The sequence below is a fragment of the Gymnodraco acuticeps genome, unplaced genomic scaffold (genome assembly GCF_902827175.1).
Source record: "Gymnodraco acuticeps unplaced genomic scaffold, fGymAcu1.1, whole genome shotgun sequence".
NCBI classification, from domain to species: Eukaryota; Metazoa; Chordata; class Actinopteri; order Perciformes; family Bathydraconidae; genus Gymnodraco; species Gymnodraco acuticeps.
In genome coordinates this window covers 1,759,753-1,831,841 of record NW_022992344.1, presented here as the reverse complement: position 1 = coordinate 1,831,841, position 72,089 = coordinate 1,759,753, and the positions used below count along the sequence as shown (strand labels likewise).

Here is a 72,089-nt window from a genome sequence, read left to right as displayed (position 1 = left end):
TAAGGATATCGTTCATGCAGCTGAATGCCCGCTCACACTCACTAGTGGAGACAGCGATGGTTCGGACTGCTTTCAGTAGAGGCTCCATGGCAGCAGGTGTACGGGATGCCCTGGTTTCCTTGTATTCGCGAAAGCCCTGAACAGTCTCTCTTCTGTCCACTTTCAGCACTTCGCACAAACGTAGCACCTCTACGTCCCCATACTGTACGTCTAACTCCTCTTCAGGCCAACTTCCAGGATGGATAACTTTCATGTACTGGATTAGCTGATTGTCCCGGGCCTCCCGGCCATGTAATGGGATTTCTATTGTGCTGACATGAGAGGAGGTTGTGGAAGTCATTCTGTGTCTCAGATTCTCTACCATACTGCGGAAAAACTGACCTGCATGAATCTGTACAAGCCTGCCATTCTCACGCAGGGCAACACCCTCCCTTGAAGGACTTCTCAGCTAGAGCTGTATGAACTGTAGTCATGTGTGGGCCAGGCATGGTGACCATGGATTCAAAAACTCGTATTTCTCGAGTTAAGAGCCTATCTGCTGTAGGCAGTGTCATCTCTCTTTTTTGGAGTTGCCGAGAGAGGTCGCTGAGCTCTGTGAGCGCATCGTACATCAGTCCCAGATTGCTGACAAACGTTGCAGATGTGAGCACATCATCCAGGCCCTTGTACTTTGCTCTGTCTCTGGAATCCCTGCTTGTGTCGTTTGCAGCATTTGTGAAGTGATCATGAAGCACTCTGTAGTTTTCCCAGACTGCTCTGACGCTCCTTTCACTTGAAGCCACCCAGCGGATGGACAAAACACGCCCTATCACCAGGAGACGCTGTCCGACTGCTTGCGCACACTGCGCTAACTGCCTCTGATTTTTGGGGGAGGCATGGAACAAGGAATAGAGTTTGTCAAAAAAGATCTGGAAATGATTGAGCCCTGAGACCTCCTTGACCACATCCCCAACTGCCAGCTCTAGACGATGATTGGAGCAGTGCCACACAAACAGGCTTGGGAATTTACTACACAACTGGGTAGCAACGCCTGTTCTCTTCCCTAGCATGACTGAAGCCCCATCACATGCAAAATAAACGAAACACTGACCTAAAAAGTCCTCGTTAAAATCTATTCCAAGACACTCCATTAACGCCTTTGTGATGTCATCAGCCGTTGTTCCATCCAACTCGATCAGCTCCCAAAAAAACGTTTCGGGCTCAGCATCAGCTAATGCTGAGCGTAGACACACAACAAGCACCGTTTTACCACTAATAGTGGTAGATTCATCGACCAAAACACAGAGTTTTCTTTGGTTTTCTGTAATGTCTTTTGCCATTTTTTTCTTCAGCTCATGAGCTATGTGGTCGATGATTTCGCCACAGGTTTTATTGGAGTGCAAAACCCTGCCCACGTTCAGCCCATTCAGTTTCTGTACATTCAAATCAATTGGCATGTCTGTGAATGGCCGGCTATGTTTGCCAATTTTATATGCCGTTCGAAAAACTCTGATAGTGGTGTCTAATTCAGATTTATGCATAGACTGCACTTGATGTTGAATAGTTTCACGTGAAGCAGATGTAAGGATGTCAGCAGCTTTTACATGGGCTTGTGATTCTTTATGTTCTTTGATTTTTTTTCTCAGGCTAGCTTGTTGTTTGCCCTTGTCAACACCGAAATGAGACACTGCACACTCACCCCATTCAGTTGACAGTTTCAGTCCTTGTCCAGTGTGTATTCCCAAAGATTTGACATCTCTGCATATCCGACATCCTAGCTTCTTATATTTAAGAAGGAGCCATGCATTGGTCTTGCAAAAATATTGCACCTGGTCCGTTGTCCAGCAGTCAGGTGCATCGCTTTGCCCGGTGTTGGTGGTGGCAGTTGCGCCAGCAGCAGCTAACGTTAGAGGCTCTGGAGGAGGCGGCGGAGCTAGTGCTAATGCTAATGCACTAGAACTTGGAGCAGGAGGATCAACCAAAGAAAGCTCCCCATCAGACACAATTTCCAACACAGGCACAGCATTCTCTGTATTTGAAGTTTCTTCCGGCGACAACCGCTGTCTTTTTGCACTTTTATTAATCCACGCTAACATTTTAGAAATGCTAATTTGTGACGTGACTTGCTTTCCTTCTCTCGGGGGCGTGCCTGCTCTGTTCTATCACTCTACATAGCCACCCACTGGGTGGGAGTTGCACTGCATAAACACAACACACGTGCATCTAGGTATGTAAATTGTAAAGCATTAAAACATGGTTTTACTAACAGTTTTCAGTATGTTGTTACTTCGGCATTATTATTATTATTATTTTGAAACGTGTATTACTATTAAATCACGGTCAAATAGGTTAATTTTGACATAGTCGTTTCCACCACAGTATTTACATGGAGAAGATAAGCCCCGCCCCCTCTCCAGCACGTTCTGTTTGAATGACAGGAGTAAACAGCTGACAGCCGCTGTGAAACTCCAGCGGTTAGAGCGATGAGAATGTCCGTTCGGCACCTCATGACGCATCTACTGAGTACCGGGCGGCTGTATATATATATATATGGATGTATAATAAGAACGGCGGGAGAGTGTTGAGTACTGGCACGGTGCATGAGTACCGGAGTACCGCCAGCATGCCGGTACTGAGCAAGAAGTGCCGGTACTCCATGGGTCAGAACCAGAAGTGCCGGTACTGCGTACCGGTGAGTACCGGCCCAATTCCAGCACTGGTCCCCACTCGTAAAAAAATAGCACTACCCCTGCCTATATGCCGTGAGCTGATTATCGAGCCTTCATTGTAACAGTCGCTGGTGTACTGTGTGTTTGCGTGTGGGGAGTGCTTTTGTGCGTGCTCTATAGTGCCCGTAATAGTGTTCACTGGAGTCCAGCACCTCAGCACCCCCACTCAAAATACCTTCCCGCGCCTCTGGGTTCAACGTCACTTCTAGTACTCCACTCCCTAACTCACACACAACACAGCAGGGTCAACATCACACGCTCTCCAGCCCTCGCCCTCTGCTCCCCCAACCACTGGCCCACACACCGACCAGCATTACTTTGCCGCTCTGTGATTGGCAGAGAGACCGGGGATGCTTGAGTGACCCACACAGCACCCTATACAGAGTCGCTACAATATAAACGGTGATAATTTGCAGTTGGAAATTATAGGCTAAAATGCGCACATCATCGTTATAAACAACTTTTTTATGTTTAAATGATATTTTTCATTTGTTGAAAGTGAAAAAGAGATTTTTCACAGCATTTTGTTTGTGTCCAGCCTGTGTTCTCATGTCTGTCTGTCAACTCATGTGTCTCTTTTCACCTCGGAAAATTAAGTGTTATAATGTGTAGACACTCTAAACTAGCATTGGGCACTCAGTAAAGTGAGCAGCTGTAAGCCACAGAGGCACACCAAGCTGTAAGCCAGCTGTTGTGTGCCATCCTGCCACATGTCCTTTAGAGTTCTACTGCCAACCAGGCGGCATGAAGACTGAGCCAAGACGGGGACACAGAATGCCAAATGCCACACTACCACCATGTCAGTGCCCTAGCAATGAAAATGAATCTATCTTTAAACCAGAGACTGTGTTACAAGTAATATTGCTCTACATGTCTGACTAGAATGTTTCCCTGAAGATTGTGAGGATTATTAGACGGGGCACACGTGCATCTGGTGAGTGTACGAGACTGGCATGTTCAGAGGAAATAGCAGTAGTCACAGCAGTCTCCACAACAGGACCCCTCTTTTCAATTTCCTGCTCCAGTTTCCATTCCTGCTTTATTTTGCGCAGGGACCTGTGAAGTGGGAATCGCGGAGAAGAATGCAACATTTAACCGATACGGCACCGCAGAGCACAAAACACGGAAATTGATTCTGTCAAAGGCAATATTTGTGATAATGATCGCAATAAAAACATAGGGAGATTTCAAACAGGGTTATCAGGATTCCCTCACGAGATTGTACTCCTATCACAGCAGTGATCTCTAACTGGCTTTAAAAAACAAGTGCTGCACACATCAAACTTAATACCTGCCTGTTGCCTGATGGGTATTTGATTTCCTTATCAAAACTAACCTGGCCTGGATTAGTTTTAATGTGCATACTATTTTTAGGTTCCATACAATGTATGTCTAAGTTGCAGATAGTGGTCGTTTATGTTTTTGGACCTGTCTAATTAATTGTGTAAATACTTTCTGTAATGGTTTCTTCCTTTCAAACTAAAATGTCTATCACTGATATAATAAGTGTTTTTTACGGGAATTCCCATACATTTGCGGTTTCAAAACAGTTAGTATAAGTAATTGTTGCCACTTAATAATAATGAACCTACAGAGAATCATCACCTGAATCAGTTATATGTGTCTTTACGGAGGTTTGAAGTGAGTTTCATGTCATAGTTCAGGCTTTCGGCTGCAACTTGTTTGCTGTTTCACTCTCAAAGCTCTTATAGTGTCGTTTGCGGCCACCATAAGGCAGTTGTAATCTGAGAGAAAGCTCTAAACCCACTGCACATTTTCTGTCAGACTCAGTTAGAGACAAGCTGGTGGGTATATTGGAGCATGTCGCAGCTAAAGAGTCAGATATTTCCCTCAGGATTTGGTAGAGAACAGAACAGTTAAACATGTTTTATATTGGACGTCATTCACCAGGAAATACTTTTCTCATTCACTAAGTATCTACAAATAAGTAATGCTCCGTAATTTGTTATAAGCCATGAGGACTCGCAGGGATGCCTCTAGGGAGACATACACTGAACAAAAATATAAATGCAACACTTTTGTTTTTGCTCCCATTTTTCATGAGATTAACTCAAAGATCTAAAACATGTTCTATATACACAAAATAACCATTTCTCTCAAATATTGTTCACAAATCTGCCGAGATAATCCATCCCACCTCACAGGTGTGGCATATCAAGATGCTGATTAGACAGCATGATTATTGCACAGGTGTGCCTTAGGCTGGCCACAATAAAAGGCCACTCTGAAATGTTCAGTTTTATCACACAGCACAATGCCACAGATGTCGCAAGTTTTGAGGGAGCGTGCAATTGGCATGCTGACAGCAGGAATGTCCACCAGAGCTGTTGCCCGTGAATTGAATGTTCATTTCTCTACCATAAGCCGTCTCCAAAGGCGTTTCAGAGAATTTGGCAGTACATCCAACCGGCCTCACAACCGCAGACCACGTGTAACCACACCAGCCCAGGACCTCCACATCCAGCATGTTCACCTCCAAGATCGTCTGAGACCAGCCACTCGGACAGCTGCTGCAACAATCGGTTTGCATAACCAAAGAATTTTTGCACAAACTGTCAGAAACCGTCTCAGGGAAGCTCATCTGCATGCTCGTCGTCCTCATCGGGGTCTCGACCTGACTCGTAACCGACTTGAGTGGGCAAATGCTCACATTCGATGGCGTCTGGCACGTTGGACAGGTGTTCTCTTCACGGATGAATCCCGGTTTTCACTGTTCAGGGCAGATGGCAGACAGCGTGTGTGGCGTTGTGTGGGTGAGCGGTTTTCTGATGTCAATGTTGACAGACCTGGAACTCCATCGCGTGTCGCAGCCCCTCTCAAGCTCTAGCGCTGGTTTATGTGGGCGGAGCTGTTTCTGTATTTCTATAAACTTTGCATGTCTATGTGACCCAGTCATTACATTATGTAAGGAGTTCAAAATATCAAAAAAGGTTGCGACGCTGGGTGATGCCTTGGATGCTGCGCAAAGCACAAGGTTGAGACGGTGCAAGTTACAGTGCACATAAACAGCATGGGGGAACGTTTTCTTCAGAATTACTTGAACCCCACCTCTTTTGCCAGACATCACTGATGCTCCATCAAAACTAAATCCAACACATAATGCGGGATCAAGCTCTAGTGCCTCCAGTACTTGTAAAATCTTTTCTGATATTACATTTGCAGTCATGTCCCCTGTCTCTACAAAACCCACAGCCCTCTCCTTCAACACTCCTTTGTGTAGGTATCGAACACAGACAGCCACCAGTTCTCTCTTGGAGAGGTCTTTACATTCATCTGCGAGAATAGCATAATATGTATCCGGCTGATCATGTAATTCACCTTTTATTTTCCGGATGAGTAGAGATGCAGCTATTTTCAACAACTCATTTTGTATGTCAGGGCTCATGAGTTTACCATTCTTCGGTAGTTCGTCCAGGCGCATTTTTATGTCGGGGTCATAAGTACAAATTCATTTGAATAACTCCAAAAAATTCCCCCTGTTCAATGCCTCCGCATTTTCGCGGTGCCCCCGCAAAGGTATGTCTTGCTTGGCGCAAAATAAAACGAGGTCTATCACAACTTTTATGTGTTCTCGATTTCGTTCTATAAATGATTGATTAGCAGCATCCCTGTTAAGCTGGTTAATAATATTTCCCTTCCCTGACTGGTGGCATTGCTTATAGCCTTCTACTTTTGCCAATGCTGAAACATGTTGTTTGCTAGCCTCATGTTTTACACAAAACTGAGAAATATGCTTCCAGTCCTTAAATCCATCTTTTACGAATCGATCTTCGCCTGTCACTTCAGGGAAATGGCGACATGCCTTACAAAACACTGCATCTCTGGATGTGCTGCATTCAATCCAATGAAATCGGTCATAGCACCGGGTGGAAAAACTCCTACTTTTTCCTGACAAAAAGGTGGTGGCTGGGAACACCTTGTGTTTGGGCTTTGTCGGGGGCTCATCTATACCTGACAAGTCTGATGGTGCTGCTAACTTTAAGTCTGTTCCACCTGAGGCTGAGGTCAATGCTGTAGGTTCTTCGAGAGCAGCTGCAGTGGAGGAAGGGAGTGGAGGAGGATGAGTTGTGAAAACGTTAGCCATCTCGAATGCTGACTGGCGCTTGCTGGGAAGAATCACTGTGAGCAGCGGCAGCTGCAGTCGGTGTCTGGATGGATTCGGAGGTAGACGCCTGTCGTTCAGCAGAATCCTCTGTGCGAACTCGTTTTAGAAATTTAAACAAACTAGTTTGTTTCGCCATTTTGCAATCAACTTGGTACTGTACAGTTGCGCTAGCTACTGGCTGAGAAAGAGCGCGAGAGCAGTCAGGAACGTCAAAATCGCTGTGACACGCTGATTGGCTGTGGGTGGGCCAGACATACGCGGCAGGGCCCATGGTGGTGGTGGGGTTATGATATGGGCAGGCGTATGTTATGGATGACAAACACAGGTGCATTTTATTGATGGCATTGTGAATTCACAGAGATACCGTGACGAGATCCTGAGGCCCATTGTTGTGCCATTCATCCACGACCATCACCTCATGTTGCAGCATGATAATGTACGGCCCCATGTTGCAAGGATCTGTACACAATTCCTGGAGGCTGAAAACATCCCAGTTCTTGCATGGCCAGCATACTCACCGGACATGCAGGGCCGCCCCTCCCTACAGGCCAATCACGCAGGCTGCATGGGGCCCCACCTTGCGCAGGGGGCCCCGCCCAGAGGGCCTCAGCTGCTGTGCTCAGTTCTCCGCGCACCCCCCGCGAGAGTGAGAGTGAGAGATGACAAGGGGAGCATGTCTGTAACCCGACACCGTTGCAATGTCACCGACATCTGACCAATCACGGCTTTGATACGGCCACTAGTGCAGGTAAAGAGATGTCGGTGAAAAGACAGTTTCAGTCCGGCGCAAAAAACAAAACATGAAGAAACTAGAGCATCACTCAAAGGTGGGTTATTATTGTATGAGTCAAATGTACAACTTGCGAATGTTGTATAAGTCAAATTGCCAATTGCCATATTAAAACATCAGCTGCAATTCACGACATTAAGAAGGCAGTCTCTGCATAGCATATATTATAGGCTAATGGAGATGCAGTTATTTCCAGCATTCTTTATTTACCATTCATTCAAGTATGTGATGCCTTTTATCTGCTAATGTACAGGAGGAAGAGTGATAAACTGTCTGTCTAGTTGGCTTACATAACAGTTAAAGTTTACAGCCTAAAAAACATGGAGCATTTTTTCCCCTTTTATTCATTTTTATGTCAATTTGCACATTTCATGGTGACGCTCAGCCTCTCCCCTTAACTCCTAACAGTCATCATCATGTCAACCACAACACAGAGAAATACTGATAGAAATGTGTGTCTAGTTGTTGATGCATTGCTGACAGAGGGAACTAGAATACAGATTTAAGAAATATCAGTTTTTGAGCATGTCATAAGCATGTTTTGTCTTGACTATTACAACTATATTACAATACAATAATATAGTATTTTTATTATTGAATTTATTATGATTATCATTCTTAGTAGAAGTAGTTTATTTGCATTAATTATATTTTAATGTTTTTGAGGCTAGTATTTGGCAGGAAATGCAGACGTATTCACCTGTAAACGCATACTGAACGACATACATACATTTACCATTTACCTCATTGTATAAAAAAGTAACTGTTGATAATAATAATAATAATAATAAACAGGAATTATATTTGCAAACATTTTTTCACTCCTGTCGGTTGGGGGGAGGGCCTCATCTTACAATGTCGAGGCAAGGGGCGGCCCTGCGGACATGTCACCCATTGAGCATGTTTGGGATGCTCTGGATCGGCGTATAGGACAGCGTGTTCCAGTTCCTGCCAATATCCAGCAACTTGGCACAGCCATTGAAGAGGAGTGGACCAACATTCCACAGGCCACAATCAACAACCTGATCAACTCTATGCGAAGGAGATGTGTTGCACTACGTGAGGCAAATGGTGGTCACACCAGATACTGACGGGTTTTCGGACCCCCCCCAGACCCCCCCAATAAAGCAAAACTGCACGTTTCAGAGTGGCCTTTTATTGTGGCCAGCCTAAGGCACACCTGTGCAATAATCATGCTGTCTAATCAGCATCTTGATAAGCCACACTTGTGAGGTGGGATGGATTATCTCGGCAAAGGAGAAGTGCTCACTATCACAGATTTTTTCAGATTTGTGAACAATATTTGAGAGAAATGGTTATTTTGTGTATATAGAAAATGTTTTAGATCTTTGAGTTCATCTCATGAAAAATGGGAGCAAAAACAAAAGTGTTGCATTTATATTTTTGTTCAGTGTAGTAATAGGGATAGAGTGAGTCAAAAAAACACATGGCTTCCACCCAGGACACAGCCGTTTGTGTACAGTGTGAAACCAAAAAAGTAACTGTTTACTTTTTTAACTTACTCTTTAACTTATGTACTTAACTAACAGCACATATATACATTTATACCAGTTCGTAGCCAGTGCCAGATTGCGAACTAGTTTTTCGTGTTTCCGCCACAGCCGTGCTGGCTCTCGGCCCTGTAAACCAACTCTAAACCAAAAAAGCAATAGCTCCGACATAGAATGGTACTGATTTTTGAGGAAAAAAGGGGTAATAGTAACTTTATAATAGCTTCCCTTTTAGAACCCAAACTATGATATTTCCTTAAACCAAGATGTTTTGTCTCCCAAACGGGTTCTATAATACCAATGCTGTTTGAAATTGAGGCAATTTTTATGTTGTGTTTAGGTTAAAACAAAGAGTATTTCCAAAGAGCACTTTTTGATTTTGATTCAGCGGCCTAGCTTCATAAATCAAAGGCACAACATAAGGGAACAACTCAATTCCCTTTACTAGGTCTTTACGTTTGTGAGTGTGTGTGTCTTTGTGTGAGGGAGAGCATGTGCTTCACTAATTAGACTCATAAAAGTAACACACGGCAACATGTTCACCAACCTGGATTTCCACATCTAAGGTTGCCACGGGAAGCAGACACAACAACACCCAACAGCCTTTTAAAACTAAATCTTTACAGATGTTTTGACTTTTTGGTCAACTAAAATGTCCAATCCAATGATTGTAGGCAAACTAAACCTTGGTTTGAAGCAGTGAAGGATTTGTTTATGTTTTGTTTATTTGATTCACTGAACTGAAGGTAGACATCAACAGCATGTAGTTAAATGTTTCTGATTCTGTATTTGACTAAATTGTACTTTAAAACATTGACACCCGGTTTAACCTCAGGATCTGTGTTGCAGGATGTGCTGGCTCTAACAGCCTTGGCTCAGCTGGAACCATTCTTAAAGTATCACATTGCATTATTGAAATGAAAATAACCCCTCCTCCATTTTGGTTGTGTCCGATTCCAGGCGTCCCATCCCACGCAATTATTTTACAATAATGTTTTCATGCTCTAGTATTTCAAAAAGGAAGATCTCAGACTCTAGCAATATCAGAAAATAAAATAATTTAAAGAAAAAAAAGTGTTGTTTAAACACTTGTATGTCAGAGGGGATAATAAAATGTAAAAAATGCTTGATGCTTGAATGGGCATTCACATACAACTATTTGGGGAAATGTATTGCTTTTTTCTAAATTACACCCATATTACACATGAATACACCCCTATTACATGACTAGACACCATTATTACACCCGTATTGCTCTGTTATTATACCATGTTACACAAATATTGTATAATAACAGCATTATGCCCTTATTATACCCATGTTCCGACCATGTTACACTGTTATTACAACCATATAAGACTGTTATTAGACCAATACTACACCCATGTAACACCAATATCACACACATATTACAGTTTTTAGACCCATATTACACACTTAATTTACCCATGTTACATTGTTATTACACCCATATTAAATAGAAATTACACTGTTATTACACCCATTTTAGTCATGGACACAGCCTTTCCAATGACTGTTTCCCAATGATGTAGAAACCATCTAAGGGTTAAGATATGTTAATGTATGTTTTCCTTCAAACACACAACCAGAATCTACAGCAGCAACAGACCAGCACTTCAGAGCTCATTTCTAACTATTGTCTCTGCTTTGAAAAACTGGAATAAGTGTTCCATCAGGGCCTACTAGGGAGCAGAGACGGCATGCAGCAGTTTGCAATCACCATCACTCTGCCTCCATGACACAAAAGGGAGACTTCCACCCAGCAAGCATTTGATTAAAACCACAGCAGAACATCAAGTCTCATTTTTGTCCCAATGCCACACATGGCATCAAGAGGCTGTGCAGCGCAGCAGATGAGTGCAATGTACTACTATGTGTTGGTCTGTGAACATGAGGTCGTCATGGATACAGATGTAGGACAAGTGTCTTGACATGCCAAAGTGATGATAAAATGAAATTAGCTTTTGGGTTATTAGTGGATGATGGTTTATCTGATATTGAGGGCATACAAAACGTATATATTGTGAGGAAAATGATTACCATAAATACACAACTATAGTTTCCTTCCGCAGATCATTAATACTTTTTCCGTAGTACTGTATTGTGTAAGCCCATTTGTGCCCACAATTGGCAATTTGAATTTCCTTTGATGGATTGATGTTCTCTTGACTTCTCTAAGAATAAATAGAAAGACATTTTCGAAATCTGTTTTTTAAATCATAACATATTTCCTATCTGGGACATGTAACTACTTGTAGTTATTTCTATGAATACTTCATTATTTTTTGGGAAAAAATACATGTGTCCCATGTGCACAAAGACTGAAAAAAAAAGTCTGTATCTCAGAAATGACTTGATTTAAAAATATTTTTGAAAATGCTGTGTTCCTAGATACTTGCACAAAGTATGTCAAGACTTCTTTTCTAATCATCATACATTTTATGGCATTTTTCTTTATTGTACAATATAACATTTTCAGGCACAAATAACTGAAGTATTTTGTTATATTTTAATAGTATGTTAAACAAATAAGCTTATTACTGTTTTGACTCTGAACTGATTACGTTTAAGTTATCACATCAGTGGTTGATTCTGAAATTCAATAATGAAAGCAGTTTATTATTAGTTATACATTGTCATGTATTACACACTCGCACATGCACGTTGTTATGTAATGCTGCACCTGCCACTGGTTTTTAATAATTCAAAATTATACTCAATCATATAGCCAGTCATTTTTTATTTACTGCACATACTTTCATGATTGGAGGCAGAGCAGGTTGGACCCAAATGCACAAGGTTTGAACAACAAAAGAGTGTACCTTTAATCCCAGGTTAGGCAAAGCAGGGCAAGGCAAAACAAAAGTAAGAAAACTCTGTAACACACATTAAACAGTACATTTCCACGATTGACATACAACATACATGCAGGACTAATAACAAGGACAGGACACAGCTGGAAGGGAGGGCTAAACACAAAGGCACCAGGTGAACAGAATCAGGTAATCAACCAGCAGGGACAACACAGAGACAGGAAGTCAAAATAGACATGATACAGGGGGTGAACATTTTTCAAAATCACACAGATCTTGACACATACTGTATGCCATAATTTCACTTTTTTTTTTCATCAAGTTGACCTCAAATAAAATGTATGAAACTATGAGTGAACATGTTGTTTCCTCCAGTCTGACTCATACTCCATCCTGACAGACTCCTGGGGTTTTCAGATATTGAGCAGACCCCTTGTTGATCGGAGCTGTTGAGGCGCGAGCAGGGGAGAGCATGCGGAACAGACCCCCGTCGCGTATTAATGCCTCCATCCTGTTGGGAGGACGGGTCGCCCTGGAGACCAGACGCAGGTATCCTAGCAGGGGTGCAGAGATGATGCCCTGCGAGCCTCTTTTCAGGGAAGAGCTGTTTGTGTGGATCATGTTATTGAGTGAGAGAAACATGCAGGGGCATTTCCTACTGCTCCTCCAGGCTGTCATGGTTTTATAGCCAGAGGTCATTGTGTTCTGAGGGTTGAGGGTTCAAATCCCCAGACTATATAGGGTACTACTGCATAAGGTTTAGGTAAGGAAATACAAAATGTATGAGTCTCTACATGCAAAATTATTGTTTTTGAATCACTGGTCTATATTTTGGGAGTTTGGTATTGCTTCAGTAACACTGTCTTCAAACCAGTAATAAGAAAACATGCATAATGTATATTTAAGATGATTTAAAGCAACCCTATTCTGCTTTTTGGGGTTTCCCTTTCCTGTAGTATGTTATTTAGGTTTTTGTGCACATAAATGGTCTGCAAAGGCTAAAATCTCAAAGTTCCCTCCAGAGGGGGTGGTTATATATATTGCTTATATATATTGTTCATAGCCTCATTTTGTTTATATTTTATTCCTAAAAACAGTGTGAACATTTTATTTTTCTGTTTGCTAATTTGTATAGTGTGATATAAAGACATATCCAGAATTCCTACCTTAGACTTTAACACTTCAGCAAAGTTAAAAAGTAATTTTGAACCTGACTTTATTCAGTGTTCAGATTAGTGTTCAGGAAAAGTATTAAAATGAGCACATATTGTACATAAATATAAGACTAGGTTTATTTTTATATTTAAACAGAGACTCTCCTTTTGACCTGCGTTGTTTCACTTTTATAACACTCTCTTTGAGGTGCCCTCGAGCAAGGCACTTAAATGCAGCTCATTGGAGAAACTGACTGCCCAGCTTTTTAATATATATATATCCGCAAGCTATGAAACAGACAAATAATGTGCTTTAATCTATATGGAAATTCTTTAAGCATTGCATCAGCTCCTTCAATTAAATGCATCCCATATATGGATCTTTGGTCAGCTCTATTTTTTACACAATATAAAATAAACAATGTCGCTCAAAGGGAACGTACACCCTTATTTTCTTGGTATGTATGCTTTTTCTAAGCATACATACCCTTTTTTAGCCTCAGCTTTAAATCCAGTTAAATATTATATTCAACACATTTGAAACTTTTGTAGGAACAGCAGTATAATGTCAAGTATCTGCATTAAAAATGAGTTAATGGCGCCACCAAGAGGTCATTCATTGACAGTGACACAAGCATCTGTAGAACTCACCAATATACTGTATGCTTTATTTGTATTAATGAATACTGGAAACATTAAAGCAGCAATGATCATAACATTAAATAGACAAACCAGATTATACTATCTAATGTTCACTGAATGTTTCAGTATAGCAACAAAAACAGGATGTAGAAATAATTGTTATTATTTATTATATTAGAGTTCATAGCCTTTAAAATGTTTTATTCCAAACCTAAAATCTCAATTAATTCACATCGATATAAAAAAATCTGTGTAATATGTTGCCATGAACAACTTGATAACAAGTTTCAAATTGTAATTTTCTTTCTGCACCTGTGGCAATAGTTACATTTCCTTAATAAGTTGTCGTAAAGCTGTGGTTCAAACAGAGGTAAATTGACCGTGAACAACACAGATGTTCTATATTCCTGTCAAATTAAAATAAAAACCATCACAAAATACGCTGTACTTCACTTACTTCCAAAACTATCCTCACATTCTCTCCATTTTAACAGATTCCACTGGCGATTTCTTTAACTTCCTTTTTGTTTTCCATAGTCGATGTAAAACAAAGAATGCACCAAGCACACTTACAAGAAGAAATGCAAAAATCACATGGAGTGCAACTTCTGCATCATGAGTTGAAAGCTCCAGACCCAAGAAGTCCAACATGGACATGGGCAGAATAGCGGCAGTTGTATGGGGCATGGTCACAGCGGTGGTAGTTGTCACTGTTAAAAGACAGGGACAAGGGTTTGAATGACTCATACACAAGGACCTTACATTTTGACCATAAGTATCCCTCTTCAATCCTACAGTGATGGAATTGTTATTTGAATATGTGGACTGAGCAATACGTTACCTTCAGGGTTCAAACACTCATGAGGCCCGAGGGCTGGATCTGGGAAGCCATTGCAGGTGATGATAGAGGCATAGCGAGAAGCTGAGTTTTTAGGGATGCGAGGAAGGGTGGGGTCGGAGCAGTTCACAAAGAAAAGCCCAAATCGCTCCACATAGCCAGCGGCCGATTCAAAGTTGTCCATTAACGACCAGGCTGTATATCCTCTTAGATCAACTCCGTCAAGAACCTGGGCTGAAAGATCAACAATAAACACTGTTAACATTTATTATATTATATTCTCATAAATCCACTCAATGCTTTTTTTGTTTGTCTCTGTTACCTTTAAGGGCTTGATTGATATATTGTTCATAGAAGTACTTCCTGTGGACGTCATTCAAGTTCACTTCTCGCTCTGAGACCCCATTCTCTGTGACATAGATAGGTGGGTTTCCATACTCATCCTTAATACATTTGAGGAGTTTCCTAAATCCAAATGGAGTGATTTTTAGCCAGAAGGAGCCAGACTCAATCCAGGTGCGGTCATGGGAGGCTCCGGTGCCCCTGGATATTGGAAAGGACATTAGCTTCGCATCAGGGCGGCCATTTTAAGCTGAACAAAGTTTGGCATTTTTCTTGTATCAATATTCCACTTTACTAGGAGGTGCACAACAAACAACTATATCTAGGTGTCAAATGTTTATATTCCAACATACCTGTCACCTTCATAATCCTGCTGTTTTCCTAAATGAACTGGGTATGAAAGAACGGAGCAGTAGTGGTTGAGGCCAAAGTAATCATGGGTCCCATTGATCCTCTTGATTTCCTCAGGTGTAAACTCAGGAAGCCTTTATTAGAAAGATGGTTATTTTTTAATACCCAATCCATAATGTCTTCTCAAACCTTAAAACGCATTGGTTGCTTCTTCAAGCTAATTATTTTAGGATACTGAACCAAATAAGTAGAATATGACAGAATGCATTTATTTGTTAAGCCTTCATCCCCATTTGTATAAATTACCGTGATTCAGGGAGACCTACAGCAAGGCTTCTTTCACGAATAATTGTTTTCATTAACTCAGGATAGTCGCCTCTGAAGATTGGATGGGCAAACCAGCCGATGAAAAACTGTAAAGATCATATATCAGAAATGATACATTGTATGATGATTGAGTTGAATAAGGTGAGAGAAAACAACTGAATAATGTATAATGTCAAAATGTCATGCCAACCTGCAGGTAGCTGTTGGTTGCATCTACACATCCTCCTGCTTATATGGGTTTCTTGGCTCTGCCAAATCAGAATTGATGGTAATCGAGATGATGCCTTCCTGTGTTGCACGGTACTTGTCATTGTACAGATGCCATGCCTCAGCGTGGGCCTTGATAAGGTTGTGAGCAGCAATATACTGCCTATTGAAAATACCTGTAACATTTGAGGGGTTAATGAGATGGCTATCATACGTCATCATGCAGGGTCAATTTGAGATAAAGGGTTAGAGTTAGGGTTATGGTGTGTAAGAGTAACCCTTACAAAGTTAATCATTGTTAACAGAAAGTTGTTTGATTACCTGGAGCAAATGTACCATATCCGTAGCCAAGGTTGGCTACAATGTAGGGTTCATTTAGAGTGATCCAGAACTTCACCCTTTGTCCAAATCGGCTAAATAAAAGATCGGCATCACCTCTGAACCTCTGGACAATGGTTTCATTTTCCCAGCCCCCCACCTTCTGTAGAGCTAGGGGAAGGTCCCAGTGGTACAGGGTCAACTGGGAAACACAGGTGAGGAAAATGGACGAAAAGTAAAACAAATTAATCTTCCAGTAGAAGCCATTGAGGTCCAAAGTTTTTAAATACAGCACTACATCATGGAATATATTGATGGTTATAAACCACAGCACTGCCTACCTGGGGCTGAATATTAGCAGCTTCCAAGGCATCCAGTAATCTATGGTAATAGTTCACTCCAGCTTCATTGACGTGGTTGGTGGTCCCATCAGGGAGCACTCTGGGCCAGCATACAGAGAAGCGATAGTGGGTCACCTTCAACTTCTTTAACACCTCCACATCCTTGTCAATCTTGTTGTAACTATCACAAGCAATGTCGCCATTGTCACTGTTGAACACTTTCAACGGAGTATGGGCAAACTCATCCCATATACTCAGTCCTTTTCCATCGGCCCTCCAGCTTCCTTCAATCTGAAATAAAGTCATATAGTTAAAACTACCTTTGTGCTTCATGCCACTCAAGTGCACTGCCATTGTAGAATAATGAATGTGTAATGTTAGAGGCACTGGCAGTACTCCAATTAAACGTTTTTGGAAACTCTCCATAAAGTATCTTCTCGTCATCTGGTAATGGAAAGCCATTGTCCTTTATGACTTGATAATAATAGTGAGCAGAGCGTTTGGGTGTCCTGGGTTTGATTGGGTTAGTGAAGTCCACATGGTGGAGCCCAAATCCCACTTTGTACCCATTAGGCGCTTTCACACTGCGGTACTTTTCCCACAAAGGTTCATGTGAACTTAGTTCATGTGAACTCTTTAGTTCGCATGAACTAAGTACAGATCGCGTTCACACTGGAAAAAGTCCCTGGGGGTGGATTAGGCAAATGAAGCCGCTGACGTCACTTGTTCTTCTTCTGCTTGGGTTTACTGGCAGGGCCGCAAACCACTTCACGGCGTATACTGCCGCCCAAAGTCCCCGGCCGGAAGTCCCCGGAGTTAGGGACTGGCTTCAGTAGAAGCTGCTGGGACTCCCAGCAGCTTCTACTGAAGCCTTCCGAGTAAATCGCCAGAACGCCGACACCTCCTCATCTCCACCGCTCCCATGTTTTATTTTGTGTTGCCATAAGTTAGTCTCTCTGCGTTTCTGCGCTGGCTAATGCTAATGCTAATAATGCTAATGCAAGGATAATAAAATGGCGGCTTCACAAAACTTTTTGGGAGTTTTACGGGGCGTGGTTTGCAATCCTTCCAGCCAATCAGAAATGTAGCTCTTTTCTCACAAAAGAGCCGTTCGAAAGTCCCTGCTCTCTAGCAGGGACTTTCGAGGGGGTAAAAAGGTTCACATGAACTAATTTTATTACCGGCTCTTTATGGTGTGAACGCGATAAAAGAGTTCACATGAACTAAGTTCACATGAACCTTTGTGGGAAAAGTACCGCAGTGTGAAAGCGCCTATTGAGCCACTCAAAGGAATCCATGAGAGATGTTGCTATGTATCCTTTTACCTTCACAACATCAAGATTATGAGCTGTGAAAATATATAAGAACAATGGTAACATAATTAGAAATTAAAAACTGTCATTTGTGCATAGGCGGCTAATATTTAATGTTATATTTTTTGTCTCAAGTTCATTTATTTCTGTTTGTTTGTATCTGTCATACGATCATTTAAAATAACCACCTTAACATGACATATTTTAGCTTTAGCAGGATAAATTAAGGGGCATTACAAACGGAATTGTTTTTTACGTGAGTAACAGATGTGCACACTTACCCTTTAAAGCAAGGGTGGGGAACCTCCGGCCTCCGGGCTGTATACGGCCCGCGAGACCATTTGATACGGCCCTCGAGGTAATTTATAAATACACGCAAAAAATAAAGAAATTAAAGAAATCTAGACCGCAAAATAATTAAACAAGCGAGTGCCTGTTTTTCCTTGCTAAAGTCAGGGTCATTGAACACAACACGAGCCTAATGTGTCATCACGTGGGCCGCTCCGGCACTTCAGATAAGGAGCCGTACACATGCCGCAGTTTTTGCGTGGCTGTGTCTTTAGTTGAAAGCCCAGTGGCGATCTGTTCATCTGTCACACTGATCATACAGTCAATAACTTTGTTGTTATTAGCATCTGGTTAGCTAGCTATGCTAACGAATATGAGAAGCTTTTTCTCCAACCAGTGAGGTAAAGGCACATCTTTATATGATCATTATAGTTATAAAAAAATAAGAGAATAAAGTAAACGGGTATAAAATACTATATGACAGTAAAAAAAAGTTGTTATCAATAAACAAGAATACAATTTGAAAGGGGAGTGATTTGTAAAATATCCATAAAGAAAAAGAAGATATGCTTCCAGTTCTGTTTCATATGGATGTTGAGAGATGGATCCATAGATCTCTTCATGTCCAGATTGATGCTTTTAACTTCAACATTTAAAAAAAAATCTTCCTGGGGGAGCATGCCCACGGACCCCGTTAGAGGAGGTTAGCCCCCCCCCCCCCCCCCCCCCCCCCCCCCCCCCCCCCTTAAATCATGTTCACATGGTTAGGACACTAAATATATTACATTACATGTCATTTGTTAGACGCTTTTATCCAAAGCGACTTACATACATTCAGTACTGTGGACAATCCCCACAGGAGCAATTTGGGGTGAAGTGTCTTGCCCAGGGACACAATGAGATGCTGACTGCAGTGGGACTCAAACTTACCCTGATTCGAAGTCCTTTGCATTGAATTTGCACACATATTGTGTCCATATCTTTCTGTTTTGGTGGTCATGCCACAACCATGCACGTGCATGCATGCGTCAGTCATGGTAAGATATCTGGATTAAAAGGTTGCTTTTTCTTTGCACAGCATGAAAGAAAGGCCAAATGAATGGGCTGTGATTTTAGTTTTTTTAAGCAGAGGTCAATAATTTGTACGGCCCTCGGAGGATGTTGAAAAAATTGAAATGGCCCTTGAGAGGAAAAAGGTTCCCCACCCCTGCTTTAAAGCCTCATCAACATAGGTTTTGTAGTAAAATACTCTGTCAATGTCATCAACTGTAGTCATAATGTCTGTAGCTACTCCATTCTCTGTAATGTAAATCTCTGGATCTCCATACTCCTCTTTGATCCAGTTGAGCAGTCTCCTTAAGCCCCATGCGACAGCTCTCTGCTTACTGATGGCAAGGGCGGGGGGGCCAGGGGGCCATTGGCCCCCCCACTTTTCAGCCCTGCCCCACATTTTCGCAGCAGCAGATTTTTTTTCTTTTTTTTTCTTCTTTTCAGTCTTTATTTCGAACAGATTCAAAAATAAAAAATAACAAATGTTAAAAACAGAATACCGTATTGTTATAATACAGTATTTATCCACATTCATGGTAATATTTGTATATTCAACAAAAAAAACAAAAAAAGTCTTCATATTAATAATAAATCATATGTGTCCGAAAGGGAGTAGGAGGAAGCAAATGCTTATTAATTCCCACCCCTTACTTGATCAATGATTGTCCTTTAAATCATTATGCAAGTCATTCCTACTTAGATTTACATTTATACATACATATACAATCATTTCTCATCTTCAATCACCTTCTTCATTCTCATAGTTTTCCAAAAAAGTGTTTCTGTACATCCTTTTAAACTGAATTATGCTTGTGCTTTGTTTGAACTCCTGCTCCAAACCATTCCATAAAATCACCCCACAGATTGTTATACTCATACTTCTCAGAGTTGTTCTGACCTTGAGTTGTTTAAAATGTAGATTTCCTCTCAAATTATACCCACCCTCTCTGTCTATGAACAATGTTTTTAATTTCCTAGGAAGTAGATTATGTCTGGCTCTGTACATGATTTGTGCCGTTTTAAATTTAACCAGATCAATGAACTTCAATATGTGTGACTTCAAAAAGAATACATTAGTGTGTTCAAGATATTCAACATTATTGATAACTCTTATAGCCCTTTTTTGTAATGTGCATAACGGCTGTAGGTTGGTTTTGTACGTGTTTCCCCAAATCTCCACACAGTAAATCAGATATGGTAATATTAGTGTGTTATATAGAGTATGCAATGAGTTGTAGTCCAGAATGTATCTGGCTTTTCCCAATATTGCGATAGTTTTAGCCAGTTTTGCTTTTACATGAGTGATATGAGGTTTCCAGCTGATTTTGTGGTCTAAAACCACACCAAGGAACTTAATTTCATATACTCTTTCTATGTGTATGTTATCTAGTATTAATTGTATCTGTGGATTTGTTTTATGTTTTCAACAAATTCAACAAATTGTTGTCTGTTGCTTAAATAATCTCTCACCCAGTTTAATCCCACCCCTCTGATGCCATACCGTTCCAGTTTTATCAGTAAAATATTGTGATCTATGGTGTCAAATGCTTTTTGTAAGTCTATAAATATTCCCACTGCTTGTTTTTTATTGTCCATGCAGTTTGCTATTTCCTCACTTAATTCCATTAGTGCCATAGATGTTGATCTATCTTTCCTGAATCCATATTGACTGTCGTCCAAAAGCTGATGTGTTTCCATGAAACTGTGCCGCGGAAAACTGTACAAATCCCGTTTCAATAATTCCCCTCTACTCTAAAGTCGCATCTAAAACGTGATCTGATCTAGCTGTGTATATTTTGTTATTTTTGATTGTTATATTCAATCTCACTAGCTACAGGCATGTTTGAAGCTTGTGAAGGGAAGATGACAGCTCTCGCCACTCTGCTGTTCCTCAGCGCCGCCCCCCTCCCTCCCGCTGAAATTATGAATGTAAGGTGTATAGTAATCATAGATAACACGGCAGGGTCCATTACAGTTTGTTTTTATCTGATTTCAAATAAGCAAAGTCTTGGGTTTCAGAATGTTAAACTTGTTTCGGCAAATTCAGATGATACATAGGCCTACAACTTTGAAGCTTGTGACGGCATAATTACAAGCGGAGAACGGAGTAGCTTAACGTCACAGCAGCCATAACAATAGCCGGTGTTTCTCGTGAGTGCATAATCCAAACGAAAATATCTTCTCTCCGTAGTATTTTGATCATTTGCTCCGCTAATAATCAATCATGATGATTGATGATGAGAAATGATGGATTCCAGAGAAGAGAAAACTTTAAAGGCCTTTTTCTCAAAATGATGACTCTGTAACAGTCATTATATAATGTGACATATTTTGCTTAATATTTGGAGTACAAAAACAATCCTCATATCATTAGAAAGCTAGGAATCAAAATATGTCTTCGGGTCAATGCGACTGATTTCGATGGAGCAGCAGGTAACTTTGCATTAGGTAAAATAAAGCAGGCAGACATAACAGGAAGAATATGTACATTTTAACCCAATCAAATAGGACATTGTCACACCATTCAAATGTATCCATGTAAATTACAACCAATAAAAAAGCTTAGATTTGTTTATTTGTTACGTTGTTTACTTTATTTGTTACGTTGTTCTGTGTGTGTCAGCCGTTAACCTAGAAATAATATATACACTTGCAAACATGTCAGAAGAACCAGCGCAGAAGAAAACTAAATGTGACCCGCTCTATCGAAATCAGTCGGACGTCGCAACGGCTCATTTCAGAATAAACGTGGATTTACGTAAAAAACTATTTTTTCAGGGTTCGGGTGTTTTGTTTGATTTTAAACAAACAAAGTCTTGGCTTTCAGAATATGAAACTTTTATTTCCAAAATCACACGATAAATACATTTTTGAAGCTTGTAAAGGGAAGATAACAGGCACCTCTCACTCGCAATCTGCTCTTCCAGCAAAGCCGCCCCCCTCCATCCGCTGAAATTATGAATGTTAAGAGTATAGTAATCATAGATAACACGGCAGGGTCCGTTACAGTTTGTTTTCATCTGATTTTAATTAAACAAAGTCTTGGCTTTCAGAATATTAAACTTGTTTCGGCAAATTCAGATGATAAATACAACTTTGAAGCTTCGGTATAATTACAAGCGGAGAACGGAGTAACTTAACGTCACAGCAGGCATAACAACAGCCGGTGTTTCTTGTGAGTGTTTTCCCCGGGAAACAAACACAATACACACAAACGCAAAATTACACAAACACACACGTATACACACACACACACACACGTATACACACACACTCGCGAGCTTCCCCTCCAAACGAAAATATCTTCCCTCCGTAGTATTTGATCATTTGATCCACTAATAATCAATCAGATCGATGGATTCCAGAGAAGAGGAAACTTTTAAGGCCTTTTTCTCAAAATGAGGACTCGGTGATAGTCATTATATAATGTGACATATTTCGCTTAATATTTGGAGTACAAAAACAATCCTGATATCATTAGAAAGCTAGGAATATCCTCTTTCCAACCGTGTATACAACTCAAAATGTGTCTTCGGGTCAATGCGACTTATTTCGATGGAGCAGGTCACAAATACAGTCAATAACTTAAATGTAACAACTGGAACGTCACATCCCTGACATCCACATCTCCGGAGCCTGGACCTTCATCAATCATAGAAACAGCGAAGCCAGATGAACCCAAAAGCAGCACCTCTGCGGCCGCAGAAACTGTCAAAACCGCCGCCGCCGCCCCCGTCGTTGAACCGAAACAGGCTGGTTCCGACTGCATGGAGGTTTGTTGTTGGGACATTGAGGCGGGTAAAGCTGTACAGCTAACTATCGGAAAAAAGGAGACCGCTAGTAGATTATTTGAGCAAAGAGAAGGTACTTCAACGCAGAATGGTACAAAAACAGAGAGTGGTTCATTCTTTGCAAAACCACTAAACGATAGTGATAAATTGCGATGTTAACAACCTCATGATAACCTCATATTTTTTTTAACTTAGGATCATACCTGTGTTTAGTCTAGAAAAAGGTAAATGTGTGCATTTTATTATAAAGTTGTGTATATTTACAGACTATTGCAAAAACTAAGCTTATAAACATCAGGTTTAAAACTAAAAGAGCTTTACAAAAAAGTAACCAAAGATGTTTGGAGTTTTATTTGAGTTATTCATTTACATTTTTTGTCTAAGAGATGCTGATTTGAAACCGTTGTTAGGCCTACATACAGTTACGCATTTCCTGTTTCTGCCAGAGAGAGGGGAGTTTGTCCCAAAGCTTGCTGCTGTATTTACTCCCTCCATCTGACAGACAGGAGGGAGCCTCATGTGTCACTCCACGGAGTTCACTCCGTCACGGAGGGTGTGTGTATAGGTGTAGGGCGTGGTTTGGGATTGGGCCATACACACGCACTTTTTTTGGCCCCCCCACTTCTAAAATGAATCCGGCGCGCCTGCAGTAGTTGGTGAATCACTTTCCTCTGCTTCTGACAAGTCCTGGTCATATAAATATGATTGAGGGCTAAGCCGGGCAGTATCATGGCTTACTATCTTTGTAGTGTAATGATTTACACAGAACATGTCAGCAGTTCCCTTGATGAACATCTTTTCTTCTTCAGTGAATGAAGGTAGTCTTGTCTCTTTAAGATCTTGGAGCTCACTTTTGTTTCCAACTTGCCATTTCATGGCATCAGGATAGTCACCGTTCTTGAAAATAGGGTGTGCAAACCAACCTAATTGGAACTGCAGAGCTAGAGTCAGCAGCCACCACTTCACGAGGAACATTAACATCTTTAGTTTCAAACCAATCAGCATTAACGGCAATGGATATAAGACCACCTTGGGATGCACGATACTTATCATCATATGTGTGGTAAGCCTTGGCGTGGGCCTTTATAAGGTTGTGTGCAACTCTGTATGGTGCAATTCCTGGATTTGTAACATTGGGTGGGACCTGTCCAAGTCCATATGCTGACCACGCAATTGTATGAGGCTGGTTGAAGGTCATCCAGAATGTCACTCTGTCGCCAAAGGTGGCAAAGCAGAAGTCACAAAAGTCGTTAAAAATGTTAATCATCTCTACATTGTCCCAGCCACCAAGTTTTTGCAAAGCTTCAGGAAGGTCCCAGTAGTAAAGTGTCACCATGGGAGTGATGCTATATGCTAAGAGGCCATCAATGAGTCTATTGTAATAGTCAACACCTTTCTGGTTCAGAGATGTACGCTGACCATCAGGAAATATCCTGGACCAGGACAAAGAGAATCTGTACGACTTCACCTTCAGAGCACGCAGCATGTAGAAGTCTTCTTCAAGTCTGTTGTAGCTTTCACAGGCCACATCTCCATTAGCATTATCAGGAATATTGCCATTTTGGGTGAATGTATCCCAGACGCTGGGCCCCTTCCCATCAGCATTCCAGCCACCTTCAATCTGGTAGGCCGAAGATGATACTCCCCAACTGAAGCCTTGTGGGAAAGTGCCGTAGTGGTAGAGTTTTCTCTGGAAATTGGTTTGGCTGGAGAACTTCCTCCAAACAACCCTGGCTTTGGATGGGACGGTGGAAGGGGGGATTGAGGTATTTTGTTTTGACTCTGTGTTTTTCAGTTCTGGTGCATAAAAAAACAGTTTTTTTGCAGCAAACCCATTATTCTTAATAACTGAGGAGTAAAAGTAGGCAGACTGCTTTGGAGTCCTGGGCCTGTCAGGCAGGTCAAAGTTGACATGGTGCAATCCAAAACGTTCACTGTAGCCTTGTGGACCTTCAAAATCAATCAATCAATCAATCAATCAATCAATGTTTATTTATATAGCCCAATATCACAAATGTTACATTTGTCTCAGTGGACTTTACAGTTTGTACAAAATATCAGTATGACAATACGACACCCTCTGTCCTTAGACCCTCACATCGTACAAGGAAAAACTTCCGAAGAAAACCCACAGTTTATAGGGAAAAATGGGAGAAACCTCAGGGAGAGCAACAGAGGAGGGATCCCTCTCCCAGGACGGACAGACGTGCAATAGATGCCGTGTGTAAATTGAAAAGATAATACATTTGCAACATAGGTAGTCCAAATGTTTGGAAATGCATGTGTGTATAATAGGAAGATGAATCCACGAGGATATCCATCCAGGACCACAGCCACGACTCAAGATCCAGGGCTCGCGATCCAGGACAGAGGAGCGCAGGATCATCCATGACTCCGGATCCCGGCGTATATAGACACCAAAAAGAAAGACATTTGGGGAAGCTGGGTTAATCGGAACATGAGAGTACACAGGTATAGACAGAGAGAAGGAAGAAGTAAGATGTCCCCCGACAAACTAAGCCTATATCAGCAAAACTAGGGGCTGGATCTAATCAGCCCTAACTATAAGCTTTATCAAAAAGGAAGGTCTTAAGGGCTTTGTAGGCGAGAAGAAGAATTTTAAATTATATCCTGTGTTCTATAGGGAGCCAGTGTAAGGCAGCCAGAACAGGAGTAATGTGGTCCCTTTTCCTAACTCTGGTTAGTACACGAGCTGCAGCATTTTGAATCAGCTGAAGCGACTTGACTGACTTCTTGGTACACCCTGATAATAAAGAGTTACAATAATCCAGCCTTGAAGTAACAAATGCATGGACTAGTTTCTCTGCATCGTTTTGAGGCAAGATATGCCTGATTTTTGCAATGTTACGTAGATGGAAGTAGGCGGTCCTTGAAATTGATTTTATGTGGGCGTTAAAGGATAAATCCTGATCAAATATAACACCAAGATTCCTTACAGTCTCACTGGAGGCCAAATTAATGCCATCCATAGTTAGTATATCCTTAGATAATTTGTTTCGTAGATTCTTCGGGCCAAGTACAATAACTTCAGTTTTGGTCGTGTTTAACATCAAAAAGTTTAAGGTCATCCACGTTTTTAAGTCCTTAAGGCAGTCTTGAATTTTATTTAGATGATTAATTTCATCAGGCTTGATTGATAAATATAGTTGAGTATCATCCGCATAACAATGAAAATGTACAGAATGATTCCTTATAATATTGCCTAACGGAAGCATATATAATGTGAACAAAATAGGTCCGAGCACTGAGCCCTGTGGCACTCCATGGCTAACTTTGGTTTGCGTGGAAGATTCATCATTGACACGTACAAACTGAGAGCGTTCAGATAGATAGGACCTAAACCAGTCTAAAGCAGTTCCCTGTATGCCAACTAAGTGCTCTAGTCTTTGCAATAAGATATCATGGTCGATAGTATCAAATGCAGCACTGAGATCGAGCAAAACAAAGATAGAGACACGTCCCTTGTCAGAGGCTATTAGATTGTCATTTGTGACTTTAACCAGAGCTGTCTCTGTGCTATGATGTGTTCTAAAGCCAGACTGAAAATCTTCAAATAAATCATTGTTTTTTAAGTAATCCCACAACTGTTTTGCGACCGCTTTCTCAAGAATTTTTGAGAGGAACGGAAGATTGGAAATAGGTCTATAATTGGCTAAAACCTCTGGATCGAGGTTGTGCTTTTTAAGAAGCGGTTTTATCACTGCTACTTTGAATGATTGTGGAACATAGCCTGATAATAAAGACATATTCATAATATTTAATAAATAAGTGCTAATTAATGGAAAAACTTCCTTCAACAGCTTAGTTGGAATTGGGTCTAACATACACGTTGATGGTTTAGAAGAGAGAATCATTGAATTTAATTGTTCAAGGTTTATGGCTGAAAAGCATTCTAGTTTACTATCTAGTGTAATATTAGAACTTACGTTTCCGGGAGCTGTTGATAACACTATACTGGTCAAAGGCAAGAGGTCATTAATTTTGTTTCTAAGAGTAACAATTGTATCGTTAAAAAAGCACATAAAATCATTACTACTGAGTGCTATGGGAATAGAAGGCTCAATCGAGCTGTGGCTTTCTGTCAACCTGGCTACAGTGCTGAAAAGAAATCTTGCATTATTCTTATTCTCATCTATTAATGAAGAGTAGTAGGCTGCTCTCGCTTTACGCAGTGCTTTCTTATATTCATTGAGAGTAATATGCCAAATTAAACGCGATTCTTCAAGTTTAGTGGAACGCCATATCCTTTCAAGTTGTCTCGACTTTTGCTTTATTTTGCGGGTTTCGGCATTATGCCATGGAGCTAATCTATGTTGTTTTATTTTCATCTTTTTTTTTAAAAACCATCCATGAGTGACTGGACAGTAAACCGCTGCACATTTACCCCATCCAAATGTATAGCTGTGGAGAGAATAACGACATTCAGCTACTAAAACCAATTTGTATGAGACATTTCGAAAATGTGCAACAATACCATAAACAAGTCTGCAACGGATGGCCAAATGCATATTACTGATGTTTGGTGTAAAAGCCTATGTATAAATAAAGGCACATTCAATTAAGTCAACTAGTTTAACCAACATACCTTTAAGGGCCTCATTGATGTAACTCTTCATATAGTCTATTCTACTGACATCATTCCCCAATGTCCCCAATGTGCTCAGTAGGCATACCATTCCCAGTAATGTGGATTGGCACTTTGATCATGTTCAAATACTCTATGGAAATGTAGTTTAAAAGCCTTCTGAGACCCCAAGGTGCAGAATATATCCAGTCAGAAGCTGTTGAGGACCATGAGGGATCTACGTGTGACTGGAAGTTGCCAACACCCTGAGGACCAGGGGTGCAGCCACCAGCACTGTTGTTGACTAACCGGGAGGTATAATGGTTTAATCCAAAATAGTCAGCGGTTCCGTGTATCCTCTTCCTCTCTTCAGCTGTGAAGACTGGGAGTCTTGCAGGTTCAGAGAGAGGACACTCTTTTCTTTTCTGTTCAATTTGAGTCTTGAATGCTGCAGAATAATCTCCATCGACAAATATGGGATGTGCAAACCAGCCCAGCATGAACTGTAGGTAGCGATCTGCAGCTGCGATGTCTTCTGGTCTGGAGGGGTCCAGGGGTTCAGCCCAGTCAGAGTTCAATGCAATGCCCACTCTGCCTCCTTGTGTCTTCCTGTACTTCTCATTGTAGACATGCCAGGCCTCAGCATGGGATTTGATCATGTTGTGAGTCGCCTGCAAAGATAACATAAATAATGAGGTAATTGCATGAGGTTGGCTGTGTGTCATTATGTATTTACAATATAATATACATATTGCCCTCACCTGATAGGAGGCCACCACATAGTCTTTCACTCCTGGGGCATGCTCACCAGTGCTGTACCCAGCATGGCTCACCACCCAGGGGCTACTGAAAGTGTTCCAGGTCTTGACTCCGAACCTGGAGAAGCAGAAATCTGCGTAGTCTTTGAAGGCTTCAACAATGGAAGCGTTGGTCCATCCACCACAGTCCTGGGGGGCCTGGGGCAGATCCCAGTGGTAGAGAATGACAACAGGTTGTATACCAGAATCAATGAGAGCATTGATCAGCTTGTCATAGTAGAGAGCACCTTTCTCCGACTGACTGCCCCGGTGGCCCGAAGGGAAAATACGAGCCCAAGAGATGGAAAACTGGTAGGTGTTAACATGAAGACCTCGCAGGAGGTAGACATCCTAATCCACCTTGTGGTAACTGTCACAAGCGAGATCAGCGGTCTGATTGGCAAAGACCAGGGGTAGGCAAGTAAGTTTGGCCGTGGGCCAATTTTTTGCTGAGCCGCAAGATGGCGGGCCAGAACATAATCAAAGCCTAATTCAAGGAATTGATTTTGGTAAGAGGGCGCAGCGCCCCTGTTCAGAAAAAAACTCTATCGCTGATGACCCTCCCCATCAACACTCTGATGCGCAGTCAGATCCGCTGATTGGTTCACTGATGATATAGGCGCCCAATCCAGAGCCTCTGGCTAGACCCGCCCAAAGGGAGACTCGTCCTCTCTAGCCCCATTTCAGTCCCAAAGCCAGGGCTATTATCTGTATTTTAACAGACTTATCTTTTAAATTGAGGTGTATTTATTGTTCTCTTCAAAGTTTATTTTTCTCTGAAATTGTAGGGAGGATGGTCCTCCCTTTCCTCAATGGACGAGGCTCCACTGAGTAAAGTAGAGTTATTAACTAGCAGTGTTATTTAACATTTTATTCTGATAAGTATTGTCAAGTTCTCTGGGTTTTTGGCATTTATTTGAGTGTTTGCACATTTGAGAGGCTTGAGGGGCAACAGAGGACGCATGGACAACTGGAATCCTCTTTCCTTTTCTTTATTTAAACTTTTCAAGGACACATTAGGATTCTTTCAGGTTGAAAACCTTTAAAAAATACCAAAGGACAAAATAAATCAATTACAGCATTTTGCTTTGCAATTTAATATATTATAACCTAAATTAATCAGTAACCAAGTATTTTACTCAAACTCAATGTATTTAATATATAGTTAAATAAGTACTTTAATTGACCTGGTTCCCCCCAATTTGCCATATGTGACCCGCTCTATCGAAATCAGTCGATAGTCGCAACGGCTCATTTCAAAATAAACGTGGATTTGCATAAAAAACTAGTTTTTCGGGGTTCGGGTGTTTTGTTTGATTTTAAATAAAAGTCTTGGCTTTCAGAATATGACATTTTTATTTCCAAAATCACGCGATAAATACATGTTTGAAGCTTGTAAAGGGAAGATGACAGCTATCCCTCGCCACTCTGCTCTTCCACAGCGCAGCTTCCCCTCCCTCCGCTGACATTATGAATGTAAGCGGATATTTCGGGACAGAATTTATTTTACCGTAATTTGAAACTTACCGGTCATGTTTCAATAATAAGAATAAGAATGGTGTAGCAGAGTTTCCGTTAGCAGGTAATCACCGGACTATGACCAGATATGCTGATGTTTAAAACTCAGTTAATGGGGCTCATTTTTATATTGCTTCAGTATATAATCGTTACAGATCGAAAAGTTCAGATTCATTTTTCAATAAATGATTCCACAATCAACAAACAACGTAATTATTACATTCAAACAAACTACTTGTAGTAGATGAAGTACATTATTCAAAAGTTTACATTAACTTTGAATAATAACACGGGAGAAACGAATGCTCTCTTTTCCCCTCTCCCTCCCTCCCTCTCTCTCTCTCCTGACAGCCCGTCAGTTTCTCAAGCAGCTCGCTAAACAGTGGGCGGGGCTTCAGGTGATTATGCAGAGCTGCATGTCTCCGTCAGACTCAGCAGCTGATCTGATCTCTCTCGGTCCGGTTATACTTCACTCGCGTTTATATCGATCAGATCCAGCTCTCCTGATCGGCCTTTATAGAGAGCACCGATCAAAGTATTAAGAGTGAATATCGGCCGATAATGACCGGCGGCCGATCAATCAGCGGCTTTTATGTTGTAAAAAAATAAATAATAATAATCTCAAAATAATATTTTATTATTATTCTCAAAATTACGGGCCAAATATTATTGCTGGCGGGCCAACAATGGCCCACGGGCCGCCTGTTGCCGACCCATGGACTAGACCATCATGACCAAAACGGTCCCAAATGGACTCCCCCTTCCCATCTTCTGCCCAGCCTCCCTCCACCTTGAAGGACTCGCTGGAGGAGGCCCATTGGAAGTCAACGGGAAATGATTCGTTCAGGAAAGCATCTCGCTCAGTCGAAGTCATGGTGGCAAAATTTCTCCAAGTTTTGCAGTAGGTCAATGAACATGACAACGTTTGAAGATGACTTCTGTCACTTTGATGTGAATGACTGAAGATAAGAGGAACAACATGTTGACATTTATATCAGATGATAATACTAAGGCAATAATCCAACAACTATGCTTTGTCATAGACTGGGATAAACAGGTGGAACCAAGTTACATTATTTATTCTAAATTGGAGTTGGGGTAATATTGCAGATTGAATCTTTGTCATTTGTAATGTAATACCGTTTTGGGGTGGGGTCAGCTGGACGTAACATGTCTACCATGTCAAATCCAAGAACATGTTGGCCTCCATTGCCCAGTGCTGTAAAAGTATAGGAATGTATCACATTATGCAGGTACATTATAATCATTGTTATTCAATTATATTAGAATCCCTTGAACGAGTCATGTCAGTCTTCATATAGTCAATCTCAGGTATTAAATAAATAAATGACAGACAGAGGTTAGACCAAGTCATTATTTTGTGTCAAGTCTTTGCATGTCTCATGGTTCTCTCCTGCAACTTGAATAGCTAATGTCTAATTGGTTCAAGCAAAATACATCTGCTAATTTAAGTATTTAATTGCTGGGAATAAACTTTTGGCAAACTCGAAAAACACATGTTTTTAACTTTGGGCTTGGGGGAAGGCTTCAAGTGTTTTCAAGTCAAAAGGCACAAGTCGAAATGGAGTCACAAATTACTTGTTTTTAAGTCCAAGTCAGGTTGCATTCATCAAACTTGCGACTTAAGTCTGACTTTAATCCAAGTAATGTGACTCAAGTCCATAGACTTGCTATTTAACACTTCATAAATCACAATTTATCAGGATTTGTTGTATTCGTCATGGGAATGAAATCTTATCACTTATCCAAGGTTTTGACTCTTGATGGACCATCATTACCTTTTAATATGTTGGTATCTGACAGGAACTGATAAGAAGAACAGTCCATGAGGTCCACCTCATAAAACAGTATGGGTTTGTCTCCACACTTTCCCTGCAAGGAAACATTGATGTTCAATTGAAGTAAACAAAATCATTGGCTGAAATTTGTGTTATTTATACAGCCGAATACTGTAAATACCAAGACACTTTTCAGTTCCTCAGCCAGGTTTTGTCCTGCGGTGCAGTCATATTGAATTTTAATGGAGAGAAAATCTGTATATTTCTGAAATATAACAATAAACATATGTATGAGTGAAGCTGGATGTTAAAGGCATATTACCCTGGCACACACAAAATAATGAGCTTGTTTTGCGCTTGTCCATATGATCTCACCAGTAGTTGAGTGTCACTGATGATTGGGACTTTACTGGCCTTTACCCCAACTGATATTCCTCCATCTGAAACACATTGCATGTTAATTCAGTAGATCTGCACTTCTACTCCTCTGTTAGACATAAAAACACATTCTCCTTCCCCAATGTTTACTGCATTCCCTTATCACGACCCTTGGTACACATTGTAAACAGATATGGAAACCATTATATCATAAAGCACTGCCATAACAACCCAGCCTCACTGCATTTCATGTTATAGTCACGATATTTAATCTATTGATTCGTGTTCACCATCGCAATTTTCCCCTTTTTTTCATGTCACACAGAACGATTTTAAAAGCAATGTATTTCTATTGGTAGTATGTTTCGTGCCTGCAACACGTCTTTTTGTCCGGTCTTGGAAGACCAGAAGCTGTGTGGTTCATAAAAATATGTTCCTACTCAATATCAAGCCACGATAATTGTTTTTATTTTAAATCGTATAATGTCGGACTTGTTTTGCCCTCTGTGAGGAAAATAAATGGGTCTCACAGCTTCAGAATACTGAAATCTGTATTTTTTAAATCTTTTTTTCCCTTCTAATTTGTTTTCTAAATAACACACTGTTATTTACTCAACAATAACACACAATTATCCTTGTTTTTATTTATTTGTCTAATTCTATCATCTCTGGCTTTTTAGCCGTTCCTCAGGAAATGAATTTCAAAATAAAGTCACCGAAAACAAACGTAGGCCTATAAGGGACATTTCGAGCGTCATTGCGATACACACCACTAACCCACTGAACTGATTACCCAAGATCCTCAGCTAGAAGCTTGGTGATTGGATTGAAATCCGAAAAACATTTTAAAAAGAAAATAATAATACTTTATTCCGAGTGTGCTTGCTTTTCTCTTTGAAAGTCATCACATAACGGCATTGTAATACAAAGTTCAGCTGCATTAAATATTACACATCTGCCGTAGTTCTTTATTTATAGAGCCCTGATGAGAAGACTTCTGGACAAACTGGAAGAACTGCCACCGAAACGGAATATGTGACGTGGACAACATCTTCAATTTCTCTTCACACAATACGTCTCTTTGCAGTATCAACACTAATTCGGCTGACTTTTATATTTGATCCAATTGGTATATAGGCTGTATTTCTACCATAACGGTGCAGAGCTGATATAAAAGGACTTGTAGTTTTTAAAGATATTACTGATTTTCTTTGAATATAAGAATGTAAATACTGAGTTGAGAGAATAGTCAGGGGATTTGGGTGATGGGAGACACATCTATGGAATCAGAATTTCAATAGCTTACCATTAAATGACAGATATACCTTTCTGTCTGTGATGTTTTACAAATCAGATATTAGAAGTAAAACATGTGAAATAATATAGCAATATCTGTACAATTATGTGAAAAACATGAATAAGACAAGTGTCCTACACTAATAATACAACGTTATTATGGCTGTGTGTACCTTGTGTGCACCGCCTAGTGGTTAAAGCACGTTATTGAATTAGTTGTGTATATGATATGTCAATAAACCTTAGAAAATCTTGAAATCTTGAAAGGGATGTGCAAAATAGCCATTATATACAGTCTTTAATTAAATATTAGTAGAGAATAACGAGTAATGAATATACTTTAAAGGGATCTGCAGCACCAACTATCAAATATCTCACCTGATTGTTGGCACTTGACAATCACCTTCCCTGAATTCTACTCAGGTGTAACTAAAGCCTGATTTAAGAGTTGTTTATATTTCACATCATTAATCAGAATCTGCAAAGTAACTCAAATAAATGTAGTGGAGTAAAAATACCAGGTTAACCTCTGAATTGTAGTGGAGTAGAATTACAAAGTAATAATGAGCTGTCATGTGGGTATATATTAATGCTGCGCATTAAGCGATTTTCACCCATTTATTAATTATATGTTTTAAATTTGTACACACCAATTTGTTTCCTATCGCCTAAACCTCCAGGGGTGTACACAGTTTAATACTGTCAACTTCTGATTTTTGGAAAAACGAAAACGTCTTTTAAAACTACAATTCCCAGTAGAGACGTGCCATAGAACATGTTGCGAAACACAATAGCCAGCATGTGTAGTTCTGGGGGTGCGTCCGAGTCCAGTTTTGGATAGTCTGCCATGGTTTCGTTCGATTTCAAATAGCTGTTTGACGCTCGGCGTGACCTTGGCACACTGCCACTCCAACATCCAATCCCAGAGCTTGAAGATTAATCACAGGGACTGTAGTCCCAAACGATAGATGGGGATTATGGGTTGTGTAGTGTCTTCTTCCATCCTAAACTCCGAAATGTTTTTCGGATTTCATATCGCATTAACACCATATCCCAATGTGCATTGCAGCTAAAACATCCAATCACCGAGCTTAAACCATAGTTGAAGATCTTGGGTAACGTCTGTTTCCGGTTATTTTTATTTTGAAATTCAGTTCCTGACTGATGCCAAAAAAGCCAGAGATTATGGAATTAAACAAATAAATAAAAACAAGGATGATTGTGTGTTATGGTAAATGAGTAAATAACAGTGTGCTATTTAGAAAAAAATAACAAATTAGAAGGAAAAAAATATTTTTAAAAATGCAGATTTCAGCATCCTGAGGCTCTGAGCCCCATTTCTTTTCCTCACAGACGACACAAAAAGTCCGACATTATACGATTTAAAATAAAAACAATAATTGTGGCTTGATATCGAGTAAAACATGTTTTTATGAACCCCACAGCTTCTGGTCTTCCAAGATCCAAACGGACAAAAAGACGTGCTGCAGGCACGAAACACACTACCAATAGAATTACATTGCTTTTCAAATTGTTCTGTGTGACACGAAAAAAAGGGGAAAATCGTGATTGTGAACACGAATCAATAGATTAAATGTCGTGACTATAACACGAAATAGGAGGTCATAGGACCTGCAAGAAACATGACCTGGTCATCATACTTCTGGCACATGCAACTAGTGATCAAACTAGATAGAGAAGTTCCCCAGTAACGTATTGTCCGAGCAAGGGAAACTGAATGAACTATTGGATGGCTTAGCTTTATAGCAGAGCTGTTTACTAGCTGACACTACTGCTGTGATACTTTATGGCATGTTTGGTAAGAGTGGTCACGGCTTTGAATGCCTCTGATAAAATGGAGAAGGTCAATCACGAGGTAACAGAGATTTATGATTTAAGCTAAGGGATAACAAATGTGTAGAGGTCAAGGAGGAAAACATCAGACATGAAATGCCGTGAAACTGGGTTGGCCATAATTAGTGTTATTCAAATAAATCTGGATAACTTTGAAAACAGATTTTAAGAAAGCACACAATATGATGACAAGCTTAATTAACTCTACTTTGCTCCTGGTCAGGGACGTACACAGGTACAGGCTAATGCCGGGCAACAGCCCCTTTGCCATTTTTGGCAGACCTGCCCCTCTGGAGTAGTGTTAATTTCGTTGACTAAAACTATGACGAAATATGTTCGTCAACGACCTTTTTTTCCATGACGAAAACGAGACGATGACGAGACGGCACTGACGGCAGTAAACAATAACTGTAACGAAATCATCATGCAATATCGTTGACGAAAAGTGACGAGACGAAAATGTAGTTTACTAAATAAAAACTATGCCAAAATCTCTCTTTACTTTCGTTGACGAAAAATGAGGAGACGAAATATTATCAAAGATAACGTTACATCTCTGATAGTCAGTTTTTCTCCCAGCAGTTCCATTTCCGGTGCTGTGGCAGGGCAGAAGCTGTGTGTCCGTGCTGCGCGCGGCGGTAGATTTGAATTACACCGGGCAGCGGCACACTGTGAACTGTCAGGGAGACTCGGGTCTAACTCATGGTCTAACTAACCGTATTTAACAGAAAATAAAATGGCAACAACAGGGCTTGGGAGCAGTGGTCGCACACGCATTAACCGAAGACCCCCCCCCCCGCCGTCAGCGCGAGTGAGAGATAAATTGTGCACTCGACGGATAATAATGGATTATGACGGAAATGTTACGATCCTGTCCATCAAAATGACTGACAACGAAAAAGTCTAAAGCCACCACTGCTTGGGAGAAAGAAATAATGTGATATTTGGGCCCATTTTCGCTACAATGAGGCGGAGAAAAAAAGCGAATGCATTGTTTTATCAGAAGGGAAGCAATGTGGCCAAAACACAGCTGGTGAAAACACCACAAACCTGAGCAGATACTCTCTGCAAAGCTGCATTCTTAATCATTCAACCTGTGTTTTTCATCAAATAAGGACAAGTTATAATCTTATTTATTTATATATACTAAAATGACAAATTATTGGTTTTGGCTAGACTAGTTTGACTGAAATGTTCTATATAATCTGATGACTAAAAAAGACTCAACAGTTTTCATTGACAAAAAGTAGACTAAAATAATTAGTTTTCTTTGACTAAAATAAGACTAAAATGCTCAGACTTTTAGTCGACTAAATCTTGACTAAAATGTTTACTGTTTTAGTCGACTAAAATGCTCAGACTTTTAGTCGACTAAAACTTGACTAAATAAAAACAGGATGAAGGTGACTAAATATGACTAAAACTAAAAAGAAAATTTAACACAGGACTAAGACTAAAACTAAATAAAAAAATAGCTGACGAAATTAACACTACTCTAGAGAGGGCGAGAGTTTTTGTTTTTTTTTGCGGCCGAATCAACATGATAAGCCCATGATTAGTAGTGTCTCGCTGCGGGAAGCACATCTCGTCAGCGCTGTCATCTGCCCCCAGTCACGTGACTTTGTTTACAATCTGACAGCTGATAGCAAAGGAAAGCCCTAGGAGTCCGGCCTCATATGGCTTTGGTGATCACAACAAATGCCTGCCTGGCTTTGGTGGCCAATCCCCGGGTCCATCTGTCCCCGGAAATGTCCCCGTTTTTAAATATGCTTATATTGATTTTGAGTTTTCTCATTGCAGTTAGAGTATAGGGGACAAACCAGGAGACTTTACTTCCTCTTGACACCGTCGGTTATTTACAAACAATACACCTAAATATACTTGTTATTGTGCTTCTGTCTTTCTGTGTCTTTTCATCTGTAAACTCCCTCACCGCTCTCTCTCTTCTCTTGATCGCCCTCTCTCCAGAGAACACTTCACTGTCCCGCTTCATTGTAGGATTTCTGCAATGTCTCTACTTTAGTTTGACCATCTCTGTCATTAAGTGATGGAATACTAAATAAATAAGTAATTCTATACCTTACCGTTACTGCGCTCATAAAGAATGATAAGAATAAGAATAATGTGAATTGAAGTGGTTTCATTAATCAGTGATTTTATTTAAGGTAATTAGTTAAAGCCCATTTTATCAGTATGTCTGCACAGCAGTTACAAAGGTCAAACTACATTAGAACATAATTGTTCCAATTTTTTCTTTAATAGTTACTAACATTAGATATTTTAATGAGATATGGACCGCTAAACAAAAAATTAGCCTGAATAACGAATTTAGCAGTTGGACATAAAAGTAAACTGAGTGTCACTTGCAATGACAGTGTTGTGTTTTTATTTTATGAACCTTTTATATTAAAAACAAGTTGTGTTTTTTTTCAGGGGGGGGGGGCTTTTCCAGTTTAGAGCAATAGCCCCTCCACATGTCTGTGCACGCCCCTGCTCCTGGTGATTACAGGGCATGCAGAAAACTGTAAAGCAGGCTCTGTGCACAAGATGGCGTCTATCAACTTCTGGCGGCTGGGTGTGCGGCTGAGTACTTCCGGTTTGAGTACAGAGTTTTGACAGCTTGACAGTTTGACAGTTTGTTATGTCACACCGAGAGCAAGAATGAGCGGATTTCGGGGTAAAAAAAAAGCGATTGGCCTTCCAGCGTGTAAGAAAGTCGGCACTACATTGCTGTGTGCCCCTTTGTACAAATTCGTCCCGTTATCAGTATCAGAATACCTTTATTAGTCCCACACAGGGTCGGCTCTAGAACAAATCGAATGGGGGGGAAATCATTTACAAAGAGGGGGCACAAACTGCCGTCAACAACCAACACACAAACACCAACGCAACTTCAAAAAACATGCTGTAAAGTCTATTGTCTTTCACACACATTGTAGTGCTATTGTATAGCGCACCTATGACTTGTGCATACATGCACGGTTGTGGCACGACCACCAAAACAGAAACATATAAGGACATAGGCCACAATATAAAAAGGGTGCAAATGTATTTAGTATCCTACACTGTAAAAAAACAAACTGTAAAAAAACGGTAAAAATTTGGCAGCTGGTGCTTCCAAAAACTTACCGTCAAATTACAGTGAAATACCCTAATTACAATAATGGGAAAAAACCGTAAATTCACAGTAAATATAATGAATTTCCTTTACAGAGAAACACTGTTATTTTACAGGTATCTTCCCTTGTTTATTACGGACATAATTTAGAGTTAAGCATGTAAAAACTGTTATTTTACAGTTTTATCCTAAATTATTACGGTCAAACACCTTCAATAAAGTGACAGAACTTAAAGTTCAGCAGTGAAATACTGTTATTTTACAGTTTTATCCTAAATTATTACGGTCAAACACCTTCAATAAAGTGACAGAACTTAAAGTTCAGCAGTGAAACACTGTTATTTTACAGGTGTATCTGCTCTTTTTACAGTCAATAACCTTTAATAAAAGTACAGCACTAAACTTCTACGGGCAAAAAAACGGTCAAATGACTGGCAGCAGCAGGCTGCCAAACAAAAACCATAACATTAAAGTAAAAAAACTGAAATAAAGTGCAAAAGCAATTAATATACAGGAATTGTCCTTAAAGATTTTACAGGAAAACACTTTCCTCTCTTTTCAAAATGCATTGTCTTAAAATGTTACATTCAAATACCTTAAATAAAGTTCTGATGAGAAAAACTGTTTTTTACATATTTTTTTTATTAGATTTGTATGATCTTACACCAACATAAATACAGAATCTAAAGTTCTACAGCTAGAATACTGTTATTTTACAGCTTTTTTCTAACATTTTCCAATCAAACAGGCTCAACAAAATGACATCACAAAATGTTCTATAGGAAACAATTACTCTGAAAACTTATATATAAAAATATTTGTAGAATTATAGTACAACTAATGAATACAGCATTTCATATTTAAACATCATACTTATAAACAGTAGAAACAAAAAGTAAGTAGAATTTTTTTAAGATTACTTTGAAACATTCTCAACTGAAAATAACAAGATTTACAAAATGGCGACATATGTTCACATTGTCCATTTGAAGGAGCAGTGTGCAGGATTTAGTACGTCTAACATTGGGGATGTAGGTTCCAACCAATGGATAACTTGTTCACTCACCCTCCTATCCCAAGTTTGTAGGATAATGTATGTTGGCTGCAAAAAACATGAGGCCCAATCATGTTTCCTCTGTCCATTCTGCGCTACTGTAGACGTGACAGTGCAACCTAGAGGACAAACAGATCAGAATCAGAAACGGGTTTATTGCCAGGTAGGTTCACATGTATGAGGAATTTCACTAGGTGTCGTGGTGCATACATACAAATAAAAAAAAGTACACAGATAGCAAACTATATTAAGAACACTAATACAAATATAGTAAGATAGCAATAAAATAAAGCAGTAATTTACATCGAAATAGAATGCAATAAATTATAGAATATAAAATATGTGCAGTAAGCAATATTTAAACATTGCATTATTTACCATCCTGTGATCTCCATTATGTAATGCATAGAGTCTGCGTTGTGGCTGAGGTAAAGTGTCAGTGGTGGGGAGCGGGCCTTGTTGAGGTGGAGAGAGGTTCTGGTCCTGATGGAGAGAGGTGTTGGTCCTGGTGGCGAGAGGTTTTGGTCCTGATGGAGAGAGGTGTTGGTCCTGATGGAGAGAGGTTTTGGTCCTGATGGAGAGAGGTGTTGGTCCTGATGGAGAAAGGTTCTGGTCCTGATGGAGCGCGGAGGGGAGGGGGGTGAACAGTTTGTGTCCAGGGTGGGAGGGGTCGGCCACTATCTTCCCGCCTCAGGGTTCTGGAGGCATGCAGGTCGTGGAGGGATGGCAGATTACAGCCGATCACCTTCTCAGCAGAGCGGATGACACGCTGCAGCCTGCCCTTATCCTTGGCTGTGGCTGCAGCGTACCAGATGGTGATGGAGTATCCTCGGCTGTGCTTTTTTGGTGAGGGAGCAGATATTCTGCTCCCGTTTGAGGTCCTGGGCGAAGATGGTGCCCAGGAAGCGGAAAGATTCCACAGCAGTTACTGGGGAGTCACACAGAGTGATGGGGGTGGGTGGGGCTGCGTTCTTCCTAAAGTCCACAACCATCTCCACTGCCTTGAGAGCGTTGAGCTCCAGGTGGTTTTCCCCACACCAGGTCACCAGATGGTCCATCTCCCACCTGTAGGCAGACTCGTCCCCACCAGAGATGAGTCCGATGAGGGTGGTGTCGTCTGAACTTCAGTAGCTTGACAGACTGGTGACTGGAGGTGCAGCTGTTGGTGTACAGGGAGAAGAGCAGAGGGGAAAGAATGCAGCCTTGAGGGGAACCGATGCTGATGGTCCGGGAGTCAGAGAGGTGTTTCCCCAGCCTCACGTGCTGCTTCCTGTCAGACAGGAAGTCTGTGATCCACCTGCAGGTGGAGACGGGCACGTGCAGCTGGGAGAACTTGTCCTGCAGCAGAGCCGGGATGATGGTGTTGAAGGCGGAGCTAAAGACCACAAACAGGATCCTGGCGTAGGTTCCTGCTGTGTCCAGGTGCTGGAGGAGGAAGTGAAGTGATAACTATTAGTAAACCATAATGATGGATGTTATTATCAGCAGCTGCCAATAGATCCCCTACATCTTGTATGGTGGACCTTTGAAGCAGGGTTACACAAAACACACACACACAAAATTGTAAAACAGTTATTGAGAGCATCCCAAGGGCATTGATCCTATGCTAAACCTTCCAGTACACCAACTTTCTAATACCTTAGAAACGACAACTAGCCGTTGGCACGAATGTAATGCTTCAGCTTCCTACAACTTTAAAGCTGTGTGGACGTGGCTCTATGAAGAGTCGTTCATATTTTCTCATTATTTCATAAGTTTAGAAGGGGTAACAACAGTTACCTTTTGTTAATTTTACCTCGAGCCAAACTTGTGCGACTTGTTTCTGAAATCCCTTTCTCTTAAAGTGAATACATAAAATAAAAAAACAGTGGAGCTTACCCTAAAACTAACCACTGGATAGGATTAACCCTAACCCATATATATTTTTGTACTATTTTTTTTTTTTTTTTAAATATATATCATATAGCACCAAATATCAACTAATCTATATTTACGGTCACTTTTCACATTGAACATGAGCTCTTTTATTAAATAAACTTAACGCTTTCATTTTAAGTTGAGTTTAGTGTTTTTGACCCTAAGAAACACTGATGCATTAATCAATAACAATAATCCACAGCTCCTCTCTCTGCTCCAGAGGATTTAAAGAATATATTAGGGATCGACCGATATGGCTTTTTCAAGGCCGATACCGATACCAATGATTAGTAATCAAGGAGACCGATAACCGATATTTGGAACCGATATACATTTGCAGTAAAAAAAAAATCTTGGTGTCAAAATGTCAAATAACACAAACTCCAACACTACTTATTTGAAATGCATTTAAGCATAGCCTATATTATGTTTAATTAACTTTTAAACATCTTACAACTGGTTTCCTCTCTGTGCCCTTTCTTTAGTGCAGTCATCTGCAATGAGTTAGAGAGAGAGAGACAAGAAGTAGGGCTGCAGGCTGACACGCTTAACTAACAATAATGCTTAATTTATTATATCTGTCTATCTAGCATAAAATCCCAATAAGCTGCTAGCAACTGCAAAACACTAGTGCTAGCTAATGTTTTGCAAACTATTAAAAGTGAGGCTATTACAGTAGACCTAACGTTAGTCTAGTAGCCTCACTTCTAATATTTTTCTAAACATTTGCTAGATACATGTTGGCTAGCTAATGAGCTTCACATATCAACCTGAAAAACTGCAAGGCTCCACTCGCAGCCCCCCGCACCACAGTTACTCCGCTGCGAGACGCTGCACGCACCCCCAACTCTGACTGACTGTAACTGGGAAACTGATAGAATTGGATCATAAGATCGTGGTGTTTTTGCAACTTCAGCATAGGGGATAGGGATGTTTATTGAACTTCGGTTTAACACATGTATGGCTCTGCCGCTCAGCGCTGCTGCTTGCTTCAGTCTGTGTTCTTTCGCACCTGCCTGTAATCTGAGAAGGTCCCGCTTCTCTGGCTGTCTCCCGCCCGGAAAATCTTCAGTAATAGCCTATCAGATAGCGCTGTGGGCGGGACATTGCTCGTGTACACAGAGTGGTGACTGCAGCCAGAGAAACGGCCGCATCAGAGCCAAAGTTTTATCGGCAATTTGATTAAAAAAAGGCCGATACCGATAATCGGTCAAATGCAGAATATCGACCCCTAGAATATATCAGCAGTAAACCTAGGAGAAACACTGACATTCAATATTATGTTAGAGACAAGTTAGTTATTACTCACATATCAAAGTATTTTCATCTACAAGATGGAAGAATAGCTGGGTGCTGCCAGGAGAGACTGATGAGGAGTCACCGGCTGGCTTCAGCAGCTTTCCACACAAAGCCATCACATGTTCTGTTCCATAGTCTTCACTGTCCACTGGTGCTCTGTCAAAAGAGTGAACATCACAGCTGTCATGGTAACCCTTTGTTACACAACATACAACCAACATGTGTCAAAAGTGACCCGAATTAGTTTAAATTGTAAATATCTTTGCAATAAATTACCTCCAGGAATTCCTCAATTAACCTGTTTTTGATCAACACCGATTCTAATTTTCATTTGAACTTTCTTACTTTTTAAAATAAAAATCATGTTTGTATCACTACACTTCTAAGGCACAACATGGGTAAAACATTATCCGTATTATTTCCTATGTTATTCCTAGTGTTTCTTTAAATACATTGTTTTTGATTACCACAAATAATTATTTTAATTCTCCAGTTTTAATTGATTAACTAAAATAGTTTATGCCAAGTGTGATACAAATGCAAAAAAAATAAAGATACTTTAATGATAATTTTGTTAAAAATAATAATTTTAGCAGAGATTTGGACCAAGCATGTATGATGTAGTAATACAACAACTATTTTAGTTCACACAGTGTGACATTAGCTAGTCATGTTAGCTTGTAATATATAGAGCTAACTAGCAAGTTAGCCAAACGTTAGTGGTTAGCAGTTTATGCTATGATAGCTGTTGGCTACTGAACATTAACAAACTGAATTCCGCAGTAAAAAAGCTGTGAAACTTTACAATAAGATTGGCGACAACACTGTGACACCCTGCTGCACGTTTATGTGTAATCGTCCCGCGTTGGAGACGAGAGGATGGCGGCAGCATTGCAATAAGCTGTAAGCTAACGTTAGCAGCACACTTGTTAACCTGTATAGCCCGATTGTCCCGCCGGTGGGACATCTTGCAAGAAACAGCATCTCAGTGACTTCTTAAATGTAACAACCTATTAATGATGCTTACCTACTTAACGGGGAAGAAAACTCAGCTAACTGACTATATTAACCAGTTTTAACTAAACAAAACAAGTCTAACAGCTAACGGGGGCTAACGCTACTTTAGCACATAACTGGCAAAAGCGATCTTTTTTACTTCATGCTATCGGCACAAACGTATCATATGAAAGCTGAGATCCACAGATTCCCTTAAAATATATGTCTCATCACTCAAAACTCACTGAACTAGAAGAAGAAACGTAACCTTAAATACACAATTAAACATTCACAAACTAAGGATTATCTAAATACATGTTCAACTCCATTACAGTTGCAGGACTCACCAAGATCTCAAGTCTTTCTGTTCTCTGTTGACGTCCGATGCTCATATTTAACGTGTAGATGTAAAACTATCCCGATATTAGTCCATAACTCGTGAGCAGACATACAGACAGCTCTATAGCTCCGCAGGAGAGCCGCTCAAACTGACGTGGAAGTTTCAAATTGGATTGAAAGGCGCGGACAATGCTCTATTGGCAGGTTTTTTCGATGATGTTTATATCAACCAATCAGGAGTGTTGTGGACTCATTCCAATCCTGCTTGTCTTGTCTGCCGTTGTATGGCTGGATTCCATTTCAAGTGCCGTAGCTTTTTACATACATTTTACGTTTTTTTTATTTGACACTTTTTTTTACAGTTAACTATTTTAGTATACTATGAAAAACTACTTTATTTACACAAAATCCTTTTTGGGTATTTCTGCAATATATTACATTTTTTGTGAAGATGTATACATTTATTTAACATTTTAGAGATGTTTTATAATAAGATTTATTTTTATTCTACAACAGTACAGAATACAGTTATTTTTGATTTTTTTACATTTTGTTACATTAAATTTAAGGTTTACTGCAACAAAAAAAAGAAAGTTGCCTTCATTTTACATGCAGTAAATTATGTGTATTTTATGTGTTTTTACATAGAATTAAATGTAATTTACATTCAAGACAATTAACAATGGAATTATCCTGTAAAAAAACGATAATTTCTCATCAAACCAATTTACAGAATAAAACCTTTATTTATTTTAAATAAAAGTAATTTACTGTATTTTTATGGTATTTACACGTAATATAGAAAAACAAGAAAGGTCTGTAAAATAATACAGTACATTTCTTTGAAAAAACTTTTTTTTTTTACAGTGTATCCATGTGAACATGTTTTAGGTGGGTGTGGACCTAACCTCCTCTAGGAGGGTCCGGGGGCATGCTCCCCCGGGAAGATTATTTTAAAAATATTAAAGTTAAATGCATCAATCTGGTGCACTTTGAGAGCAACATTAGGAGATATATGGATAGCCTACATCTCTCAGCATCCATATGAAACAGAACTGTACACAGATTTACTTTTTCTTTATGGATATTTTACTAATCCCTCCCCTTGTAAACTGTATTCTTGTGTTACTGTCCTATAGTATTTCATACCCGTTTTTTATGTATTCTCTAGATCGCCACTGGGCTTTCATCTAAACACACAGCCACGTAATGATAACAAAACAAAGGTCGGGGGTCATTGGTCAAGCAACACACCAATCAGAGAGCAGCAGTGAGCACAGCTCAGGCTGTGTTTTATATTTGTATTCTTTATTTCTTTCTTTTTTTTTTAGTGGAAACGTTTTCACTTATATGATTTAGAAAAGAAAAACGGCAAAGTGGCAAGGCTTGCCCACCCTGCTTTGGGGGGGCACAGTGACTCATTTGGGGGGGCATGGCCCGCGAATGACCCCCCATGACGCCGACCCTGGTCCCACAGAGGGGAAATTTGCAGCGTTGAAGCAGGAAAGAGCCACAGACAGCTTAGTGTTGAATATCTTACATGCGTTAAAAAATACTAAGTTATAATATAATAAACAATATGATAAAAAAGTACTAAGCAAATATGAACACATCACCCCCATCCTTAAAGCACTACACTGGCTACCTGTGGAACTGAGGATCGAATTCAAGGTCTCCGTCCTCACTCACCAGTGTGTCCATGGAACTGCCCCTCCCTACCTCAAGGAACTCCTCACCCCCCATACCTCCTTGCGGACCACCCCGCTCCAGCAACTCCAACTTCCTCAAACCCCCCAGGACCAAGCTCCGTACTATGGAGAGACCGGGCCTTCTGCTCGGCTGCTCCCAGTCTGTGGAATGCTCTCCCCGACCAAATGAGAGCACCACAGACCGTGGAGGCTTTTAAAAAAGGCCTCAAAACCCATCTCTCCAAAAGAGCCTTTGCCTAGACCTTTTTATCCCCCTTTTATTTATTTATTTTTTGTGTTGCTTTTTATTATTCTACCGTGTTGTGTAATGTTTATTTATACTGTTCATGCTCACTGCTGTAGCACTTCGGGATTTGAAATCAATATGAAGTGCTTTATAATGGAACCCATTACTATTATTATTAAGTTATAATATAATAAACAATATGCTAAAAAAAAAGATAAAAAGTTACATAATTTTCAAAAATACAGATCAAAAACAAATCAAATCTACAAATCAAATCCTGTAGCAGTTCTTAGGATTTAGCAGCCCGGTATATATTACAGTTATTAAAGATGGCATATGTATATAAAGTATAAAGCGTTGTCTCTTTAGCCTCAGTGACGTGACAGTGAACACTGAACGTGACCGCGTGTGAAGGGGGAGGGGCGCGGGGGATTTAGGTCTGGGCTGCGCTAAATTCAGCCTATCTTTCCAACATCTCCTGTGGCGGCAATCCACATTCTATACTTTTCTATACTTCCTTCTATATATGTATGATCTCTGTATGTGTTTTATTTTCCTTATGACTGTTGTAAGTAACCTTTTTTATTCTATACTTCCTTCTATATATGTATGAGCTCTGTATGTGTTTTCTTTTCCTTATGACTGTTGTAAGTAACTTATTTATTCTATATCTTCTTCTATATTTGTATTTGAATGTAGGGATAGTGATTGGTAATTGTAAGTCGCTTTGGATAAAAGCGTCAGCTAAATGAAATGTAATGTAATGTAATGTCACAGTCCTCTGTTTATTTATTGTTAAGCAACGCAACACATGGTTTTCACAGTGGAACGATGTTATGTGAATGTCAACAGCAACATCCCAAGCTTCTTTCTAGCCAATATTCATTATGTTGTATTTTGTACCTTCAACTGTAACTGAAAGTTCAATTTGGTGTATTTTGTTTGCAAGTCTGTGTGTCAACATACTACTTGGAGTACGCTTAACGCGGCACAAGTCTGTACTGAACATGGACACGCAAAATTCTAAACATGTATTTTTTCATATCTGATACCAATCTTGCAGCAATATTGCCACACTGGAGATGTATATTAGTTATTTAGAGTTTAGTGTTTCAATGTATTCAATGTATTCAATGTGTTATATGTATTCAATGTGTTAAATGTATTCAATGTATTCAAAGTATTCAATTGTGGTTAAATGTATTCAATGTGTTAAATGTATTCATTGTATTCAATGTATTAAAATAACTATCCAAACATTTGATATGTAAGTTATTTATATGTATGTAAGTGTTGTCTCGTGTGTATGTACTGTTTGTGATCGTTGTTGTGTCCTCACTCGTGGCCTGCACCTTGACGTGGTGAGTGGGCTTTAAACTAAGACAGGCCATTTATGTTTGAAATATCATGCTAACAAACCTGCAATTACAGAATTGAATGATAGTGGTTATATATGTTCATGTCTTGCTGACATTATTACAATTTTTTTAATGGTTCTCCTCTCTCCTGCGTCAGCTGTGATTCCAGGTGTTCATGCTGCCGCCCGCCTCCCCCCCATCCATATCCTTTCATCATATCCAGTACCAGGAGAGCTAATCCAAAGACCTCATCACACCCTCCTCTTCATCCCATCTCCTCATCAAATCCAGATCTTCAGCATCATCATCACCAGTTGTCTAGACCCCGGGGGTTTTCCTTATATGCTCACGGCTGCATTTCCCCTCTTAGATATACGATTTCAGGATCGGGGTCTAATCGCCAAAGACCTTAACATGTATCATATGACATGTGTCCATAAATGTTCTTTAAACAAAATGAAGTCTCTCCTGATTGAACGGTCTGGACCCCATCCTCAACTTTTTTCAAACCATAACATGCCTTCAGAGGGCTTTCCTGTTGATAATGTTTGGTGGATTTTTTAATAGAATAATTGTAATCAATATTATATTACCTTTTAATCTATATAAATTGTATTAACATTTGTTGTCACTATTTTGTTCACCCTGTTCTACTATGCCAGCCATCAGAGATATACATTTTGTTAACATCTCTTTTAGGTTTCATTTCTTATATTTGTGAATTTCTATATATAAAATGCTAATTTCTACCTGAAATGCTTATTTTTAATTACATTTTCGTAAAGCTTTCACTTTTTCAGCGGAATAAATATTATAAACTGGTTTTGTTCAGCATTGCCAGCTTCACTGTTGAGCGTGATGTTGTGCTCAGCATTCTCCTGTCCTGTGCTCTGAAATCAAAATGTGGATAAGACACTAAAATAACACTACAATACAACTTGTAAAACTTTTGAAAAACACAAGGTTGTTCATTTGTGTGTATACATATACAACACAGGCAATATACATATATATATATATATATATATACAATTATAATTAATACAACTGTTAATTGATTAAAGCTTTGACACATATCTTTATTGATATATGTATAAATATGACGACTTCATATATAGTCGGCCTAATAGCAAACAGCTACGTTCAACTCTTTTAATGGTATATTGCAAGTGCAATACGAAGCTACAGGAACGTTAATCTATGTCGGTAATATTATTAACTTTATTTAATACAACATTTACGGTTACAAGATTTACATCATAGCCTACAGCCCATGTAATATATTATTTTACAAATAATGAATTACAGCAAACACTGTGCAATATATCCATTTATTACAGCTCCGTGGGCTGGCAGTAAGGCGATATGGTCCGTTGTTATTGTGCATCCATGGGTAAAGATAACGCATTTAGTGCTGAACACGTCACATCACATGAACGTGCCGGGCAGGCGCGGGTCCCGTGGGTTAGATGCGCGTTCATAATGCCGAGGGAAATAACTCTCAGAATAACGTATTAGCACATTTCTACAACTTGAGGAACGAATGTTTTTAATAAGGGCTATACAAGTGTTCATACTGGTTGTTTATTTAGTTTAAAAAAAAGTTATTCCAACGAGTTTACAGACCACTCTTTTCCCCATGTAAGTCAATGGGAAAAAGTGTTTCCGGGCGCCCAGCAACCAAACGGAAGTGTAGTACTGCCGTTTGGCCACTACGAATATTCTCATCAGACTCCGGCGCACTTCCTGGGGGCTTGAACTACCCAGTTCCTAAACTGTAATGGAAGCGCAGCTTAACTTGACCCCGGGCCTATAATAAGGCCTAACCAAACCGAGCGAGGCCGAGCGAGGCCTGCAGTGGAAACGCGCCATTACAGTATCTTCTTCCATCCATCCATCTTCTCCCGCTTATCCGTGGTCGGGTCGCGGGGGTAGCAGTTCCAGCAGAGAGCCCCAAACTTTCTTTTTCCCTGGCGACATCAACCAGCTCTGACTGGGGGATCCCAAGGCGCTCCCAGGCCAAGCGAAGAGATATAATCCCCTCCACCTGTCCTAGGTCTACCCCTTGTCTCTTCCCAGCTGGACGGGCCTGGAACACCTCCTAGGGAGGCTGCCCAGGTGCATCCTAACTAGGTGCCCGAACCACCTCAACTTGGCTCCTTTCGACGCGAAGGAGGAGGCGGCTCAACTCCGAGTCCCTCCCTGATGACCGAACTTCTCACCTTATCCCTAAGGGAGGACACCAGCCACCCTGCGGAGAAAACCCATCTCGGCCGCTTGTATCCGCGATCTCGTTGTTTCGGTCATGACCCATCCTTCATGACCATAGGTGAGGGTAGGAACGAAAATGGCCCGGAAGAACCGAGAGCTTTGCCTTCTGGCTTCAGCTCCCTTTTCATCACAACGGTGCGGTAAAGCGACTGCAGTACCCTCTCCCGCTGCTCCGATTCTCGGCCCATCTCACGCTCCATTGTTCCCTCACTCGAGAACAAGACCCCGAGATACTTGAACTCCTTCACTTGGGGTAAGGACTCATTCCCTACCTGGAGTGGACAGTCCATCGGTTTCCCTGCTGAGAACCATGGCCTCAGATTTGGAGGTGCTGATCCTCATCCCAGCCGCTTCACACTCGGTTGCGAACCGATCCAGTGAGTGCTGAAGGTCGCAGACCGATGAAGCCATTAGAACCACATCATCTGCAAAAAGCAGTGGTGCAATCCTTAGTCCACCGAACTGCAGACCCCCCCTCCCCCATGACTACGCCTCGAAATCCGATCCATGTATATTACAAACAGGATTGGTGACAAAGCGCAGCCCTGGCGGAGGCCAACCCTCACCGGAAATGGGTCCGACTTACTGCCGAGGACCCGGACACAGCTCTCGCTTTGGGAGTACAGAGATTGGATGGCCCTGAGTAGAGACCCCCTCACCCCATACTCCCGCAGCACCTCCACAGTAACTCCCTGGGAACTCGGTCATACGCCTTCTCCAAGTCTACAAAACACATGTAGACCCGGATAAGCGTACTCCCAGGCCCCCTCCAGGATCCTTGCGAGAGTAAAAGCTGATCCGTCGTTCCACGACCAGGACGGAATCCGCATTGTTCCTCCTCAATCTGAGGTTCGACAATCGGCCTGACCCTCCTTTCGAGTACCTTAGAGTAAACTTTCCCGGGGAGGCTGAGTAGTGTGATGCCTCTGGTAATTGGCACACACCCTCTGATCCCCCTTTTTAAATAGGGGAACCACCACCACGGTCTGCCACTCCTTCGGTACTGTTTCCGACTTCCACGCAACGTTGATGGAGACGTGTCAACCATGACAGTCCCTCACAACACCCAGAGCCTTCAGCATTTCCGGGCGGATCTCATCCACCCCCGGGCTTTGCCACTGTGGAGTTGTTTGACGACCTCAGTGACCTCCCCCGGGAGATTGGTGTTGATCCCCCGTCATACTCCAGCTCCTGCCTCTAACATAGAGGGCGGAGTTGTCGGGTTCAGGAGTTCCTCAAAGTGTTCCTTCCAACGCCCTAACACTCCCATCAGTTGAGGTCAACAACGTCCCATCCTTACTGTACACAGCTTGGATGGTTCCCCTGCTTCCCCCTCCTGAGGGTGTCCGGACAGTTTTCCAGAACAAACTTTGGTGCCGCCCGAAAGTCCTTCTCCATGTCTTCCTCCGAACTTCTCCCACACCCGCTGCTTTGCCTCGGCCACGGATGAGGCTTGCTGCCCTTCGGGCCTGTCGGTACACCTTGCAACTTGCCTCGGGAGTCCCCCGGGATAACAAATCCCTGAAGGCCTCCTTCTTCAGTCGGACGGCTTCCCTGACCACCGGTGTCCACCAGGAGGTTCGAGGGTTACCGCCCTTGAGGCACCTAGGACCTTGAGACCACAGCTCCCGCCGCGGCTTTCGGCAATAGAGGCTTTGAACACCGACCACTCTGGTTCAATGTCCCCAACCTCCACAGGAATGCCCGAAAAGCTCCGCCGGAGGTGTGAGTTGAAGGCCTCCTGAACTTGGGCCTCCTCCAGACGTTCCCAGTTCACCCGAACTACACGTTTGGGCTTACCAGGTCTATCCAGAGGCTTCCCCGCCACTCGACCCAACTCAACCACCAGATGGTGATCAGTTGACAACTCCGCCCTCTCTTTACCCGAGTGTCCAAAACATACGGCCTCAGGTCCGATGATACGATAACGAAATCGATCATGGACCTTCTGCCTAGGGTGCTCTGGTTACCACGACGTACACTTATGAGCATCCTTATGTTCGAGACATGGTGTTTGTTATGGCCAATCCATGACTAGCACAGAAGTCCAGTAACAAACCACCACTCCGGTTTCAGATCAGGGGGGGCCGTTCCTCCCAATCACGCCCCTCCAAGTGTCTCCATCATTGCCCACATGTGCGTTGAAGTCTCCCAGCAAGATTAAAGAGTCCCCTTCAGGAGCCCCATACAGGACTCTTTCCAGGGTCTCCAAGAAGGCCGTATACTCTGAACTGCTGTTGGGTGCATAAGCACACACAACAGTCAGAGTTTTCCCCCCCATAACCCGCAGGCGTAGGGAGGCGACCCTCTCGTCCACTGGGGTAAACTCCAACAAAGAAGCACCTAACCGGGGACTTGTGAGTATCCCCACACACCCGCCCGGCGCCTCACACCTTGAGCAACTCCGGAAGAAGAATAAGAGTCCAACCCCTATCCAGAAGTAAGGTTCCAGAGCCGACGCTGTGCGTAGAGGTGAGCCCAACCAGATCCAACTGGTAACGCTCCACCTCCCGCACAAGCTCCGGCTCCTTCCCCCCCAGAGAGGTGACGTTCCACGTCCCCAAAGCCAGCTTCTGTCGCCCGGGTCTGGTCCGTCGAGACCCTCCGCTTTCACTGCCACCCTTCTGGCAGCGCACCCGACCCATTGATGTTTCCCGTAGTGTGGTGGGGCCCGCGGGAACGGAGAAGCGGAGGTGTTGCCCACGTTGCCTTTTCGGGCTGGGCCCGGCCGGGCGCCGTGGCAAAGCCGGCCACCAGACGCTCGCCGACGAGTCCTCCCTTCTGGGCCTGGCTCCAGAAGGGGACCCCGGGCTTCCTCCGGGCCGGGTATCCTCACTTCTTGTATCGTCTTTCATGAGGTCTTTTGAACCAATCTTAGTCTGGCCCCTTGCCTGAGACCAATTTGCCATGGGAAACCCTACCAGGAACACAAGGTTCCAGACAACACAGCCCCCAGGTTCATCAGGGCACACAAACCTCTCTACCACGGTAAGGTGCTGGTTCTTCAGAGAGGAAGATCTTCTTGATTTTTTATATTCTATATTTCTATCCTTGACCTTCTACTTTCCCCCTATGAAGTATGTACTTTTTAATATTTTTTCATCAATGTGATGTGTAGTTTTATTCATGTTTTCACATAATTTTACAGGATATTGCTATATTATTTCAGACTCAGCATTTACATTCTTATATTCAAAGAATATCAGTGATATCTTTAAAAACTACAAGTCCTTTTATATCAGCTGTGCACCGTTATGGTGTGAATATAACCTATCTAACGAATTAGATCAAATGTAAAAGTCAGCCGAATTAGTGTTGATACTGCAAGGAGACGTATTGTGTGAAGAGAAATTGAAGATGTTGTTTACTTGTTGATATATTTATGATCCACGTCAAGTATTCAGTTTCGGCGGCATTTCTTCCAGTTTTTTCCAAAGGTCTTCTCATCAGGGCTCTATAAATAAAGAACTACGGCAGATCTTTAATATGTAATGCAGCCGAACCGTGTATTACAATGCCGTTATGTGATGACTTTCAAAGAGTAAAAGCAAAACCACCAAAAAAAAGGTTTTCGGATTTGATATGGCATGAACACCATATCCCTACATGCATTGCTGCTAAAACATCCAATCAGCGAGCTCAAACCATAGCTGAGGATCTTGGGTAATCAGTTCAGTGGCTGTGTATCGCAATGATGCTATGGTCTGTTTCCGGTTATTTTATTTTGAAATTCAGTTCCTGACGGATGCCAAAAAAGCCAGAGATTATGGAATTAAACAAATAAATAAAAAACAAGGGATAATTGTGTGTTATTGGTGAGTAAATAACAGTGTGTTATTTAGAAAAGAATAACAAATTAGAAGTAAAAATACAGATTTCAGTATTCTGAGGCTCTGAGCCCCATTTCTTTTCCTCATAGACTACAACAAAAGTCCGACATTATACGATTTAAAATAAAAACAATAATCGTGGCTTGATATTGAGTAAGAACATGTTTTTATGAACCCCACAGCTTCCGGTCTTCTAAGACCCGAACGGACAAAAAGACTTGCTGCAGGCACGAAACATACTACCAATAGAAATACATTGCTTTTAAAATCGTTCTGTGTGACACGAAAAAAAGGGGAAAATCGTGTTGGTGAACATGAATCAATAGATTAAATGTCGTGACTATAACACCAAATGGCCGTGAGACTGTGTTGGTATATGACTGAAACAAATGTTTGCACCAAATGGATGTAATATAGACATGAATATTGCATTGTTAACAAAGTGAAACAGCATATTTGTTTTAGTAAACCCTACATTACATTTCATTTAGCTGACGCTTTTATCCAAAGCGACTTACAATTACCAATTACAGGGACATTCTCTCTGGAGTAACTAAGGGCTAAGTGCCTTACTCAAGGGCACACTAGTGGTGGTGTTCCAGGCAGGATTTGAACTCATAACCTTCCGATCTTTCAGCCTCACTATCCATTAGACCAGTGCTTCTCAAAAAATGTTCAGTCCATGTACCCCCTTTGAAACATTTTCTCAGCCAAGTACCACCCCCTGACCGACCCCGAAAATGTTTGATCGAAAAAGCCTATACAAATAATTCCCAATATAGTGATGTTCCCTCAGTGTGTGATTTATTAACTCCTTTACAACAAACTAAGGATATTTTCATTTTATGCATGAAAAAGAAACAAATTGAAACTGATTTTTCAAAGGAGTTTTTCAACTGAAGTAATATCTGTTTTAACAAACCAATGAACAAAATGATATATTATGAAAAATTATAAAATAACAAAACACCAATTTGACATATATTTTTTTAATTCACTTTTTTTCCTTTTTTTAAATTATAAATCTCACTTATCCCCTGCAGTACCCCAACGTACCCCTAGGGGTCCGCGTACCCCCATTTGAGAATCACTGCATTAAACCACCACTACCCACAGGCATAGTGTTTTCCCTGATGCCCTGTGCCCTACAGGCACAGGGCATCAGGGAAAACACATCCAAGCTGATTATATATTAAATTCACAGGATATGTTTATATATATATTAATGCTGTCAAAATTATCGCGTTAACGGCGGTAATTAATTTTTTGAATTGATTGCGTAAAATATTTAACGCATTTAAACGCATGTGCAGAATGGCCCGCCCCATACATCCCACCAGTGGCAAGCGCCAGGGTATGGCTGGGGTAGGCTACACCCATACCAAGAAATGGCTTAGCCCCACCATGAAAAATGATGTTAAAGTAAGCAATATAAAGTCCGCCAACTAAACAGAGTAAATTGCACAGACAGCAGTTAGTAAGATTGATTTCAGTAGCCACTTGTTCTGGAAATACCGAAGACCAGAAACGGTTTTGAAAACTTTTGTCACGTAGTGATCGTCTTCCTCAATAGAACATCTTTGATAATGTCTTCTGGCCAATCAGAATCAAGATTAACGGTGTGGTGTTGTCCCGACGGAGAATACTTTTGCTGTAGTAGGTGCACATAACTGGTACGCACGTACGCATTGTTAGAGATTTAAAGGGATAACTGATCCGCTTTTCAAATCTCCCGCGTGTCCCTATCAAGCTGGTTATAATACAGGAAGGAATCCAGTGCCACCAAGTAACCGTTAAACAATAATCTACTTTAATGGTAATATGACAATGCAATACAATCAATACAGTACAAATTCAATACAGTTAATCTTGGGATCCCGAATTTACCTGCACGTGAGCCAGCCAGAGGAAAGAGGCTGAACCACCGCGTGTGTGTCTGTGTTTTATACTTTTTAACAATGGGAGGAGTTATCAGATCCTCCATTTGGACCTCCTTGATTGGCAAGCCCCAAATATCACTAAACACCTCAGACCTTAGGTTTCCCCAATCACTGTAGCTAGATCTAAGTTGAATGCAAATCAAGACATGCTCTCCACCTTCCCCCATCTTCCTTTGTCCTCAAAAACACATGTCAACAGGCCCCAAATCCAGCTCACAGTTTTACCCAAATTATTCCCATTTTAAGCTTATCCATAGTTTGCTAACATGAATACATACAAATATTTCACTACAGCATGCACACGGCAACAATCTGAAAATGCTTACCGTCACTTATGTCACAAAGCGCATTTGCGTACCGACGTACTGTGAAGCTTTTCCAGAAGGCGGATAGAAATCAACACGTAATGAAATAAGACCCCACGGTTTGATGATTGATAGGTTGTGTGGGCCGACTTTCATTTTGACACACAGAACAATGTTATAATAATAATAAACATACGGCTACTGTATGTTAAATGGATATATCCGCCTTCTTTCATTTATCTTTCCATTCCCACAACAATATACATAAAGAAATGGCATATTTGGACATAGTTCGAATGGTGATTAATCATGATTAATAAATTTTAAGCTGTGATTAATCTGATTAAAATGTGTAATCCGTTTGACAGCCCTAATATATTGTAGCGTTCACAAGGTGAGTCGGAAACAGGCTTCTCGTTATTAGGCTTTAATAACTCTTGTTCTTTACAGATGATCACAGGTACATGTACACTTTGTGGGTTCTACCTCACACTAACCTAACTCCTACCCCTACACATATATATATAGCAGTGTCTACGTCACAACTCCCCGCCCTCCCCCGTCCGCTCCCCAACCACGGGCCCGCACCGCAACCAGCATCACTGTGCAGCTCTATGATTGGGCAGAGAGACGGGGGATGCCTGAGTGACACCCTGGACATCCTATGCAGGGTCGCTACACTACCCCCCCACTACAAAGTTCCTCGCCCACGAGGAACAAATAAACACAGCACAACACTACATCAACACACTGTACTTTGACTAGGAAGGTCTGGGTGGACTACCATCCCTTCCAGTGAGACCAGGGCGCATTCTTGCCCTCTACAGGAACTGAGGGGTCTCACTATAACTTTACTACCACACAAAGTCTCTGAAGCGACCCGGGGGTCGTGTCTGCCTTCTCGGCAGGGGGACTGGGGTCAGGAGGACCGGGGTTGCCGGATCTGGCCCAGGCGGCGAAAAAATGGGGGGACTCTCAGTCCCTGATGGGGGACTGCTGCTTCTGTTCGCCGGGGGGGCCTGAGTGGGGATGTCGAGGGGACGGCTGTGGGCCCCGATGTTCCTTGGGTCTGTGGGGAAGCGACTCCTCTGTACGGAGCCAACCTGTCTCTGTGGAGCACCACTTTTCTCCCCTTTGGTGGCAGCTGCACCCTGTAGACCACTTCCCCCACCCTCTCCAGTACTCTGCAGGGACCAACCCACTGACTGTCCAGTTTTGGGCACCAGCCTTTCTTTCGTTGTGGGCTGTAGACCCAAACCAGCTCCCCGGCCCGGAAATGCTGCCCTCTGGTCCTGGTGTCGTAGTTCCGCTTCTGTCTCACCGCAGCACATTTCTGCTGATCGCGGGCAAAGGCGTGGGCGGAATCAAGGCGGTCCTGAAGTCTCCTGGCGTACTCAGGACCTGGAGGCGTGTCTAGGGAATCTGGTGGCCGACCAAACGCCAACACAGCAGGGGTTCGAAGCCTCTCTCCCCAACATGAGGAGGGCAGACGAACAGGCTGAGGACTCCTGGACTGCAGACCGACATGCCATGAGCACAAGGGGGCAGATGCTCGTCCCAGTCGCACTGATGCTGAGACGTGACGATGGCCAGCTGCTGTCCCATGGGGTGCGATGGAATCTCTCGACTAGTCCGTCGCTCTGTGGTCGCAAGGGGGAGGTGCGTGTTTTGTGCATGCCCAGTTGTGAGCACATGGAGGCGAACACCCGGGACTCTAAATTTCTCCCCTGGTCACTGTGCAGGGTCTCCGGCACTCCAAAACGGCTGAACATGCCGGCCACCAAGGCATCTGCGACTGTCTCTGCTTCTTGATCAGGGAGAGCATACGCCTCCGGCCACTTTGTGAAGTAGTCTATGGCCTTGAGAACGTAGCGGTTACCCCTGTTTGACAAGGGTAGAGGCCCCACCACATCAACCGCTACTCTCCTCCATCGGGGCCCCCGACGGGAAACTGTTGCAGCGGAGCATGGGAACGACCAGGGGGGGGCCCTTCCGCGCCATACACGGATCACAGCGGCGACAGAAGTCTTCGACATCCCTCCTGCACTGCCCCCAGTAGCAGCCCTGACGAAGGCGCCGGAGAGTCTTAGTGACGCCAAGTGCCCAGAGCCTGCCGTTCCATGCATGGCCTTGAGTACGACCCTCTTGCAGACCCCTCGGGACCACCACTTGCCACCTCTTCTCCACCCGTTGCTGGCTCCTTCCACGCCCACTGTAGTACGCCCTGACACAGACGTAGAGTCTCAAACTGAGACCACAGCCCCTTGGTTGCTTTGGAGAGCACTGCCACTTCCTCCCACGGTGGCCGCTGCTGCGACTCAACCCACTGCAGTACAGGCTGTAGAACGGCGTCCCGCTCTTGCTGTTGCTTCCACTCTGTCACATCCACTGTCTGGAGCTCCCGGCAGATAACCTCTTCCACTTGCTGCGCTGCCGCACAGACGATGTCCTCCTCCAGCAGCTCCTTTTCACGAGTCTCTCTCTTCTCGCAGTAGTGGCATCCGCCGGCGGCACACGGGAGAGAGCGTCTGCATTTGTGTGGCGCACCCCAGCCCGGTGCTCCACCCTGAAGTCGAAAGGTTGGAGCTCTTCTAGCCACCTGGCGACCTGCCCTTCTGGCTCTTTGAACGTCATGAGCCACTGTAATGCAGAGTGATCCGTCCTCACCGTGAACGCCTGCCCGCACAGGTAGTACTTAAAGTGCCTGATGGACAGCACCACTGCCAAAAGTTCCCTGCGGGTGACGCAGTATCGTCGCTCCGCTTTGTTGAACGCCCGGCTGAAGTATGCCACCACCCCGCTCCCCCTCTGGTGTAGTCTGGGAGAGCACTCCGCCTACCCCAACGCCGCTAGCGTCTGTGTCCAGGGTGAACGGCAGCCTGGGGTTGGCTGGGGCGAGAACCGGGGATTCACTCAAGGCACGCCGAAGGCCGTCAAACGCTGCTTGACATTGCTCAGACCACAGGAAATCCCTGTCCTTCTGCAGCAGCTGGAACAGGGGTGCGGCAGTGCAAGCAAAACCCCGTACAAACTTCCTGTAGTACGAGGCCAGGCCCAGGAAACTCTTCCGCTGTTTCTGGTTGCGAGGATTTGGCCAGCTTGTGACCCGCCTGCACTTTCTCGTGCAGGGTGCCGATGCCCTCCCCCCCCACTTTGTGGCCCAGGAAAGTGACCTCTCTCTGCAGGAAATGACACTTATCTGGATGTAGCTTCAAACCAGCGGCTCTGATCCTCTCCAGCACCACTCTCAGAGATCCCAGGGCCGCCTCAAACGAGCTGCCATGCACCAGGATGTCGTCCAGGTAAACCAAACACTGTTGGCGGGGAATCCCAGACAGCACCCTGTCCATCAATCGCACAAAGGTGGCCGGGGCATTACACAGCCCAAAACTGAGGACCTTGAACTGCCATAGTCCCCGGCCGGTGCAGAAAGCCGTTTTTGGTCTGGCCTCTGGGGCAAGACGGACTTGGTAATACCCGCTGCGGAGGTCCAAGGAAGAGAACCACGACGACCCTGCGACCAGGTCCAGGGACTCATCGATGCGGGGAAGGGGGTATGAATCCTTCTTGGTGACCCCGTTCACCGGTCTGTAGTCTGAGCACAGCCGCCAGCCACCTGTCTTCTTCGGGACCATGACTACAGGTGCTGCCCACGGAGGGCTGTCGGAGGGCTCGATAATGTCTGCCTGCAGCATGCTCTGCACTGCCTCGTCGCAAGCCTGCTGACGAGCCAGGGGAAGTCGGCGCGGGCGACACCTCATGGGACGCGAGTCCCCCGTATCAATCTCGTGTTCCACCAGATGCGTTCGGCCCACCTCCTCCTCCTTCATGGCAAAACTGCTCTGGAACTCTAGCAGAAGCTGCCCCAATTGCTCTTGCTGCATGGGATTTAGGCCGCCACAGTTCTTCCTCCACACCTCCAATACTGCAGACTGAGCCTCTTCTACCTCCGTCTGGGGTAACTGGGGGGGGGCTGTGCTCAGGTGGCGCAGTCCGGGGGTGACAGGTGGGGAATTGTCCTGAGTGGGCGTCACCGGGGATACCGGAACGGAGGGAGGGTTTTCCTCGGTTTCTAGGGTACTCACGGTGGGTGTAGGGGGTCTCCCCGCAGGCTCAGCAGGGTTGTGGATACGGGTCATAGTAATCACAGGCCCCCCCCGGAAACTCACTGTGCCTGCTTGAAGATCCAGGAGGCAGCCCGTCGCCTTCAAAAAGTCCAAACCCAGAATACACGGGTCCTGTACATCCGCTATCCACACGGGGTGCCGCACTTCAACTCCCCCCACCGACACAGACAGCACGCCTCTTCCTTTCATAGCCGCCAACTCTCCTGTGACTGTGCGTAGTCGCACCGATGTCGGCTCGAACATAGTCCCACTGGGCAACACATCTGCTCTCACCAGGGTTACTGTAGAGCCTGTGTCCACCAGTGCAGCGCAGGGCACCCCTTCCACATCGACAGGGACATAGCAGGAGTCCCCACCAGCACGGCCCACCGCGACGACAGGCTCCACGCCTGTGCTGTCATCTTCTTCAGGAGAGCGTAGAGTCTGGCTCCCCCGGCTGTGCTGTCGGGCTCCTTCCTCGGATGTCTGAGTCGGTGGCAATAGAGCTGTGGTTTGGTTGGGGAGTCTTTGGGCTTGGTTCCACATATTCTCCTTTATGCGGGCCCCCCGTCGTTTCCCTGGGCCCGGGGTGCCTTGGGGCAGTCTCTGGCCAAAGTCCTGGCTGACCACACCCCCAGCAGACCCTGGTACTTGGTCTGTGTGTTGGTCTTATCATTTCCGTCATCTCGGTAACCCATGCAGGCTTCTCCTCCTCCCTGCAGCTCCTCACAGCCGGTGCTGCCGGCACTCCGCTGCTCCTAGCAGTTCCACTCCACACGTTCTCTCTCTCCACAGCCATCTCCAAGGCCGCCTGCAAGGACTGTGGATGCTGCAGCTGTACCTCGACCCTCAAGTCCGCAGGGCGGAGAGCCCTGATGAATTGATCACGTGCCAGCTCACTCTGCACTCCGGGTGGCATGTGTGCATACGCCCGCCGCGTCAGGCTCTCCACGTTGTTAGCCAACGCACGCAGCGTCTCTCCAAACTCCCTACAGCGGTTACTCAACTCGTTCCGGAGCAGCTCTGGCGGGAAACACTATCCAAACCGCCTCTTCAAAGCCCCCGCTAACGCTTCATAGCTGAGTCGGTCCACAGGGCTAAGTAGTAGCAGACATGAAAGAGCCTCGTCTGTGAGGCATAAAGCTAGCTGTAGTGCTTTAGTCTCTATTGACCACCCCCCGGCATGTGCAAGTATTTCAAATTGGGCATGGAAAGCCTCCCAGTCTGCCTTACCCGAGTATTTGGGTGTTTTCACGGACCCGGCGGCGGCTGCTGCTGGTTGATTGTTTACCATTTGCCATTGTTGTTTACATCCAGCTTGGAAATGGCGCGAAATGCCGCTGAAGACGGCGACATTCCCGCGTCTCCAGCCATCTTCACCGCCGACTCTCTCAGGCGCTCTCTCGCCTCCCGTGCACTCATGAACTCTCTACTCATGTCCTTCGACCACCCGCATGCTCCATCTTCCTCTTCATCACTACTTTCCTGCTTCACTCCCATCTTGCTGAACTTTTCCATCTCCGCTAGCTTCCCGGCTAGCTCCGTGACGCAGTTACGGACTCCCGTCAGGATAGACGTCCTCCGTTCGAAAAGTCACTTCTGACACCAATGTAGCGTTCACAAGGTGAGTCGGAAACAGGCTTCTCGTTATTTGGCTTTAATAACTCTTGTTCTTTACAGATGATCAGGTACATGTACACTTTGTGGGTTCTACCTCACACTAACCTAACTCCTACCCCTACACATATATATATAGCAGTGTCTACGTCACAACTCCCCGCCCCACCCCGTCCGCTCCCCCAACCACAGGCCCGCACCTCAACCAGCATCACTGTGCAGCTCTATGATTGGCAGAGAGACGGGGGATGCCTGAGTGACACCCTGGACATCCTATGCAGGGTCGCTACAATATATATATAGTTGAAGCTGAAATTATCAAAGTCCCTTTATTATGGCTAAAGTTCGTAGCCTATAAAGCATATGTGAGCTCCATTTGTAATAGAAAAGAAACACATCAATACATTCATTTTATTTATTTCAGTCAGACAACTCACGTGTTTCTTTAACATGTTTATTAGAAGCAGCATATAGTTGAGTTTGGCGTCTAGGCTCGGGCATCATCACTCCGCAGACATACATAGCACGATGAGTGATGATTAAATAACTAACCCCCGAGCCTACAGGTGGAAGCTGGGGTGGTGGTGGGGCAGGCAAGCAGCAGCAATGTGGAAGTAGCTGCAGCAATAGCAGCAGCAAGCAATGCATGGAGAGAGATCTGGCAGGTTAAATAGAGCGGCATATTAAGGAGACTCTGTTTGGTTGGTTGTAGAGTGGCAAGCGGAGTTATGTATGAATGCAGCATAAGTGCTCGAGTTGACTGCCTGAACTAGCTTGCAGGCTTCGCCCCATTTATTTAATTGTATTCACTTTGTGGATTTTTAAATTGTATATTTTTCATCATTTTTTAAAGACTTACATGCTGTTTGTTTTGTTTGCACTTTGTACATTTTGTATTGGCCAAAACAAATGCTTTGCTATGGGATTAGTTTTGTATCATAAAGATAAAGCAACACTTTCTCAGAATAAAGCAAAACTATGAGTTTAAAAGAAGAAAAAAAACTGAGTCAAGCAAAATAAAATAAATTTCAAAAATAAAACTATAAGTTGCAAACAAATCATTTGTGTAATCATGTAAACTATAAGTATTTTTTCTTTGTTTTAACATAGGTTTCTGTTTTCAGTTCTTGTTTCTTCTTTCTCAATGATCAGACTTTTGCTCTCGCTGCAGCTCTCTCGTTTGCGCGCCCTCATTTTTTGTTTGAGATTTTGACACAAACATCCCAGGTGGGCGGGACTTTCAGGGGTGTGTCCCCATTGGCTACTCAGCTTTTGAGTGACAGCCCACTACACCACAGATCATACAGTGCAACTCATGCAGCAAACTCCGGAGTCCACTCGGCCACGTTAGTGTTGGTGTCTCCTGGGGGGTTTTCATGAACATATCGGACTTATCTTATGGATTGCAGTGCATTATACTTGTGATGTGTAGTTCATACTTTATTCCAACTTTAAATATTTGAATACCTGAACACACTGCTGTTAAATAATTTCCCAATTTGGGATTGATAAAGTGTATGTCTATTTATTTTATAGATTAAAAAAACACATCTATGTATTTTGAAGCTAAAGGTGATACACAATATAAACTGTATACTATTATTTTTCAAAGACATGTTACATTTCAAAAGCATATATTGCTATGTTTAGGACAAACTAAAAAGACTGCTTTAATTAGCAATAAAAGTGGCAGATTTGCTTTATTAAACAGACCAGACCTAGGTTGCATACCAACACAATTAGGAACATGCTCACATCTATGTTGGTCTGACGAGCTGAAGCATTCATACACAATGGATAACAACGGTGTTGTTTCATTCTATATCCTGTGAGAAAATGATATACATTTAGCATTACAAATTCGACATACTATTCCTAGCCTGAGGAAGATATGAATAATCAACAGATTTGAATGGAATCTCTAACATTTTCATGTAGAATAAAGACAAAAGAGTGATTATACAAATTACATTTATTGAAATTTGAACCAGAAGATGAAGTCTCAAAGAATGTTTTAAATAAAAGGACATAAAACAAAAAGGTGGATAATAATAAAATCTATTAAATGTATATGTAAAAACATTTGGTCAAATGAAATGACACTGAGCCAGTGATAACAGTAACACCAGCGTGGATGAAGCTGGTGCAGTTATTTCTTCATGCCCCCCCCGTGCTGTCCCCTCAGAGGAAGTGGAAAACGGGATAAGACCTCTGGACGCCACGCTGTCTCAATGATCCACACTGTTAACATGAGAGGAAAATAAATGTTTTAGGAAATGAAAAATATGAAGTTAACAAATAAAACACAGCTCAGGGGCAGTCATGGACGGTAGGTTTTCCTACAAAGTTAACTCAGCCTCCATTGATTTTCATATCAAATTAGCGTGTTAATAAAATAAGCTATCATGGCTTATACTTGCATATCTAAACAGAATCATGAAAGCCTGTTGGTAGAGTCAGGCACAGGAGTCCGTTTGAGTGTGTGCGCCGGTGTTCCGGATTGACTGGTTCCCCGATCAACTGGTTGACAGATGTGGAGGCGTGGCCTTCGACTGAAATACACATTTCGATCGCTTCTTCTGCCTATTACATAAATCTTTTGGTATATTTGGCTGGATAGGAACACTTTGATACACATTCAGTACCAGTGTGTGAGGTTGTGGTTACGATGGCGATATCCGGACGCGAACAGCGAGGACTACAAAAAGAAAAACGAGTTGACATGGGGATGTCTGTTCAAAACATTGCGAGCTCCAATAAATCATTTAAACCAGCTATTGTTGCCAGACTTATTACTGAATATCGTTCTTAATGTGATACCAAGTCCATCTGAGACATGTGTACACCTTCAGACAGCCTCCCAGTGAAGCGTACGTTATTTACTCACAGTTTGAAAGCAGCGTGGAGAAGTCTTCAGCTGTGGTAAGTTGTGATCCGCTCGAATAAAACCTTAAAACCAGCTATTGTTGCCCGACTTATCACTGAATATCGTTCCTAATGTGATACCAAGTCCATCTGAGACATGTGTACACCTTCAGACAGCCTCCCAGTGAAGCGTACGTTATTTACTCAGAGTTTGAAAGCAGCGTGGAGAAGTTTTCAGCTGTGTTAAACTGTGATCCTCTCAGGTAAACTGTGATTCGCTCAGGGTCAACTGGGATCCACCCATGGGAAAATGGGATCCGCCCAGGTTAAACTGTGTTACGACTTCTGTGGCTATCTACCAGCGATCATGTTTAATATGAAAGACACACACACATTTATTCCTTATAAAAAAGGCATTCTGCAGCACTCATCCAGATAACATGTGACTGTTAACTCGTTTTGCAAAGATAGCAGCAGAAATGTCATTGCTGCATGTGCAGGGATATTAGACTTTAAAATGCTGATGGGTCATTAATCTTGGTCTCGGCAAACAATATTAGGAATCCTCTATTCAAACTACATAATATTCAGTGTCCATCGACATGAAAATAACAAAAAAGTTCATGCTGGACTCAAACCCGAGTTCGAACAGCAAAAGTCACTCCAGCCCTGCGTGTTATGAGTGCGCCACGGATCAACACGATACCACGGTAAAACTAACACTTATCACAACATAATGTGGCCTCGCAGGCTGATAAACTAGGATATCTGATCTCGGTGGGTCTTAATGAGGCTTGATACAGACCTCAGTCAGAATACTATATTATAATATGTATATTATATGGCTTAAAGTGTACATACATTCGCTCACATTATAAATGATGGTCGGGTTGCATTTTTCTGGAACTTTTTAACAAGGTTAATCTAAAATATTTTAGTGTGGTGGTTCGATATGTTGTGTTGATCCGTGGCGCACTCATAACGCGCAGGGCTGGAGTGACTTTTGCTGTTGGGACTCGGGTTTGAGTCCAGCATGAACTTTTTTGTTATTTTCATATCGATGGACACTGAATATTATGTAGTTTGAATAGAGGATTCCTAATATTGTTTGCCGATACCAAGATTAATGACCCATCAGCATTTTAAAGTCTAATATCCCTGCACATGCAGCAATGACAATTCTGCTGCTATCTTTTCAAAACGAGTTAACAGTCACATGTTATCTGGATGAGTGCTGCAGAATGCCTTTTTTATAAGGAATAAATGTGTGTGTGTCTTTCATATTAAACATGATCGCTGGTAGATAGCCACAGAAGTCGTAACACAGTTTAACCTGGGCGGATCCCATTTTCCCATGGGTGGATCCCAGTTGACCCTGAGCGAATCACAGTTTACCTGAGAGGATCACAGTTTAACACAGCTGAAAACTTCTCCACGCTGCTTTCAAACTCTGAGTAAACAACGTACGCTTCACTGGGAGGCTGTCTGAAGGTGTACACATGTCTTAGATGGATTTGGTATCACATTAGGAACGATATTCAGTGATAAGTCGGGTAACAATAGCTGGTTTTAAGGATGTATTCGAGCGGATCACAGCTTAACACAGTTGACGACTTCTCCACGCTGCTTTCAAACTGTGAGTAAACAACGTGTGCTTCACTTGGAGGCTGTCTGAAGGTGTACACAGGTCTCAGGTGGACTTGGTATCACATTAAGAACGATATTCAGAAATAAGTCTGGCAACAATAGCTGGTTTAAATGATTTATTGGAGCTCGCAATGTTTTGAACAGACATCCCCAGTCAACTCGTTTTTCTTTTTGTAGTCCTCGCTGTTCGCGTCCGGATATCGCCATTGTAACCACAACCTCACACACTGGTACTGAATGTGCATCAAAGTGTTCCTATCCAGCCAAATATACCAAAAGATTTATGTAAACGACAGAAGAAGCGATCGAAATGTGTATTTCAGTCGAAGGCCACGCCTCCACATCTGTCAACCAGTTGATCGGGGAACCAGTTAATCCGGAACACCGGTGTCTGAACGCTCACTCACTGCTAGCTATGTAGCTAACTGTTAGGCTACTTAGCTTGCATTGTTGTGGATCTAAAGGTAGCACAAGCTAACTTCCATAGCACAGCTTTACTTCTCACTTAACACAATAAAGAAACAGACCGTATAGCACAAACAACACAAATGATCAATACTTACATATATTTTCACTTGTATTATAATAATTGAAATGCTGGTTCTTCTGGGGGTCTTCTGTCCACGCTCAGCTAGCTACCGCACCGCAGCTGCCTGCACTGTACAATCGCTGGAGGACTGGGCTGTCACTCAAAAACTGAGTAGCCAATGGGGACGCACCCCTGAAAGTCCCGCCCACCTGGGAGGTTTGTGTCAGAATCTCAAACAAAAAATGAGGGAGCGCAAAAGAGAGAGCTGCAGCGAGAGCAAAAGTCTGATCATTGAGAAAGAAGAAACAAGAACTGCAAACAAAAACCTATGTTAAAACAAAGAAGAAATACTTATAGTTTACATGATTACACAAATGATTTGTTTGCAACTTATAGTTTTATTTTTGAAATTTATTTTTATTTTGCTTGACTCCGTTTTTTTTTCTTTTCAACTCATAGTTTTGCTTTATTCTGAAAAAGTGTTGCTTTATCTTTATGATACAAAACTAATCCCATACTTTGCCTCCTTTTATAGATTACCAAGTGTTCGTATATAAACAGTATGTGATTTGAAATGTTTCTTTGAAGTTGTTCTCACTTTGTAGTATGTCAGATAATGTTACTTTTGAAGAGATTGCCAAATAATGAGTACAATTTTTGACAACATTTGCTTTTCCTGATAGGAAGTGTAGGGTTCAAAGGGAATGTATCTGAAATAAAAAATGTAGATACGTTATAAAGCACTGTGAGGCCTTGCATTCTCAATATTAATACTTCTTTAGCATAGAGCTCTTGAAGCGTGTGGAAGTAAAACTCCGACAGTAAACATGGACAAAAAATGGACACTGCTTGAGTATTTCTCAATAAATGGTATTGTAAATTGTGTATTTTAGTGTATTTTTCCTTAGGGTCAGCCTAGGGGTAGGGCTTAAGAGGTTACAAAATAATGTTTCCATAACCATATTGGTTAATATATTGTCTTATCAATGTGTCGTGAGAAATAACTTGTAAAAGGATTACTTTATGACCAACTGCTCATCTTTCTTTCTATCTGAAACCCTTCACCCCGTCATTTATGGCTCAGATGACATTTGTAGATTACTGTGCCTATCTAAATAATCAATGGATCAACAACATAATTCAGGCACGCATTTCCCCATAGAGCATAGAACATTTTTGACAACATTTGCTTTTCCTGATAGGAAGTGTAGGGTTCAAAGGGAATGTATCAGGTGAAGGTCGCTATAAGGATACAGTGTTGTTGGTGCTTTTTACCACTCTAGTTACATATTATTCAGGGCAGTGTGGATGGTGAATAGCAATTCCAATATTGTTGCAGGTTTTACTTTAAGGCAACAATTTAAATGTTTCTACAGGTTGCAATTACAACGTTGCTAGGAGGTAAGAACAGTTACGTTTCCAAGTCCTCTTGCAATGCCTTGTTTTATTTGTTCAATCCCTTTATATTGTCTGTTAGCCAATGACCTAATGACCAAAAGTGCAAAACAAGTGTTAAAATGATCCACACATGCTCAAGAGTCCAGCACCCTGCTGCCGTGCTCCAATGAAAAGGCTGAGATAATGGGACATGGTACAGTATGTACTTTATTAGCTTTGCTAAAGACGAGTATTTGAAAATATGTCAAATAGAAAAAAGGTTGACCTAAATAGTTTTTTCTCTTGTGTTAATGAATCAAAACAGGCAAAGATAATTAAGCTATTTGTAGGATAACCTCTCTTACCTCTTTTTTCACAGATAAATAAAAAGAAACAGGAAATTAGAAAGATAATTCGGGCAAAACACTTTCTTTGCAAAGTTTCTTAAGAAAACAACATGAGAAATGCAAATTAGAATTGTGAAACATGATTATTCATTATTCTTATATTTATAATATACATTCATTCGTGAAACAAGTCGCTTTGTAACGCAAAGTGCGTCTGCTGATAATAGTTTATTATAGTTACATTGACAGCTGTTATATACTTGTTTTATTGTTAAATTAACAAGAAAACATGGCTGGTAAAAGAGATTCTCTACTGTGATTCCGTCGTTTTTAAAGTGCAAATTAGTTTAAAAGACATGTTATGGGAGAAATCAATCCAAGTTCTTTAAAGCATATTCTGACTTTATAATAAACGGCCTGCAAATGTGAGCACAGAGGAAGATGCAGTTATCACAAGTCCAGAGTCTTTCTGAGCCTATCACACAGCTGCAATAAAACAGTGTCATTGACACCGCTTGGATGTGATATCCATCTTTTAGTTGATGCAATAAGAAGAAAACAGAATTGCTTTGAAAAGCTTGGCTATCAGTGGATAATATCAGTATATCCTTTGCATGCCACAATGAAGTACCTATTGTGGGTTGCTTTGCTGTATTCGTTTTGTATGTATGGTTGTTGCAATGAGTTTAACCCGCAGGAAGACTTCATGCTTGTTGCAGGCCCCCTGAACGATGCATTCGACTGCAGTCATCCAGTACTTCCAGGCTCTAAACAGCCCTTTGAGTACCTCCAGAGCAGAGGGGTGACCCACTTCAAAGTACCGCTGTCATGGGTTCACCTCCTTCCTACAGGTTTCCCCGGACACCCGCAGCAGGCCGTGGTCACCTGCTACCAGACCCTGATGAAACAGCTGCTGGAGGTGGGCCTTCAGCCTCTGGTGGTCCTGCATGGATCCACAGTGCCAGACTCTCTGAGATCGAGGTATGGAGGCTGGGAGAACCCTGAGCTGGGAGACATGTTCCAGCAGTACGCTGAGTTTGTGTTTGGAGAGTTTGGAGAGCTGGCACTCTCCTGGGTGACATTTAGCGACTTGGATGATGTTAGGCATGATCCTGGTCCTCTGCAAACTATCCTGAAACTCAACAAGAACATTTACCAGCTCTACCATCAACGATTTCCTGAAAAAGGTGAGTAAGACTGCAGAGAAAGCTCCTGTTTGTAGGATTGGCAATGTGTTACTGTGTTGTAATAGTTAAACATGACACTTATTTACACTTAATAGGTTGTTGAACAGATATGCCTGTAATTCTGCCCCTGAAAACATGTGTCTAGCTTTAAGAATCAATAAACTACCTGTATGCTGTTCAAACCTGTCTTTTACTATGTATTTCAATAATAAACTCGTTCAAATAATAATAAAAAAACGGGAGATTTCAGTTACTAAAGTTCCTAAGTTTGGGTTGATGCCAAGTCAAGAGCTCACTTAGTCAAGTTTGAATGAAATTCCTTCCACAAGGTCTGGCTCTTCCTGGCCCCTTGATGCTGTGTTTGAATCACCTCCAAAAACCAATGTTGTATTATGTTGTCCAGCTTGCTTAATAAAAACTTTAGATACTTTATAAAGCACTGTGAGGCCTTGCATTCTCAATATTAATACTTATTTAGCAGAGCTCTTGAAGCGTGTGGAAGTAAAACTCCGACAGTAATCATGGACAAAAAATGGACACTGCTTGAGTATTTCTTAATAAATGGTATTGTAAATTGTGTATTTTAGTGTATTTTCCCTTAGGGTCAGCCTAGGGGTAGGGCTTAAGAGGTTACAATATAATGTTTCCATAACTATATTGGTTAATATATTGTCTTATCAATGTGTCGTGAGAAATAACTTGTAAAAAGGGATTACTTTATGACCAACTGATAATCTTTCTTTCTATCTGAAACCCTTCACTCCATCATTTATGGCTCAGATGACATTTGTAGATTACTGTGCCTATCTAAATAATCAATGGATCAATAAAATAATTCAGGCATGCATTTCCCCATAGAGCGATGCCCAATGGGCTTTTTCTGCAGATTCATCATAGTTAGTGTTGCTCATAACATTAATTGGGCTCTGTGTTATTCAAAAAAAACGAATGAAAGCCAGCAGGATCAATACCAGGACAATGAAACAGCAGCAGTTAAATAGAATTCAGCTATACTAAATAATAGTGTCTTCATTGTTCCACAGGGAGACGTCTGTCTATTGGTCTGAGAGCTAGTGATGTGGCAATCCTTCCCCAGATAATAAGTTCAACCAAAGTAAGCTGCATCTTCTGATTTCTTACATTTTCTTTTTTAAGCAGTTGCAATATAAACTTTTGAGAATAGTAAGCATTATAAATAAAATGGTTAGTCATGTCTAGGATTGAAAGGGAAATGTTAACATGATTCTGTGGATGTTGTGTCAATCTAGAATTCTACACGCATGAATACAAACCAACTTTATTTACAAAGCAAACACCACACCTATAATTAATTTGTCACTTCATGTAAAGCATTTGCCGCATCTCAACAAAGTGCTCTAGAATATTAGATGGTCCTAGTGGTTGTATTTTGCATATCTAATATGGCATTTTCCAAAGTATTTTATTAGCCTTTCAAAATGATTTATACCTTTACTTATCTTAACATTCTGTGTCAGCAACTTGTTGCCATACTTTATTTGCCCTCTTACACACATGTATCGCAGAAAAACCAATATGTTAAGGTTACATTAGTGTATTCACATTATACAAATTGGCCACCATGTGTATGAAGTAGAACACAATGTGATTTGGTTGTTTTTCTATACCTGTCCAAGATGCACATTGACAGTAATAAATCTATTTTATTCAGATTTATGAAAAGGGACATTTTTACTATGATCAAAAGGAAAAATAAATGATCCTGTGAATGTCTAGTAATGTAGACCCTACGACAATAAAACTTAAATAAGCATTTATTGATGTATACTCATTAATATTCATGAGTGGTATAACATACCCTACTGTATCTCCTTATTTTAAACAGATGGATTTCTTGTCAATGCACATTGAATATGAATGTGAATCAGCAAACCTTGGTGAGGAGCTGAGGAGAGTACAGGTACGGTTAACATTAATGGGTGATCTGAATTCATAAAATGTTTTTCATGTTTTGTATTACACTGTTATGTTGTAGGTGTCCAGTGGAGACTTGCCTATCCTCATATACGAGATGACTGTTCATGGTTGTCCCTACAGTCAATATCAGGTTCTTGGCAATTTCTTACAAGGTAAATGTAATTGTACCTGACTTAGTACTACTGTGTTATTCAATGTTCTACATATAATTTTAAAATACCAAGAAAGTAGAGAAAACAAGTCTTCCTAACCCTAACCCCAACACTAACCCTTTCCATGGAACAACATTGTCTTCATTGAATTAAACTATAACAATATGTCTTTAAAAAACATTTACTGAGTTATCTATTATTATTCTGTGATATGTCAAACAATCCAATGCACTTCAAGAGCTAATACACACATACTTGTGTTTGCACTCTAAAAGGGACCATTTAAAGAAATATTGAAATATGCCTGTGCTTTTTCTAACCTCAAATATTCAAATATTCTATAAAAAAATAACTCTAGATGGAGTAAGTGTTGATTGTTGAATATACATTTCCAACACAATCTGAACCAATCTTCTGTGTTTTTACCAACCAATGAGAACAAGGTTGGCCTGTTGTGCATTTTAAAATCATTAACTTATTTAGTACCGTAATCACGGGAGTGTTATCATGTAATCCTTTTAGCTATGTAACAGAACAGCTGTAATAGGTCTTGTTTTTTCTTTTTTATGTGAATGCAATAAACACAGCTCAGTGTGTTAAACAGGTAATGCTGCTGCATATTTTAATACAACTCGGGTCTTGATATAAAAACCAAAATGACTGCATCTTCATTTATGTCCGCGCATGTTATTATTGTTGGTCATATAACTTGTATTAACTTAGTTTTGCACTCATTACAGTGTTAATGAGCAACGCTGACCTGAAGATTGTCGGATGTGACACAGT

At 41.8% G+C, this 72,089-nt stretch overlaps 2 protein-coding genes across 2 annotated transcripts in view; one reads left to right on the top strand and one right to left on the bottom strand.

The window, feature by feature from the left end:
• Window positions 1–12,350: 12,350 nt before the first annotated feature.
• On the bottom strand, window positions 12,351–30,705 carry LOC117541579 (lactase-phlorizin hydrolase-like). Its single transcript, XM_034208789.1, is given in 20 exon segments — window positions 12,351–12,674; window positions 14,339–14,453; window positions 14,600–14,837; window positions 14,926–15,146; window positions 15,299–15,430; window positions 15,603–15,709; window positions 15,814–15,840; window positions 15,843–16,006; window positions 16,152–16,350; window positions 16,490–16,787; window positions 16,870–17,065; window positions 17,760–17,839; window positions 19,302–19,475; window positions 23,572–23,873; window positions 23,875–24,889; window positions 27,296–27,353; window positions 27,538–27,598; window positions 27,600–28,187; window positions 28,278–28,725; window positions 30,557–30,705. Coding segments are annotated over 20 exon segments (4,896 nt in total).
• A 38,009-nt stretch (window positions 30,706–68,714) lies between these two features.
• LOC117541578 (lactase-phlorizin hydrolase-like) overlaps window positions 68,715–72,089 on the top strand; it is an 18,552-nt gene continuing 15,177 nt past the window's right edge. The window contains exons 1-5 of the mRNA XM_034208788.1: window positions 68,715–69,195; window positions 70,239–70,309; window positions 71,060–71,134; window positions 71,210–71,303; window positions 72,044–72,089. The exon at window positions 72,044–72,089 is cut by the window's right edge and continues 42 nt beyond it. Of these exons, the coding sequence (XP_034064679.1) occupies window positions 68,715–69,195; window positions 70,239–70,309; window positions 71,060–71,134; window positions 71,210–71,303; window positions 72,044–72,089 (767 nt within the window). The remainder of the gene's footprint in view (window positions 69,196–70,238; window positions 70,310–71,059; window positions 71,135–71,209; window positions 71,304–72,043) is intronic.